General features: G+C 38.1%; 1 non-coding gene across 1 annotated transcript; it reads right to left on the bottom strand.

The window, feature by feature from the left end:
- Nucleotides 1-32,877: 32,877 nt before the first annotated feature.
- Nucleotides 32,878-33,011, bottom strand: LOC126008033 (U11 spliceosomal RNA). The gene has a single exon (XR_007495459.1). It is a non-coding gene; the product is annotated as a U11 spliceosomal RNA (small nuclear RNA).
- Nucleotides 33,012-72,089: the final 39,078 nt, after the last annotated feature.

Raw genomic sequence — 72,089 nt, 5'->3', positions numbered from 1 at the left:
CCAAGATACCCTTCAACAGATGAATGGCTAAAGAAACTGTGGTACATATACACAATGGAATATTATGCAGCCCTTAGAAGAGATGAAGTCATGAAATTTTCCTATACATGGATGTACATGGAATCTATTATACTGTGTGAAATAAGTCAGGGAAAGAAACACATAATGGTCTCACTCTTCTATGGGTTTTAAGAAAAATAAAAGACATTTTGCAATAATAAGTTTCAGACACAAAAGAGAAAAGAGTTGGAAGTTACAGCTCACCTCATGAAGCTCACCACAAACAGGGATGAGTTTAGTTAGAGAAGTAACTGCGTTTTGAACTAACCTTGTAATGAGAATGTACGAGGAAAATAGAAAGCCTAGCCTGTCTAGAGTACAGGCGGGGGTTAGGTGGGGAGGAGGGATATTTGGAACATTGGTGATTGGAATGTTGCACTGGTAATGGGTGGTGTTCTTTACATGACTGAAACCCAAACACAATCATGTATGCAATAAATTTGTTTGAATTTAAAAAAAAGAAACATATCATGAAGGTGCCACAGAACTATTCTAAGACCATAAATATAGATGGCTAAATTTAGAATTTTTCAAACTGTTTATAATACACAGAGCTCTTCCTTTTCTGCTTGTCATCATATTATTGACTTTTTTTTATTTGGGGGTCACACCCAGTGGCGCTCAGAGGTTACTCCTTCTCTGCCTTCTGAAATCACTCCTTTGAAGCTCAGGGGACCATATGGGATGCCAAGATTTGAACCACCGTCTGTCCTGGATCGGCTGCATGCAAGGCAAACACCCTACCGCTGTGCTGTCTCTCCAGCACCATAATATTGACTTTATGAATTGAAAAATGAATTGATTTTCAAAGAAAATAGTATAAGCAATATTTCTTACCACAAAATAAGAACTAAAATGTTCTTTCAAAGACCAATTGTTCTTACAATAATGTGATTTTTTAACTACGCAGATGTCTTTCTAGTTGCCACCAATTAAACTTTTTGCATTGCTTTAGTTGTAGCAGTAAACTTTAGTCTTTTCCCTTACCAATAACAGGCTATGTTATCTCATGCAGGAAGGTTGAAATACAGATTAACTGTAATACAGGTCTTGGTAACATCAATATTCAGAACCCTTTGTGAGACCTGGAGACTAGAGAGTTCACACAGGCGTAAATCAGAAAACTAAAAAATCCATAGTACCTTGCACTCTCACTGTTTCCTTTGGCTGTGGTCCTGAGAAGGTGATATTGTAAAGGATTTAAAGATGAGTGGTCCAAGGAGAGAAGTAGAGTACACAAGAGTATCATGATCATATTCTTTCTGCCCAATATTTACTGTTGTTTGGTTTCTGGTAGAACCCTGATTGTAACTTTACTATCTCTTTTGGAGGATGAAAACTTCAGTATACTAATTATGACTCATTCTGACTGGCAAAAAGATAGCATAGTTTATGGGTCATATTATATCGTAACACCTCAATATCAGAATCCTGAACTTTGCTGTTCCTGCACTTAGCACACTGAAGAGAGATCTTGGAAGTGGAGGGAACTCACTTAGGGTCCCAATAAATGTCTATTTAATAAAATGCCTTTTCAATATGCCATTCCTTTTATTAACTATTCAAGCTGCTTTTGATGAACATAAATAGGTGATTGTGATAGATCTTTTTGCTTTAAAAAACTTCATAAAATGGGATTGTCCATACATAAGATCTAGAAAGGAGGAAATGTATGTAGTTACAAGAACAGATTTTATAGGCCAGAGCTGTAGTGCAATAGGTAGGGGACTTTCCTTGCACACAACCAACACAAGTTTAGCATCCCATATGGTCCCCTTGACCCTCCTCCAGGAGAGAACCCTGAGTGCATATATAGTGCTAAGCCTTGAGCACAGATGTGGCACAAAAACAAACAAACAAAAACAAACAAACAAACAAAAAAACCCTAAGAGAATAGATTCTATTGTCTTCATAATATTATATACAAAAAAAAGTTTACTGGGGGAAATATTTTTTTTCAATATCTACAATAGTTATAGTATTATACTTCAGGAATCTTGGAAAGTGTTAAAGTAAGATATACACAGTATTTTCATCCCTGACTAGTTTCTTCACTTCTTCATCTCCAATGTCCCTACTTGTCATCTCAGACTGTTCATACCTGTATTATATGAGTAAAAATTTAATTACATATTGCTGCATCTATTGATGACAAAATACAAAGTTTTGTTCTCATTTCATTTAGTTTCTCATTCATAAGCAATCCTATAAGAATGAATTTGTTAAGTAAAAAATTGTATATTATATTTCAGAACCTGAAACTATCCCAAGTTTGGCACAGAGTAGAAACTGATATTTATTTCATCAGCTTTTCCTACTCTGGCTCAGATTCATTCATTATAATCCATTCGTATAGGCCATGTATACACTAATTCTCTTTCATCTATAAAGTCTATTGTGCAAATATTCTTTGTAATATCTCCCATTAAGAATATGGCTTGGGGGCCCGGAGAGATAGCACAGCGGTGTTTGCCTTGCAAGCAGCCGATCCAGAACCAAAGGTGGTTGGTTCAAATCCAAGTGTCCCATATGGTCCCCCGTGCCTGCCAGGAGCTATTTCTGAGCAGACAGCCAGGATTCCAGCAGTTCGTCTCCTATTATGTCTCCTATCTATAACATTTGATAGTCTGTCTGGCCACTATTATTTACAGCTTTGAATTTATCAGTCGGTCTCTCTCCCTTCCTGGAGCAGGATTCTTAGCCAACACGGGCGGGCAGCTGGCAGGCCTCCGCATGTGCCAGCGGCCCCTTAGCCCGGCCTAGGGTAGGGGGGCTCGGACATGGGTCACCCGACCCCCCTCTCCCCCTTTCCTCCGGATCTCCAGGTGGGTTTCTGGAAGGAGCTGATGGGGCACCCTGGGTTTTCCCCACTCCCTGGCCGGGTCCGGACCCTGGCCTAGGGTGGGGTTTAAATCCCTGTCCTTCGGGCTTGGGAGGGTCTCTCTCCCTTCCTGGAGCAGGATTCTTAGCCAACACGGGCGGGCTGCTGGCAGGCCTCCACATGTGCCAGCGGCCCCTTAGCCCGGCCTAGGGTAGGGGGGCTCGGACATGGGTCACCCGACCCCCCTCTCCCCCTTTCCTCCGGATCTCCAGGTGGGTTTCTGGAAGGAGCTGATGGGGCACCCTGGGATTTCCCCACTCCCTGGCCGGGTCCGGACCCTGGCCTAGGGTGGGCTTAAATCCCTGTCCTTCGGGCTTGGGAGGGTCTCTCTCCCTTCCTGGAGCAGGATTCTTAGCCAACACGGGCGGGCAGCTGGCAGGCCTCCATGTGCCAGCGGCCCCTTAGCCCGGCCTAGGGTAGGGGGGCTCGGACATGGGTCACCCGACCCCCCTCTCCCCCTTTCTCCGGATCTCCAGGTGGGTTTCTGGAAGGAGCTGATGGGGCACCCTGGGTTTTCCCCACTCCCTGGCCAGGTCCGGACCCTGGCCTAGGGTAGGACTTAAATCCCTGTCCTTCGGGCTTGGGAGGGTCTCTCTCCCTTCCTGGAGCAGGATTCTTAGCCAACACAGGCGGGCTGCTGGCAGGCCTCCACATGTGCCAGCAGCCCCTTAGCTCGGCCTAGGGTAGGGGGGGCTCGGACATGGGTCACCAGACCCCCCTCTCCCCCTTTCCTCCGGATCTCCAGGTGGGTTTCTGGAAGGAGCTGATGGGGCACCCTGGGTTTTCCCCACTCCCTGGCCGGGTCCGGACCCTGGCCTAGGGTGGGGCTTAAATCCCTGTCCTTCGGGCTTGGGAGGGTCTCTCTCCCTTCCTGGAGCAGGATTCTTAGCCAACACGGGCGGGCAGCTGGCAGGCCTCCGCATGTGCCAGCGGCCCCTTAGCCCGGCCTAGGGTAGGGGGGCTCGGACATGGGTCACCCGACCCCCCTCTCCCCCTTTCCTCCGGATCTCCAGGTGGGTTTCTGGAAGGAGCTGATGGGGCACCCTGGGTTTTCCCCACTCCCTGGCCGGGTCCGGACCCTGGCCTAGGGTAGGACTTAAATCCCTGTCCTTCGGGCTTGGGAGGGTCTCTCTCCCTTCCTGGAGCAGGATTCTTAGCCAACACAGGCGGGCAGCTGGCAGGCCTCCGATGTGCCAGCGGCCCCTTAGCCCGGCCTAGGGTAGGGGGGCTCGGACATGGGTCACCCGACCCCCCTCTCCCCCTTTCCTCCGGATCTCCAGGTGGGTTTCTGGAAGGAACTGATGGGGCACCCTGGGTTTTCCCCACTGCCTGGCCGGGTCCGGACCCTGGCCTAGGGTGGGGCTTAAATCCCTGTCCTTCGGGCTTGGGAGGGTCTCTCTCCCTTCCTGGAGCAGGATTCTTAGCCAACACGGGCGGGCTGCTGGCAGGCCTCCGCATGTGCCAGCGGCCCCTTAGCCCGGCCTAGGGTAGGGGGGCTCGGACATGGGTCACCCGACCCCCCTCTCCCCCTTTCCTCCGGATCTCCAGGTGGGTTTCTGGAAGGAGCTGATGGGGCACCCTGGGTTTTCCCCACTGCCTGGCCGGGTCCGGACCCTGGCCTAGGGTGGGGCTTAAATCCCTGTCCTTCGGGCTTGGGAGGGTCTCTCTCCCTTCCTGGAGCAGGATTCTTAGCCAACACGGGCGGGCTGCTGGCAGGCCTCCGCATGTGCCAGCGGCCCCTTAGCCCGGCCTAGGGTAGGGGGGCTCGGACATGGGTCACCCGACCCCCCTCTCCCCCTTTCCTCCGGATCTCCAGGTGGGTTTCTGCAAGGAGCTGATGGGGCACCCTGGGTTTTCCCCACTGCCTGGCCGGGTCCGGACCCTGGCCTAGGGTGGGGCTTAAATCCCTGTCCTTCGGGCTTGGGAGGGTCTCTCTCCCTTCCTGGAGCAGGATTCTTAGCCAACACGGGCGGGCAGCTGGCAGGCCTCCGCATGTGCCAGCGGCCCCTTAGCCCGGCCTAGGGGGGGGGCTCGGACATGGGTCACCCGACCCCCCTCTCCCCCTTTCCTCCGGATCTCCAGGTGGGTTTCTGGAAGGAGCTGATGGGGCACCCTGGGTTTTCCCCACTGCCTGGCTGGGTCCGGACCCTGGCCTAGGGTGGGGCTTAAATCCCTGTCCTTCGGGCTTGGGAGGGTCTCTCTCCCTTCCTGGAGCAGGATTCTTAGCCAACACGAGCGGGCAGCTGGCAGGCCTCCACATGTGCCAGCGGCCCCTTAGCCCGGCCTAGGGTAGGGGGGCTCGGACATGGGTCACCCGACCCCCCTCTCCCCCTTTCCTCCGGATCTCCAGGTGGGTTTCTGGAAGGAGCTGATGGGGCACCCTGGGTTTTCCCCACTCCTAGGCTGGCTACAGAGGTTGGCTAAGGGGGTGGAGATTGATCTGGGGGGTGGCAGATAGCTGCTCAGCTATACTTAGGCTGTCACTGGCAATTTCATACCAGTGTACATTTTGCAATGTACATATGCTCCTCCCAACCATTAGTACCCCAGATTTACTCTTCTTAAGTTTAGTAACACACAGTTCTATTCTCTGACCAAAGACATACAGTAGATCTAACAAATCCCAGAACTACTTAGAAGGACAGAAATTGAACACATATTGAACACATATATCTTTTGAATATTTTATGGGTATTTTTTTAACTGATATAACTCTCTATATATTCTTCTACTATGATGTTTCTATCCACTTTTCATCTTGTCTTTTCTTTGTAAGCTGTTCAGTAAGGATTGTTGGTGGAACTGTCCCTCAGTTTGATTCCTATGATTGAACTATGTCATGGAAACTGCTGGTCTTGTTCCCATTGTCTCCAGATGCACCAATAACGCTTCATGGCATTGATCCTTGTTTGCATAGACACATTAAAATGGGAAAACACCATACATACAGATAAGTTCTTATCTAATAAATCTCAGTACAATGAACCTTACACCCTGAACATTGATATAATGACCTGGCACAGGCCTCAGAAGAATGGGCATCCTCCATTCACGCCGGAACCAGGCAAGCTATCTACAAAACATCCAAGGTCTTTTATAGCAACAGCTGGAAGCAGTCCTCTACCAGGAAAGACTCTACCAAGGGTCTGACATCGACCTTCTAAAAAGAGACTTCCGTTTACACTGAGAAGACTTGACAACAACAATGACCTGCTCTACAGGACATGGTTCTCTCTATTGCCCCATAAGTGTGAGGTGAAATGAGAGGATGCTCCGCACCATCCTGACTACAATATGGGATATGCAGACTCCAGGATCTTTAATACAGAATCATGATACCAACAACAGAGACTAAGTGAGGAATGGAGGTGTATTGCCACTACAGAGGATGACTTGAATTGGACAAACTAGTGTGCCTGGAGCCTAGAGTCAGTCCTGTGCCAGGAAACTTCAGGGGTAGGGTCTCCTTGTATTTAGACCATAATTTGCCTTTCCAGATCCCTTATGTTTTGGTGGGCCTATGCAAACAAATGCCACTTTAATACCGTTTTTTACTATGTTCCCTTGACTCCAATCCTTAAGAAGAACAACCCACTAAAACTTTTGAGGCTAACTTAAACTAGTAAGCATGTGCATGGAACTAGAGAAATGTACTTTGCCCTCAATGTTTAAGGAGTTACATAAGTCTAATGTCTTTAGATTATATTGTGTGCTGCTAAGAAATTGTATGTACTACAACTGGGGATTTGAGGGACAAAGTAATTGTATTGTACATGAGTTCAGTTTTGTTTTTCTTAATGTTCTTTGGCTGAAAGTTCAAGGCTGGGATATCATCGATGGGACTACCGAGAATTCTGTTTATGGGTGATTGGGCTTCCACTGTAACTTTACCCTGTCCTCTTTCTTTGCATCTTTGTTGTCATAATTAAAATAATAATAAAAAAATTAAAAAAAATACTATGCCTTCAATGTTTAAGGAGTCACATAAATCTCATGGCTTTAGGTTGCTTTGTGTACTTCTAAGAAATGTTATAATGTACTACAATCTGGGGACTTGTGGACAAAGTAATTGTACATGAGTTCTGCCTTATTTTTCTTAATGTTCTTTGACTGTAAGTTCAATATTTAGGCATCAGCAAGGGGATTTCTTCTGAGAACTCTGTTTATGGGTGATTGTCCTTTCACTGTAACTTTACCTTGTCCTCTTTGCATCATTTTTCTCATAATTAAAAATAAAAAGTTAAAAAAAAAAAAGAGAATTTATCAGTCAACTAAACTATAATTTGGAGAGCCCTTGGCTGTAATGCCTGGCAGCTCTGGAACAGGATTATTCTACCTTCCTTTTTTTTTTTCCTTAGTCACTGATCTTTCTGTTTACTATTCTTTTTTTTTTTTTTTTTTTTTTTTTTGGTTTTTTGGGCCACACCCGGTGACGCTCAGGGGTTACTCCTGGCTATGCGCTCAGAAGTCGCTCCTGGCTTGGGGGACCATATGGGACGCCGGGGGATCGAACCGCGGTCCGTCTCCTAGGCTAGCGCAGGTAAGGCAGGCACCTTACCTCGAGCGCCACCGCCCGGCCCCTCTGTTTACTATTCTAACCCTTACTCATTTAACCTTAAGGACTAAAATTTTCTTTGTGTATTGTGAACTCTCATTTTAAAAACTTAAAGGCAACAATGACCCTTCATGCTCTTTATCATTTTACTTGCCTATGAATTTTACTTGCCTATGACTGATCAAAGCACCCCAATAGTGATTCTTACAAAGAAATGGCCAAGGTCTCAAAGCCTTGCTAAATTCTCCATAACCACTACATTATTGGATGTCCTAGGGTCTATTTGATATTTCAAAGATAAGGAGTTGAAAGAAACTCAGATATCTCATATATATTCATTGTAAAAATAAAAAGGGAGACAACCCATAAAAAGTAAATATAAAATATCTGATTACTAAATAAAAAATGGATTGTAGAATATTTGTTATGCACAAAAATCTAAAAAACAGTCAATCTAATATCAATTTTTAGCTAAATTCTTTAATTATTTTATGATTATATATATTTATTTTATATATATGTAACATACTTGTGTCAGAAGTTAGTTTTTTTTATTTTATTTTATTTTTGGGTCACACCCGACAGCGCTTAGGGGTTACTCCTGGCTCAATGCTCAGAAATCGCTCCTGGCAGGCTCGGGGACCACATGGGATGCCGGGAACCACCGTCCTTCTGTATGCAAGGTAAATGCTTTACCTCCATGTTATCTCTCAGGCCACAGAAGTTGTTACTTAAATGTTTCTTAACTCATTTAACTGCAGCTGTGTTCCTAGAAAACTAATTTGGCAGTTGCCTAAATTACAAGATTTAAAGAGTAGAATGTAAAGTTTAGAAACCCATATAAAATAATTACAAAGATCTGAACAAAACTTAAGCAATATAAATGAAATGAAGATGATAGGTTGAGAGGAAGCCCTATAAGCATGTATTTAAATTACTCTCTCACTTAATTTTTAAGTAAGATGGTAGAGTCTCTAGGTATGGGAAAATTTCAAATAAAGTCATCTTAGTTTTTAAAAATAAGGGATTGTCATAAATAGTCACTTGTATGTTTTATATTTGCCATTCTGCTCCTTCTGTGAACTATTTCTAATTCTAACTAGGAATAACTTAGGTAAGATACATTTATTATACTAATGATTATACTTTTAGATTACTTTTTTATTTTTTGCTGTTGAAGCTAATTAGTATGAATTTCTAGAAATAGTACTAGAAGATATAGTCATATATTATATAATTATCTATATATTTTAATATATATAAAATATATTTAATATATTTGGATTTTGAGCCTCCTTAAGTACGCTTAGGGCTTACTTTTGGCTCTGACTGCAAGGGCCACTTAGGAAACCATGTGAGGTTCTGGAGATTGAACCCATGTATACTATATGCAAAGTAAATGCCTTGCTAGCTATATTATCTTACTGGTTGCTAGAATGTTCATATGTTTAAGCTCTCAAATATTACTTTGTGAATCCCTGACAGATTTGTTTTATATAGGTTGTACCATAGGAGTGGCACAGATGCACCCATAATTGGTTGCCAAATTTTACACAAATACCAAGCATTACAATTCATATTTCAAATGATTCATCTAATCACATTTTGGAATGGCCCAGAAAATATGAATTATTTATGGAGACAAAAATAAAGTATTTACATTAGGAACTTACTACATGCTTGATGCATAAATGTATTCAAACATGGATCATCATAATTAAATACTGATACTCATTTTAAAAGGCATGCTTAGAATAGAAAATCCATTACTACAACACAGGGTAAATGTTAAAACCTTGTTTCAATGATATAACTCAATAGTTTCATTTGACATGTGATGTGAAAATATGCAGAGGTGGATTTTTGTATGACTAATCAAATGGTTGTTTACAATTCCGTGGCCTTTCCTGAGTACCATAGGGGAGTGATTTTTTTGGGGGGTCTAATCAATTTATGTCTGTAATTACCATAGTCTTTCATTTGACTTTTTTATGTAACTAAGTTGAGCTGATTGGTCCCAGGGGAAGTGATGCATTCCCCATTAACCACTGTTTTGTGAAATAGAGAATACCTGCTTGTTATAGACTTTCTTGAAAGATGAGCACTGAGAAAATCATGCAATCAATGAGCTAAATCTGAGAGCAAGGGGAAAAATAGAAAATTGCCAGAACATACGTCTGTTCTATCTTTTGGAAAATGAAAGAGGAAAAATTCAACAAACCAATCAACAAATTTCCTACCTCATTTAGATCTCACTATTTTCAGCAATTCCTTTTTTAGGCAACACAGCATGGATTCAAACCATTGTTTTTCCTACTTTCAGCAAGTTGCTTGCTTGATATAGGAATAATTTCATCATTCTAAAACAATTTGGTGCTTGGAATAATCTAAAACTATATGTATGTATGAATTTTATTTTTTAGTTCTATAGTAGAAAATAGTAACCCAATAGAGAGAGTTGTAATTAGCAAGTCAGAGAAGTAAATTCAGAGTACAGAAAGAAACTGGTCTTCATGGTCTCAATGCTAGAATTTTTGTTCATCTTTATTCAAACCTTCTCTTTGTGATCTAGAAAATGAACAAATAAAAAACCATGTCCAGTTAAATGAGTTTCCTATTTCCCCCAATTTATTCTTTTATAATTATGAATAATCTCCCTAAAGCAGTTTGATTTTTCTCTTGAGGCTCTATCAGCTTAAAAATAAAAACGAACGTAGGAACAGAGTAATAGTACAGTGGGTTGGGTACCTGTCTTGCACGTGGCCAACCCAGATTCAATCCCCTGTGTTCCATATGGGCCTCCAAGCACTGCAAGGGGTAATTCCTGAGTGCAGAGATGGGAGTAATCCAATTCCTGAGCATCTCCAGGTGTGTACACTCCCGTTCCTCCCAGTGAAAAAGAATGCCCTATACATAATCCCACTACTTACCTATCTATTTTTTAAGTGACAAATACAATGGAGTAGATTTTATAGATCTCTTAACTTTATATATGTTTCAGAGGTTTTTTTTTTGGGGGGGGGTTGGTTTGGGCTTTGTTGTTGCTTCTGGGACACAATGTTTGGTATTCAGGGGTTGATCCTTACAGTATTCAGGAGACTATTACTGTGCCAAGATTGAACCCCAAGTCTGCTGTGTGCAAGGCAAGTGCCTTCACCCCTGTATGATCTCTCTGGCACCAACTAACTTTATTGCTTAGGTAGTATCTCATCTAACAGAAAAAAGTGGCACAAAGTATAAAATTATTTTAGTGAAAAACAGAAAAGGGGCAGGTACTAGCAAAAGAAAAAGATGGCTTCAGGAAAGTCACTTTGCTTTAGAGGCAAACTGAATGACCTAATATTATAAATTATCTCTGTTGCTTTTCAAAGATTTCTGATTAGTTAATTTAAATTTCTATTTTTGTGTGAAGCTAAAATTTTTAATTTGGTTGTTTACTAATTCTTGGTAAATGAACATAAAGGACTTTATTTTGGATCTATTTTTTTAAACCTTACATGCATCTGGTCCAGGTAGTGCAGAAAGTAAGACATTTCCATTGCATGATGTTGACTCAGGTTTGATTACCAGTACTGCATATTTTTCCCTGAGTCACTTAAGAGTAATAACAGAACCAGGAAAAGCCAGGTGTGGTCCCCCAAAAATTAAAAAAAAAAACCTACATGTATGATGCACCATTATGTTCTCTCATTCAGTAATTAATTGTGTTTGTTCTATGCAAGTATTTTTTTTTTTGGTGGGGGGGGGAATGCTTCAAATGTTGCTTCAGCATCATGGAAAGTATCCATATTAAGTATTTGTTCAATACCTTTTAAATTTATTATTAAATTTATTATTAAAATACCTTTTTTTTTGGTTTTCAGGCCACACCTGTTTGATCCTCAGGGGTTACTCCTGGCTAAGCACTCAGAAATTGCCTCTGGCTTGGGGGGACCATAAGGGATGCCGGGGGATCGAATCTCTGTCCTTCCTTGGCTAGCGCTTGCAAGGCAGACACCTCACCTCTAGTGCCACCTCACTGGCCCCTAAAACACCTTTTTTTTTTTTTTTTTTTTTTTTTTTTTTTTTTTTTTTTTTTTTTTTTTTTGTGGTTTTTGGGTCACACCCGGCAGTGCTCAGGGATTATTCCTGGCTCCAGGCTCAGAAATTGTTCCTGGCAGGCACGGGGGACCATATGGGACGCCGGGATTCGAACCGATGACCTCCTGCATGAAAGGCAAACGCCTTACCTCCATGCTATCTCTCCGGCCCCATCTTAAAACACCTTTTAAAATTATTGTTTTTACTAGAACAAATTGATGTTCATGTGTCCTCTCCAATGCTCCAAATTCTTCATTTTAGTAGTTGTCTGTTTGCTATTATTATTAAAACTTCATTTTATATAATACCACTTTCTCATCCATTAGGCATATTCTATTGAATATTTTTCTATGTCAAATACATAATAAACAAGGACACAGTTTTGGCATGATTCTGTGAAATAGTAAGCAGTGCTTGTCATACTGAAGGCTCAAAAATATATATTTTTATAATAACTTTATTTAAACATCTTGATTACAAATATGATTGTGATTAGGTTTCAGTCATGGAAAGAATACCCCCCTTCACCAGTGCAACATTCCCACCACCAATGTCCCAAATCTCCTTTCATCCCACCCCACCCCCACCTGTACTCTAGACAGGCTTTCCAGTTCCCTCATTCATTCACATGGTTATGATAGTTCTCAGTGTAGTTATTTCTATAACTGCACTCACCACTCTTTGTGGTGAGCTTCATGAAGTGAGCTGGAAGTTCCAGCCTTCCTCTCATTGTCTCTGAGGATTGTTGCAAAGATGACTTTTATTTTTCTTAAAACCCATAGATGAATGAGACTATTCTGCGTCTATCTTTCTCCCTCTGACTTATTTCACTCAGCATGATAGATTCCATGTACATCTATGTATAGGAAAATTTCATGACTTCATCTCTCATGATGGCTGCATAATATTTCATTGTGTATATGTACCACAGTTTCTTTAGCCATTCATCTGTTGAAGGGCATCTTGGTTGTTTCCAGAGCCTAGCTATTGTGAATAGTGCTGCAATAAATATAGGTGTGAGAAAGGAATTTTTGCATTGTATTCTTGTGTTTTTAGGGTATATCCCTAGGAGTGGAATAGCTGGGTCAAATGGGAGCTCAATTTCCAGTTTTTGGAGGAATCTCCATATCCATTTCCATAGAGGTTGGACTAGACAGCATTCCTACCAGCAGTGGATAAGAGATCCTTTCTCTCCCCATCCCTGCCAGCACTGATTATTCTTATTTTTTGTGATGTGTGCCAATCTCTGTGGTGTGAGATGGTATCTCATTGTTGTTTTGATTTGCATCTCCCTGATTGGCAATTGTTTCAAATCTTAATGTACATAATTTTTGAGCATAGAGTAACCATTGAGTTATATAACCAGGAGTAATCATTGAGCACTACCTGGTGTGGCCTCCAAATGAAACAAAACAAAACAAAAAGTATTACCTTTGTTGTTAGTTGTTATTACAAAGTAAGCATGCCATGCTGAAGTTAACCTAAATCCTGATTGGACCAACAAATTATAGAGTTGTATGATCCGTTAATTATTATCCAAGTAAATTCAAACTTAACCCAAGACCAACAGACTAATCTTCATGTTTGCTTTTGTGTATTTGTGTGTGTGTGTGTGTGTGTGTGTGTGTGTGAGAGAGAGAGAGAGAGAGAGAGAAAGAAAGAGAGAGAAAAAGAGAGAGAGAGAGGTGGTAGTCAAGCTGCAAAATATTAGCCTATGTGTGGCCCAATAGTTTTATAATTGATGTAATTGACTGTTGTATTGTCATGGGCCAGTAGGACCACACCTGAGTTTCTGGAGTGAGTTTCAGGGGTCCTCAAACTTTTTAAACAGGGGGCCAGTTCACTGTCCCTCAGACCACTGGAGGGTCTGACTATAGTAAAAACAAAACTTATGAACTAATTCTTATGCACACTGCATATATCTTATTTTGATACGAAGAAACAAAACAGATACAAATACAATATGTGGCCCGCGGGCCATAGTTTGAGGACCACTGGATGTGTTCTATAGATGGAAGCCCAGACATCAACAGTGAAAATAAAGCATATATTTGTCACAGCCAAGCTATCTTCTAGCCCTGACCTTGACAAATTAAGATAATGAGAAAGTCACTGAAGACCTAAGGTCATATCATTAGGCAGTACTCGATGAAAAGTTGTCAAAGTACCAGAAAAACATAGTTAAGGAGCTAAAGTCATTTTTCTGAAAGATCTCATACAAATAATGAATCAGACCAAAGAACATGCTTAATAAATGTTCATATGTAAAACAAAATACACATGGTTAAGTATGAATAAACAAAAATAATTTTTATTTTTAAATGTTTATTTAAACAATTTGATTACAAACATGATTGTCATTGGGTTTCAGTCATAAAAGAACAACTCCCTTCACCAGTGCAACATTCTCATTATCAATGGCCCAATAAAACCAATGAGTTTCACTCCTGGGGATGCTTTTCCCCCTAAAGTGTCATATTCAGTATGGTGGAGAGAAAACAGATGACACAATTCTGCTGCTATTCAAGCTGATTGGAAAATAAAGAAGTTTAAGAGACTTACATGTAAACATTAAATATCTTTGTATGAAAATGCTTCTAACTCTGAAATTGCCATGAATGGAGCAAGGCAGATGTATAAGACATAGTGCAGAGAAAGAAAGTACAGTCTTTTGTCAAAGCTTTATAGTATTTCTGAGAACTCTGAAGACAGTTCAGGAACCAAAACTGAAAGAAGCATTTTGACTAGGTAATTAATTTTTCTGTGTTGTAAGTTATCTTATTATATGAATCTATTCCATAAACTTAACTTAAAGTTTTAATTACTAATTAAATTATAAATATATATATGACTAAGTAAAATGTGTTCATATATTTGACTTGTGCTTATACATTGCTAGTTCAAGTAATTTATAAAATTATAATAAGTTATTTAGAAATATCAAAATAAATTGAATATGAAGGGTAAAATAACATAAGGTTAATCTACATTTTCTTTACTGTATCCAAACCTAATCAAGTATCTGTGTTTCATATATATGTACATAAATATAGTTATAGTTATAAAGACAGTTAAAAGTTTTTCATAGACACATAATAATTACCTGTCAAAGAATGTCTTAAAGATTAAAACAATTTGTTTAAGATGTTATTTGTGAGCCTTTATTTTAAATGTAGTTTAAATTTATGAAAGTTAATGAAGCAAACAGAAATGAAATGAATGTAGTTATAGCCACAATGTGATTTTGATTCAACACATTGAATCCTTGTCTAAAATATAAGTGAAATTGTTCCTATTTAAAGTGTAGCTGTCGTTTTATAGCTACACTTTACCAAATTCCCATAATAATTATGTTGATAGATGTGGGAGGATCAGACATTTTACTTATAAAGGATGTTTGAATCAAGCATTTTCTATTTTGCCTTTGAAATATGTTTCTAAAGATATTTTAACAACTATCCAGCCAGTTTGGAGTTTGACTGCCTGTCAGTCACAGAATTTCTACTCTAGTCAGCCAAACTTACCAGATCCTTGAAAAAGTATAGATTATGATACAATTAAGTTCTTTCTTTTTCTTTTTCTTTGGGGGGGGTAGGTCATACCAGGCAATACCCAGGTTAGTTCTGGCTCTGTGCTCAGAAATCACTCCTGGCAAGCTCAGGAGGTTATATGAGATGACGGAGATAGAACCCAGGTTTGATGTGTGCAAGACAAGCACCCTATCTAGTATGCTATTGTTCTGGCCCAACAAATAACTACTATTTTTTATAATAATATTTATTTTGACCAAAATAAATTATGAATCGTTCTCAGTAATATTTAAGGTACATAGTGACATTGGAATTAGAGATATTGGTTACTGTACAAATCCTAGGCCGAAGCCTAGGCTAGGGTCTTATTGTTCCCAGGCTAAGTTCTGACCAGTCATGATTGTCAAAGTCAATCTTCTGTAGTTAGCACTCTTGGTTTTTGCACAGATCAAAGGATGACATGTCTCCTGATTTCATCTTACCATTAGGTGATGAGATAAGACAACCTGCTCTTAGATCAAGTTGATGCCATTTCCTCATTGTCAGGATGTCATATCAAAACTGGCGCTACTTGGTGCTAGAACAGTACTATGAATTTCCCAGGGGGGGTCTTTGTTTCCTGGTGGTGTTGCAGGAAACTGTCGGTTTTATGTCTGGGATTTAGGGCTCGGGATTGGACGGCTTCTGTCTGATCACATGGAGTCTAAGTTGGGTCCACATGACATATATTCAGGGTGGGAGGTTCCCCTGTATTATAAAATGTATGGGTTCTTATCCCTAGTAGTTAAGAGCTTGTTTCTATACATAAAATTTCCCCTATTTTTAGTATGCCTTTTCAAAAAGGAATGATGCCATATTATATAGCTGGTTTTCTTATGTTGTTGTTGTTGGTTTATTTTTGTTTTTTTGGGCCACACATTGTGACATTCAGGAGTTACTTTGGTTATGCCTGGCAAGGGGGACCATATGGGATGCTGAGAATTGAACTTAGGTCTATTCTGTGTCAGCCATGTGCAAGGCAAATGTCCTACGCTGTGCTATCGCTCAGGTCCCAACAACTAACTTCTTTTTTTTTTTCTTTTTGGGCCACACCTGGTGATGCTCAGGGATTACTCCTGACTATGTGCTCAGAAGTCGCGCCTGGCTTGGGTGAACATATGGGACACTAGGGGATCCAACTGCGGTCCATCCTAGGTTAGCGCGTGCAAGGCAAATGCTCTACTCCGCCCCCAACAACTAACTTCTTTATCAACACTCAAGCTATCAACCATGTAGATAATTAACAAACATTCTATTTTTATTCCTTTGAAGCAGAGGAGAGTGCAATTTGGGGGCCATTTCTGGCAATTCTCAATGATTATTTCTGGCTCTGCACTCAGGAATTGCTCTGGGCAGTGCTAAAGGGACCATATGGGTGCCAGGCACCAGCCCAGGTTGGCTGTGTACAAAGTACACTCCTTACCTATATATTATCTCTCCAGCTCTTATTTTCTGTTTTTTTTTTTTTTTAAGCTAGAGTTGGAGAGATTCTGTTTACTTCTAATCTATTCTTCAGAAATATTTTTGGAAGTCCACACGGCAACTTTTGCTACATAAATCATCTTTTGGAAAAGTCAAAAACATTTCTTGTCAAATAATCCTCATAAACAAACTGTCAATACCACTAGGAAATATTAGCTTTTGTCTTTAAATTTCAATTTTAATTCTCAATATACTTACACATTTAACTTTTGATTCACAAAAGAAAAACTTGCAGACAATGTCAATCCAAATTAATACAGTGGTTCTTTGTTTAGCTACATTTTACCAAAGGAATTGAAATCTGTATTAGAATTTTATGCACCCTGGTTTTCATACATCGCTGGTTTTATAGTTTTGTTGAATATTACTTACTATGTCTCATTAAAGTGTTCTTTAATTTGCTGTATTAAGACATAATAGTATTTTCTTCTTTTTAAATTAAGTAAGTATTCATTAAATATAGTTTACTGCAAAAAATTTGGTTTTTCATTAAGGTAATAATTTTTACTACTACTTGTTTTCCATTAACTTTAGAAATTTACCTAAATCCACTGAAATCAGCCTAAATCCATTTAAGCGGTTGTGATTGTATAGGTTTAATCAGTGAAAGCATACATGTTGTTATTAACATGTGTATTCAACAACATGAAATGTATTTTAAAATTATTTTATTTAAATAAAAATTAAAAATGTTTTAAAATGTAATATTCAAAACCCTTTACTTTTTATGGCTATAACCATCTAATATAAAGCTACCTGTCCTGAAAGAGAATGCTATTTCCTTGACCCTATGTGTTGCTGTGTCAATTCAAGAAAACAGAGTTCCCATTCTTTTTCTATTTTATTTTATTTCATTGAAACCATTATGATCTACAAAGTCCTTTATAGCTGAATTTTAGATATACAGTGAGTTAGGGCCATTCCCACCAGCGGTGCCAATCACCCTCCACCAATGTTCCCAGAGTACATCCTATACTATCACCCTTCACACCCTGGCCAGTCATATAACTGGCTCATTAAAATTTAGGTCTCTTTATTCTATTGTTAACTTTGACTTAGATATTTAGTTTTGTCTTTATTTTTATCCACCAATGCAGAATTCCCATTCTTAAGTTAGTATTTAAACAAAGAAATAAAAGAACTGTGAACCTAAGTTATAAAAGAATGAAAGGGGAGGATATATCTTTTTTACACATGTCACTTGCCTCCTCTTTTTTGTGTTATTTTGGGGAGGGGTTATTGGTCCACATCCAGCGGTGCTCAGGGGTTATTCCTGGTTCTGTGCTTAAAAATCACTCCTGGCAAGCTCAGGGGACCATTTGGGAGGCCAGGAATCAAACCCAGGTCAGCCATTTATAAGGCAAATGCCCTACCTACAGTCCTATTGCTCCAATCCCTGTGTGGTTTCTATTAAGTTTTATTATTTTGTTGTGTTTCTTCTTTTTGTGAGCACAGAATGACATGAAGGGTGAACAATACAGGTCTGACGACTAGGCCAGAATCAGGGCATCTACACTCTTGACCAGAATTGACAATGATGGAGCCTGGAGCAATAATACAGCAGCGAAGGCTCTTGACTAGGATGTTTGTCTTGCACATGGCTGATAACTGGTGCACAGCTAGGAATATGCCCTGAGCAGCATGGGGGCTACCACCAAAAGCAAAAATAAAAAGAATCAACAATGATCTGCTAGTTATTTTTATATAATATGATTTCCCAGGGAGTTACATTTCACTTGATGACCCCAAGTTCACATTTCACTATCATACCCAGATTTCTATTAAAAAATAAATCTGTCAGATTTTATTAAACAGTTCAGATATATCATGAGTATGCCATTTTTCAAACATACTATTTAAAATTATATTGACAATAATTAATAATTGAATATAACTTAATCTTAGTTCATTTATCCTACATAAGGAATTCTACTAGTTTTCTGAAAGTTTATAAAAACATCTTTTAACATTTCTATAGAAATTTAGAATTTAATAGTGACTTATACTCCATAAAGTATTTTTATATTTTATAAATGATGTTAATATTATGACAGGAATTGAGAAGAATGGATAGTAATTTATGTCAAAAATGAATGAAAAGTATATTATCACCAGGTAAAGTTTAGTGATAGTAATTACTAGGCATTTGTGTTGGGATCCAGAAAAATCCCCAAATGGAAAATGGCCTGAAGTCAACTACAGGCAGGGAAAAAAAATGAAAAAAGTTGTCAGATGTTGACATTTTCAGGTAGATATGGTCAGTTCTATATGCTATTTTTTATTCCTTAATTGAACCCATTTTAGGCATGTATTTCTATATTTAAACAGATTTATACCCTGGAAGGTTTTCTTTTAAATCAAGGTAATCTACCCCACTTACATCTTTTTGTTTCTTTTATTATACACTCAAATAACTTATAGTATTTAAAATTATAATATCAATGACTTAAAGACTGCAGGGAGTAGAATCAATTTACATTTCTTTTGCTGTTTCTTATTGTTGCAATGATAATTAAAAACAAACTGTGGGAAGAAAATATTAGAGTGAGTACACTTAATTTACAGACATATCTTCTAGATTTATAGGAATTCATAAAAATATTGTTCTAGCGTTGGTATTTATTCCAAATAAACTGTCACTAAATTTTTTTTACTAAAAAAAATTTTTTTTACTAAAAAAAAATTCCTATTTAGAGAACATACAATACCTTATAAAGAATTTGGCTAAATTTGACTTTTTCAGCCTCAAATGTTTCCAAGGAGGGCAGAGTTTCACCACAACACTACATATTTTCTTCTCAAGCACTGCAAGTAATAATCCCTGATCAAAGAACCATGAGTAAACCCTTAATCCCCTGACCCTAAAACATACTCTCAAAAAGAAAATGTTTCTAAGAAGAATATTTTACATGTGTTCTTTTATATGTGTACTAATATTTTATATGTGTTCTTTATGTATTCTAGCACTTACATGTTTGATTATAAATGTGTATATAGCTATTATATCTTTATATATACCTAAGATGTATAATGCCTAAGATGCTTTTCATTTCAATTGTATTCAAAACTAAAAAAATTGATTATCAGAGTCAATGAATCTGCTTTTGCTTCTAATGTACATGTTTCTAGTCTTTTTTTATTTTTATTCATTTACCTGTTCCTTTATATGCTTAAGTACTTAGTGCCTAAAATGAAAACTAATGAATTCAATTCTAAGGTTTTCAAGCATGTTTTCCTTACCAGAAACATTACTAATTTCTTCAGAGATGATATGAATAAGAAAGGAAATGCAAAGAACAATTACTACTTCACAATATGATAAATTGAATCTACATGACAGACCAATGAAAGCAGAGAAGATATAACTGATTTATTTAGAGGGGCAGTGGTGATAATTAGATGGGTAGGAGGACAGCTAGCACTTTCTTCTGGCATAGCACTATCATTTTGTCTCATTTTGGACATCAGTGATACACTTTGCCACAGTACACTTCATTATTCTAGAGTGCAGAAAGTGCTTAACTTGAATTAAGATGGTAACTTAAGCACTTGTGGCAAGTATGGAGAGTCAAAACCCTCCCTGACACAGAAGAGGCTAGTCCAGTGAATGAGTAAGGAGAGTAGAGACCGACACAGAAGAAGCTGCTCTGGCACATGAGTAAGAAGAGAAGAGACTCTTCCTGATGCTGAAGAGGCTAGTCGAGTGCATGTGGAAGAGTACAGGTGCTTTGCCATGTTATGGAGTAGCACATTTTTTCTAGTCAATAAGCCCAGCACAATACATAAAAAACACCACTCTGTAAAGGTCACAATGGGGGGAATAACACAGAACCTCACTACACTTAAAGAATGAAGATTGTAGTTTTAAAGACCCAACTAGTACTGGTCACCTCAATAGCTTCTCTGATAAGAACTTTAAAGAGGAAATGTGGAGGATGCTCAAAGTACTCAAAGAAATCATTGAATAAATTGAATAAATCACAAATAAGACTATAGATGACATGAGAGTAGAAATGAGAAAACTTCAAACAGAAATAACAGGACTAAAAACTTGGTAGGTGAAATTAAAAATTCACTGGAAGGCCTCATCAGCAGAGCTGCTAAGGACAGAATCAGTGATTTGGAAGATGAGCTGCATAACACTTTCATACAACTGAAGAGGTTGGAAAAGAGCCTTAAATTAAGTGAACATAACATGAAAAAAATCTTCAAAATAAATGAACAAATGACAATAAATCTCCTGGATAAATTCAGTAGAACAACACTGAATTAAATTCAGTAGAACAACACTGAATTATTGGAGTCCCAGAGACCAGGAAGAACACCCCCATGAAGAATCAACAGTCAAGGACATCATAGCTTTGAAGTTCCCAGAGTTAAACAGTGCATACAACCATATCCTAGATATCCAAAGAGTACCAGCTAGAAGAGATCCCAAGAAAAGAACTCTAAGTCACAATGATGTGACTCTAGTCACAATGGTGAAAACCACAGATAGAGATAAAATACTGAAAGCAGCAAGATCACAGCTACAATTGCCAGAATCTGGAAAAAACTCAGGTTCCCCAAATCAGATGAGTGGCTAAAGAAACAATGGTGCATCTACATAATGGAATACTATGCAACCACGATGAAAATTTTGTCATGAATTTGCTTATACATGGATGAATATAGAAATCATTATGTTGGCAAAAGCTGGCTCCCTGTGTGTGACACCAGGCGGGGAAAATCCGCAAAAGTACACCGGCCCAGTGGGGCTCAGCTGTGAAAGACTGTGAGTGTGACCTGTCTATGTCTGTCTACTGTCCTCTTGCATGAAACTCTTGCGAGTGGGGCAAAAAGAGCCTCCAGAAACCTCGCTCGCCCAGACGCCATTTTCAGGGAGGGACTTCAGAGCATAAAAACCGGCTAACCTTTGCAAAAGCTGGCTCCCTGTGTGTGACACCAGGCGGGGAAAATCCGCAAAAGTACACCGGCCCAGTGGGGCTCAGCTGTGAAAGACTGTGAGTGTGACCTGTCTATGTCTGTCTACTGTCCTCTTGCATGAAACTCTTGCGAGTGGGGCAAAAAGAGCCTCCAGAAACCTCGCTCGCCCAGACGCCATTTTCAGGGAGGGACTTCAGAGCATAAAAACCGGCTAACCTTTGCAAAAGCTGGCTCCCTGTGTGTGACACCAGGCGGGGAAAATCCGCAAAAGTACACCGGCCCAGTGGGGCTCAGCTGTGAAAGACTGTGAGTGTGACCTGTCTATGTCTGTCTACTGTCCTCTTGCGTGAAACTCTTGCGAGTGGGGCAAAAAGAGGCTCAGAGGAGCACGGCTGCTCCGCTTCGCTACGCGGCCGTGCACTCTTTCTAAGGAAAGAACTCCATTGCAACAAGAAGGAAAAATCACACTAAGAACGGCGCTATATCACAGAAGCAAACATTTCTATCTGGACTGTCTTCTCTGTTGCATGCTCGGGCCTAAGATTTGTCCCAGTGTGAGGCTTCATCCACGGAGGACTCCCCTCCCTTAGAGGCAAGTCAGCCCATCCAGAAAGGGAGGAGCCAGAGGAGTGTGCTGCCTACATCATATAGACAATGAATACCACCACAACACGTAGAAAAACCCACAATACAAGTGTGACAATGGGGAAACAACGCAGGCCAGCATCAGACATAGAGAATGAAGATGACAATTCTGAGGACCAGATAATGACTGAACAACTAATCAACCTCTCAGATAAGGACTTCAGACTAGCAATATGGAAGGTGCTCAACAGACTCCAAGAAACCATGGATCGAGTTGAACAGAACACTAATAAGAACCAAGAAAATATGAAGGCAGAAATGACAAAACTCCAAACTGAAATAACATGTCAACTAACAGGACTGAAAAAGTCAGTAAACGAAGTGAATGACAAAATGGATAAGCTCTGGGACAGGGTATCAGAAGCTGAGAATAGACTTGGTGCTGTGGAAGATGAGATACATAACAATTCCATACAGCAGGAGAGATTGGACAAAAAACTTAAAGCAAATGAGCAGACAATGGAAAAATTAGTCAAAGAATGGGAACAGACGAAAATAGAAGTCTATGATAAGATCAACAGAAACAACTTAAGAATCATTGGAGTCCCAGAGACCCAGGAAGAAAATTTCCAGGAAGAATCAATGGTCAAGAACATCATTAAAGAGAAACTTCCAGAGCTAAAGAATATATGTGATCAAATCCTGCATGCGCGAAGAGTACCAACCAAAAGAGACCCTAGAAAAACCACCCCAAGACACATCCTAGTCACAATGACAAATCCCACAGATAGAGACAGAATTCTGAAAACAGCAAGATCAAAAGGGGAAATCATGTTCAAGCAAGCTTCCCTGAGATTTACAGCAGACCTGTCACCAGAAACGCTCAATGCCAGAAAGCAGTGGAGGGATATTGTGACAAGACTGAATGAAATGAATGTTTCACCCAGAATACTATACCCAGCAAAACTCACTTTCCGGTTTGATGGAAGAATACATGGTTTCACAGACAAAAAACAGCTCAGAAACTTCACAGACACAAAACCAGTCTTAAGAGAAAAACTGAAAGACCTAATCTAAGACAAGACTACCCAAAAGACACACCAAATTTTGAAATAAAGATGGCGTTAAATCCCAGGACAATTCTTTCTCTCAACGTCAATGGACTAAATGCACCAGTTAAGAGACACAGAGTGGCTAAATGGATCAAAAAACTCAATCCAACCTTCTGCTGCCTACAAGAAACGCACCTGAATAGTCAGAACAAACATAGACTCAAAATAAAAGGCTGGAGAAAAGTTATCCAAGCAAACAACACCCATAAAAAAGCTGGAGTGGCCATACTAATATCAGATAATGCAAACTTTATACTCAGGAAGGTTGTAAGGGACAAAGACGGACATTTTATATTAATCAAGGGGTACGTAGAGCAGGAAGAATTCACTCTCCTAAACATATATGCACCGAATGAGGGGCCAGCAAAATATTTAATACAACTGTTGACAAATCTGAAAAATAATATCAACAACAACACAATAATTGTGGGGGACCTTAACACGGCTTTGTCAACACTGGACAGGTCAACCAGACTGAAACCCAACAAGAATATACTAGACCTGAGGAGAGAAATGGAAGAAAGAGGCCTAGTGGATATATATAGGACACTCCATCCCCAGAAACCTGGATACACATTCTTCTCCAATGTACATGGGACATTCTCCAGGATAGACTACATGCTGGCACATAAAACATACCTCCATAAGATCAAGAGGATAGAAATTTTGCAGACTACCTTCGCTGACCACAAGGCTCTGAAATTATTTGTGAACTCCAAAGGGACTCAGAAGAAACACTTTAACACCTGGAAGTTAAACAGCCTCATGCTCAATAACCAGTGGGTCCGAGATGAAATCAAGGAGGAAATAAAAAGGTTCCTGGAAACAAATGACAATAAAGACACAAACTCTCAGAACTTCTGGGACACAGCAAAAGCAGTACTGAGAGGAAAATTTATAGCTTTGCAAGCACACATCAGGAAGGAAGAAGGAGCTTACCTGAGTAGCTTAATGACACAGCTAATAGAACTAGAAAATGCTCAACAAAAGGACCCAAGAATAGGAAGACAGAAGGAAATAACAAAGCTGAGAGCAGAAATCAACGAAGTGGAAACTCAAAAAACAATCCGAAAGATCAACGAAAGCAGAAGTTGGTTCTTTGAAAAAATAAACAAGATTGATAGACCACTGGCAAACCTAACAAAGAAAGAGAGAGAGAGAAACTTGATAACTCGTATCAGGAATGAAAAAGGAGAGATCACTACTGATATGACAGAGATTCAAAGGGTAATCAGAAACTACTTTGAAAAACTCTACGCCACTAAAAATGAGAACCTGGAAGAAATGGATAAATTCTTGGACTCTTATAATCTTCCACGGTTGAAGGAAGAGGATGTAGCATATCTAAACACCCCCATCACCATTGATGAAATTAAAACAGCAATCAAATGTCTGCCGAAAAACAAAAGCCCAGGTCCAGATGGATTCACTAATGAATTCTATCAAACTTTCCAAGAGGAACTACTGCCAATCTTGACAAGACTCTTTCATGAAATTGAACAAACAGAAACACTTCCAAATAGCTTTTATGAAGCCAACATCACCTTGATACCTAAACCAGACAGAGACGCTACCAAAAAAGAAAATTACAGACCGATATCACTGATGAATGCAGATGCAAAGATCCTCAACAAAATCCTGGCAAATAGGATTCAATGCCTCGTTAAGAAGATCATCCACTACGATCAAGTAGGTTTCATCCCAGGAATGCAAGGCTGGTTTAACATCCGTAAATCTATCAACATAATACACAACATCAATAACAAGAAAAATAAAAACCACATGATCATATCAATAGATGCAGAGAAAGCATTTGATAACGTCCAACACCCATTCTTGATCAAAACTCTCAGCAAGATGGGAATGGAGGGAACCTTTCTCAATATAGTGAAGGCCATCTACCACAAGCCAGTGGCAAATATTATCCTCAATGGAGAAAAACTGAAAGCCTTCCCTCTAAATTCTGGCACAAGACAAGGCTGTCCTCTCTCACCACTCCTATTCAACATAGCACTGGAAGTACTTGCTATAGCGATTAGGCAAGAAAAGGATATCAAGGGAATCCAGATAGGAAAGGAAGAAGTCAAGCTCTCACTGTTTGCAGATGACATGATACTCTACTTAGAAAACCCTAAAGACTCTATCAAAAAGCTTCTAGAAACAATAGACTCATATAGCAAGGTGGCAGGCTACAAAATTAACACACAAAAATCAATGGCCTTTCTATATACCAATAGTAATAAGGATGAAATGGACATTAAGAAAACAACCCCATTCACAATAGTACCACACAAACTAAAATATCTTGGAATCAACTTGACTAAATATGTGAAGGACCTATACAAAGAAAACTATAAAACTCTGCTCCAAGAAATAAGAGAGGACACACGGAAATGGAAACACATACCCTGCTCATGGATTGGCAGGATTAACATCATCAAAATGTCAATACTCCCCAAGGCATTATACAGATTTAATGCCATCCCTCTAAAGATACCCATGACATTCTTCAAAGAAGTGGATCAGACACTTTTGAAATTCATTTGGAACAATAAACACCCTCGAATAGCTAAAGCAATCATTGGGAAAAAGAATATGGGAGGAATTACTTTTCCCAACTTTAAACTGTACTACAAAGCAACAATTATCAAAACAGCATGGTATTGGAATAAGGATAGGTCCTCAGATCAGTAGAATAGGCTTGAATACTCAGAAAATGTTCCCCAGAGATACAACCATCTAATTTTTGATAAAGGAGCAGGAAATCCTAAATGGAGCAGGGAAAGCCCTTCAACAAGTGGTGTTGGCACAATTGGATAGCCACTTGCAAAAAATTAAACTTAGACCCCCAGCTAACATCATGTACAAAGGTAAAATCCAAATGGATTAAAGACCTCGATATCAGCCCCAAAACCATAAGATATATAGAACAGCACATAGGCAAAACACTCCAGGACATTACAGGCATCTTCAAGGAGGAAACTGCACTCTCCAAGCAAGTGAAAGCAGAGATTAACAGATGGGAATATATTAAGCTGAGAAGCTTCTGCACCTCAAAGGAAATAGTGCCCAGGATACAAGAGCCACCCACTGAGTGGGAGAAACTATTCACCCAATACCCATCAGATAAGGGGCTAATCTCCAAAATATACAAGGCACTGACAGAACTTTACAAGAAAAAAACATCTAACCCCATCAAAAAATGGGGAGAAGAAATGAACAGACACTTTGACAAAGAAGAAATACACATGGCCAAAAGACACATGAAAAAATGCTCCACATCACTAATCATCAGGGAGATGCAAATCAAAACAACGATGAGATACCACCTCACACCACAGAGAATGGCACACATCACAAAGAATGAGAATCAACAGTGTTGGCGGGGATGTGGAGAGAAAGGAACTCTTATCCACTGCTGGTGGGAATGCCGTCTAGTTCAACCTTTATGGAAAGCGATATGGAGATTCCTCCAAAAACTGGAAATCGAGCTCCCATACGATCCAGCTATACCACTCCTAGGAATATACCCTAGGAACACAAAAATACAATACAAAAACCCCTTCCTTACACCTATATTCATTGCAGCTCTATTTACCATAGCAAGACTCTGGAAACAACCAAGATGCCCTTCAACAGACGAATGGCTAAAGAAACTGTGGTACATATACACAATGGAATATTATGCAGCTGTCAGGAGAGATGAAGTCATGAAATTTTCCTATACATGGATGTACATGGAATCTATTATGCTGAGTGAAATAAGTCAGAGAGAGAGAGAAAAACGCAGAATGGTCTCACTCATCTATGGGTTTTAAGAAAAATGAAAGACACCCTTGTAATAATAATTTTCAGACACAAAAGAGAAAAGAGCTGGAAGTTCCAGCTCACCTCAGGAAGCTCACCACAAAGAGTGATGAGTTTAGTTAGAGAAATAACTACATTTTGAACTGTCCTAATATTGAGAATGTGTGAGGGAAATGTAGAGCCTGTTTAGGGTACAGGCGGGGGTTGGGTGGGGAGGAGGGAGATTTGGGACTTGGGTGATGGGAATGTTGCACTGGTGATGGGTGGTGTTCCTTTTATGACTGAAACCCAAACACAATCATGTATGTAATCAAGGTGTTTAAATAAAAAAAAATTAAAAAAAAAAAAAGAAATCATTATGTTGAATGAAATGTGTCAGACAAAGAGGGATAGACAAGTGAATACTCTCACACATTTGTGGAATAAAAGAAAAATAAAAGGCAGCACGGTAATAATATCCAGAGATTAATAGATATAAGGTTCAGGGGACTTGTTTGCGGGAGGAAGCTTGCCACCAAAAGTGGTGAGTGCAGTTAGAGTAAAGAAGGCTCCACTATGACAATTATAAAAGGAGATGATCATTTTGGACAAGTACTGAGTGCTAAAAGTCATGTGATATGTACACCCCTTTTTATTAACTATAGCACAAACAACAGTGTCCAAAAGGAAAAAGAGAGAATGGGAAAGAGGAGCAAAATTCCTGCCCAGAGACAGACTAAGTGGGTGGGAGAGAAATGGGGACAATGGTGGTGGGAAAAGTGCGCTGGTGAAGGGTGGTGTACATTCTATGACTGAAACCTAACTATGAACAAGTCTGTAACCACAGTGCTTAAATAAAACAATTATATTACAAAATAACTTGCAAAAGTGTATACTCAATATTAATTAATGGTAACAATGCAAATGCCCTTAAACTCTTTTCTGAAAATTAAATATGATATGGTGAGACTACAGCTGCACTTGATATTTTTTAAAAGAGCAAGGCATTATTACCTTTCATTTTAAATACTTTTTAAAATTTGTTCCTTTCATTTCCCCTTTCCTTATTGTTGTTGTTGATGTTACAGTGATGGGCAAGGTCACACACACATATACCAGGCAGTAAAAATGACAATTTTGTTATCTATATGATCTACACATTAGCTTACAGTGGCTCACACACTGGGTTATGGTCCTTATAAGGATGCACTACCTAAGTTGTGTTGCTCATGTACAAGGTCCCCAGGACACACACTTTGCTTGTAAATGTCACACACATTCTTGTTTGTGATATTTGCTGGAAAATTCTCTGGTACTCACAAACTTCCTGGTCATGGTGTACCCACATACTTTAGCATCAGAGTTTTCTGGGGATTGTATCTCTTGGCTTTGTTGCTCAGACACATCTTGTCACAGTAATTGGAAATTCCTTGTACCACAGGAATCAAGCACCACAAATCTGCCAAGGTCTTTCTGGGGGCATATAGCAAACACTGGATTGAACTGAGAGCCAGATACTTTGCAAGATAGGTATTCTAAGTCACCAAGCTATTTCTCTAGGTCCTCATTATGTTTACCTAACTTATACTTTAGTTTATATTTCTTAGGTTTTGCTTGTCTGTACACAGTGACTATTCATTATTCAGTTCTTGGGAGTTGCACCCAGAAGTACTCAGGAGACAAAGACTGAAAACCAGATCTTAATCTGAGTAACCACATTTCTGGCCCCTGGTCCACAGCACTTTCTACTAATAATTTCTTTTTTTTTTAATATATTTTTATTTAAACACCTTGATTACATACATGATTGTGTTTGGGTTTCAGTCATGTAAAGAACACCACCCATCACCAGTGCAACATTCCCATCACCAATTTCCCAAATCTCCCTCCTCCCCACCCAACCCCTGCCTGTACTCTAGACAGGCTTTATATTTTCCTCATACATTCTCATTATTAGGATATTTCAAAATGTAGTTGTTTCTCTAATAAAACACATCCCTGTTTGTGGTGAGCTTCATGAGGTGAGCTGTAACTTCCAGCCCTTCTCTCTTTTGTGTTTGAAAATTATTATTGCAAGAATGTCATTTTTCTTAAAATCCATAGATGAGTGAGACCATTCTGCATTTTTCTCTCTCTCTCTCTGACTTATTTCACTCAGCATAATAGATTCCATGTACATCCATGTATAGGAAAATTTCATGACTTCATCTCTCCTGACAGCTGCATAATATTCCATTGTGTATACTTACCACTGTTTCTTTAGCCATTCATCTGTTGAAGGGTATCTTGTTGCTTCCAGAGTCTTGCTATGGTAAATAGTCCTGCAATGAATATAGGTGTAAGGAAGAGATTTTTGTATTGTATTTTTGTGTTCCTAGGGTATATTCCTAGGAGTGTTATAGCTAGATTGTATGGGAGCTCGAGTTCCAGTTTTTGGAGGAATCTCCATATCGCTTTCCATAAAGGTTGAACTAGACGGCATTCCCACCAGCAGTGGATAAGAGTTCCTTTATATCCACATCCTTGCCAACACTGTTTTGTTATCATTCTTTGTGATGTGTGCCAATCTCTGTGGTGTGAAGTGGTACCTCATAATTGTTTTGATTTGCATCTCCCTGATGACTAGTGATGTGGAGCATTTTTTCATGTGTCTTTTGGCCATTTGTATTTCTTCTTTGTCAAAGTGTCTGTCCATTTCTTCTCCCCATTTTTTGATGGGATTAGATGTTTTTTTCTTGTAAAGTTCTGTCAGTGCCTTGTATATTTTTATTAGCCCCTTATCTGATGGGTATTGGGAGAATAGTTTCTCCCACTCAGTGGGTGGCTCTTGTATTCTGGGTGCTATTTCCTTTGAGGAGCATAAGCTTTACAGTTTAACATTCCCATCTGTTAATCTCTGCTTTCACTTGCTTGGAGAGTGCAGTTTCCTCCTTGAAGATGCCTTTAATCTCAATGTCCTGGAGTGTTTTGCCTACGTGTTGTTCTATATATCTTATGGTTTCGGGTCTGATATCGAGGTCTTTAATCTATTTGGATTTTACCTTTGTACATGAGGTTAACTGGGGGTCTAAGTTCAATTTTTTGCAAGTGGCTAACCAGTTATGCCAACACCACTTGTTGAAGAGGCTTTCCTTGCTCCATTTAGGATTTTTTGCTCCTTTATCAAAAATTAGGTGATTGTATGTCTGTGAAACATTCTCAGAGTATTCAAGCCTATTCCACTAATCTGAGGTTTTGACTTTATTCCAATACCATGCTGCTTTGATAACTATCGCTTTGTAGTAAAGTTTAAAGTTGGGGAAAGTAATTCCTCCCATATTCTTTTCTTCAATGATTGCTTTAGCTATTCTAGGGTGTTTATTGTTCCAAACGAATTTCAAAAGTGCCTGATCCACTTCTTTGAAGAATGTCATGTGTATCTTTAGAGAGATCGCATTAAATCTGTACAATGCTTTGGGGAGTATTGCCATTTTAATGATGTTAATGCTGCCAATCCATGAGCAGGGTATGTGTTTTCATTTCCACATGTCCTCTCTTATTTCTTGGAGCAGAGTTTTATAGTTTTCTTTGTATAGGTTCTTCACATTTTTAGTCAAGTTGATTCCAAGATATTTGAGTTTGTGTGGCACTATTGTGAATGGGGTTGTTTTCTTTTCTTATTTTTTTTTTTGGTTTTTGGGCCACATCTGGCAGTGCTCAGGGGTTACTCCTGGCTGTCTGCTCAGAAATAGCTCCTGGCAGGCATGGGGACCATATGGGACACTGGGATTTGAACCAACCACCTTTGGTCCTGGATCAGCTGCTTGCAAGGCAAACGCCGCTGTGCTATCTCTCCGGGCCCGGGGTTGTTTTCTTAATGTCCATTTCTTCATTATTACTATTGGTGTATAGGAAGGCCATTGATTTTTGTGTGTTAATTTTGTAGCCTGCCACATTGCTATATGAGTCTATCATTTCTAGAAGCTTTTTGCTAGAGTCTTTAAAGTTTTCTAGGTAGAGTATCATGTCATATGCAAACAGTGAGAGCTTGACTTCTTCCTTTCCTATCTGGATTCCCCTGATATCTTTTTCTTGCCCAATCGCTATAGCAAGTACTTCCAGTGTTATGTTGAATAGGAGTGATGAGAGAGGACAGCCGTGTCTTTTGCCAGAATTTAGAGGGAAAGCTTTTAGTTTTTCTCCATTGAGGATATTTGCCACTGGCTCGTCATAGATGGTCTTAAGTATATTGAGAAAGGTTATTTTCATTCCTATCTTGCTGAGAGTTTTGATCAAGAATGGGTGTTGGACCTTATCAAAAACTTTCTCTCCATCTATTGATATGATCATGTGATTTTTATTTTTCTTGTTGTTGATGTTGTGTATTATGTTGATAGTTTTATGGACATTAAACCATCCTTGCATTCCTGGGATAAAACCTACTTGCTCATATTGTATGATCTTCTTAATGAGGTATTGAATCCTATTTTCCTGGATTTTATTGAGGATCTTTGCATCTGTGTTCATCAGCAATATAGGTCTGTAATTTTCTTTTTTGGTAGCATCTCTGTCTGGTTTAGGTATCAAGGTGATGTTGGCTTCATAAAAGCTATTTGGAAGTGTTCCTGTTTCTTCAATTTCATGAAAACGTCTTGCTAGGATTGGTAGTAGTTCCTCTTCACAGGTTTAAAAGAATTCATTAGTAAATCCATCTGGGCCTGGGCTTTTGATTTTGGGAAGACATTTGATTACTATCTTAATTTCCTCAGTAGTAATGGGGTTGTTTATATATGCTACATCCTCTTCATTCCACCGTGGAAGATTATAAGAGTCCAAGAATGCATCCATTTCTTCCTGGTTATCCTTTTTTGTAGCATAGAGTTTCTCAAAGTAGGTTCTGATTACCCTTTGAATCTCTGTCATATCAGTAGTGATCTCTCCTTTTTTTTTTTTGGTTTTTGGGCCACACCCGGCAGTGCTCAGGGGTTACTCCTGGCTGTTTGCTCAGAAATAGCTCCTGGCAGGCACGGGGGACCATATGGGACACCGGGATTTGAACCAACCACCTTTGTTCCTGGATCGGCTGCTTGCAAGGCAAACGCCACTGTGCTATCTCTCCGAGCCCAGATCTCTCCTTATTCATTCCTAGTACGAGTTATTAAGTTTCTCTCTCTCTCTCTCTCTCTCTCTCTCTCTCTCTCTCTCTCTCTCTCTCTCTCTCTCTCTTTGTTAGTTTTGCCAGTGGTCTATCAATCTTGTTTATTTTTTTTAAAGAACCAACTTCTGCTTTCGTTGATATTTCGGATTGTTTTTTTGTGTTTCCACTTCATTGATTTCTGCTCTCAGCTTTGTTATTTCCTTCTGTCTCCCTATTTTTGAGTCCTTTTGTTGAGCACTTTCTAATTCTATGAGTTGCATCATTAAGCTATTTAGGTATGCCCCTTCTTCCTTCCTGATGTGTGCTTGCAAAGCTATAAATTTTCCTCTCAGTACTGCTGTTGCTATGTCCCATAAGTTCTGATAGTTTGTGTCTCTATTGTCATTTGTTTCCAGGGAGGTTTTGATTTCTTCTTTGATTTCATCTCAGACCCACTGGTTATTCAGTATTAGGTTGTTTAACTTCCAGGTATTAAAGTTTTTCTTCTGTGTCCCTTTGTAGTTCACATATAATTTCAGGGCCTTGTGGTCAGTGAAGGTCGCCTACAAAATTTCTATCCTCTTGATATTATGGAGGTATGTTTTATGTGCTAGCATGTAGTCTATCCTGGAGAATATTCCTTGTACATTAGAGAAGAATGTGTATCTAGGCATCTGGGTGTGGAGTGTCCTGTAACTATCTACAAGACCTCATTTTTTTTTTTTAAGGGCGCCGGGACCAACGATCACCAGCTGCCCAGGGGCCCATAAATTATGCTTCCGAAATCTCTTGATGTCGATTCCGCACGCAGAGCAACCGAGCTGCCCGGCATGTGCCAGTCACGACAGAAGCCCTTTTTTTTAAGACCTCTTTCTTACATTTCTCTGTTCAGGTCTAGTATATTCTTGTTGGGTTTCAGTCTGGTTGACCTGTCCACTGTTGACAATGCCGTGTTGAGGTCTCCCACAATTATTGTGTTGTTATTGATATTATTTTTCAAATTTGTCACAACTGTATTAAATATTTTGCTGACCCATCATTCAGTGCATATACGTTTATGAGAGTGATTTCTTTCTGCTGTACATATCCCTTGATTAATACAAATGTCCGTCTTTGTCCCTTATAACTTTCCTGAGTATAAAGTTTGCATCATCTTATATGGTCACTCCAGCTTTTTTATGGGTTTTGTTTGCTTGGATAATTTTCTTACAGCCTTTTATTTTGAGTCTATGTTTGTTCTGACTATTCAGGTGCATTTCTTGTAGGCAGCAGAAGGTTGGGTTGAGATTTTGATCCATTTAGCCACTCTGTGTCTCTTAAGTTAATGCATTTAGTCCATTGACATTGAGAGAAAGAATTGTCCTGGGATTTAGTGCCATTTTTTTTTTATCGAAGTTTGGTGTCTCTGTTGGTTAGTCCTGTCTTAAAGTTGGTCTTTCAGTTTTTCTTTTAAGACTGGTTTTGTGTCTGTAAAGTTTCTGAGCTGTTGTTTGTCTGTGAAATCATGTATTCTTCTATCAAACCTGAAAGTGAGTTTTGCTCGATGCAGTGTTCTAGGCAAAGCATTTATGTTATTGAGTTTTGTCACTATGTCCCACACTGCCTTCTGGCCTTGAGTGTTTCTGGTGACAGGTCTGCAGTAAATCTCAAGGATGTTCCCTTGAATGTAATTTCTTTTTTTGATCTTGCTGCTTTCAGAATTCTGTCTCTGAATATGGGGTTCATCATTGTGACTAGGATGTGTCTTGGGGTGTTTTTTCTGGGGTCTCTTTTAGTTGGTACTCTTAGAGTATGCAGGATTTGATCGCATGTATTCTTTAGCTCTGGTCGTTTCTCTTTAATACTTGACCGTTGATTCTTCCTAGAGATTTTCTTCCTGGGTCTCTGGGACTCCAATGATTCTTAAGTTGTTTCTTTTGAGCTTATCATAAACTTCTATTTTCATCTGTTCTCATTCTTTGAGTAATTTTTCCATTGTTTGATCATTTGCTTTAAAGCTTTTTTCCAGTCTCTTCTGCTGTATGGAGTTGTTATTCGTCTCATCTTCCAGTGTACTAATTCTATTCTCAGCTGCTGTTAACCCGTGGGAAAGCTCATCCATGTTTTTCTTCAATTTATCTACTGAGTGTTTCAGACCTGTTATTTGACCTGAAATTTCAGTTTGGAGTTTTTTTCATTTCTATCTTCAAATTCTCTTGGTTCTTATTAATGTTCTCTTCTATACTTTGAGTTCTTTGAACATCTTCTGTATTGCGACTCTAAACTTCTTATCTGAGAGACTGACTAGTCTGTTGGCCATGTTCTGGTCATCTGAGTTGCCATCTTCATTCTCTATTCTGGCGCTGACCTGCGTTGTTTCCCATTGACACACTTGTATTGTGGGTTTTTTTACGTGTTGTGGTTGTATTCATTGGCTAAATGTTGTGGATGGCCGCTCTGCTTCGCTAGGCAGCTGCGCTCTCCAGGGAAGGCTAGCTGTCTGCAGATGAGCCACTCACAGGATGAAATCAGGCCGAGAATGCAGCATAGCACAGAAGACAGGCAGATAGGGGTGCTGGCATCTGAGTTCCAGCAGAGTTCAGTGGCTTCCCCTTTCTGGGAGTGTAAACTCACCTCCACAGAAGGCTAGCCATCTGCAGATGAGCCACACACAGCCTGAAATCAGGCTGAGAATGCAGCACAGCACAGAAGATAGGCAGATAGGGGTGCTGGCATCTTAGTTCCAGCAGAGTTCAGCAGCTTACCCTTTCTGGGCATGTAAACTCACCTCCAGGGAAGGCTAGCCATCCACAGATGAGCCACACACAGGATGAAATCAGGCCGAGAATGCAGCACAGCACAGAAGACAGGCAGATAGGGGTGTTGGCATCTGAGTTCCAGCAGAGTTCAGCCCTAATAATTTATTTAAGTTTGGTAGAGGAAAAGAAGATAGAAAGAACTATTTCATTTATGGGACTACTATTGTAATGAAGTTTCTTTCTCTCATTTCTTTTTAGTTGTGAAATGAAGAACTTGGATCCATCAGCCTAATTTGTAATCCAGCACCTCCAGCATTTTTCTGCATCTATCCCAAAGCCTTGTGCCAAAAGAGGAAATGGATTTTTGATTGGATAAATTTTTTGTCCCTAAACAGAAAGCCAGGCTTTTATGGTTTCAGTATATACACATACACATATTTTTACAGTACATGATAGTAAACACTCAAGCATTATGATGTAGGCATTGCTGTTCTCAGCACAGAACAATGATAGCAAACAAAAGACATCATAACTCACAGGTGTTATATCTTGTCCATAAGTTACCAGCAGCTCTGGATGACAGTGAAAAACTGACCTCCATCCATCTCTACATTATCAGTTCATTCTCTGAAAGTCTATGAGCAAAGAAGTAAAATATGATTTATGGTAAGTTGCAAGATACTGCACTTGCATATTGCTGCATGTGGAGCAAAGATCAACTCGTGGCTTACAAAATTGTCACAGGGACAGTGTATCTTCCAGTCTGCTACCTACAAATTAAGTGTCATGATGACAAAAAAAATGTCATGCCTTAGGAGAAAATACCACATTTTGATTAGGTTATGGGAATGGTTTAGGATGGTGAATGACAGGCAACTAGAGTTCTCATTTGATGATAGACTTCTAAATTGCAGGAGAGCAAGTGCATAAAATATAGAACAGGTTTCCTACAACCCAAATAAAAATAATATTGTAAGGTTATTGTAGCATAGAGAGAAAACAATTTAGGTGTCATTAGGAAAAGAACTATTCTACCTCCAGTTTTGCATCATTACTCTCTAAATATTTAAATGGAAACTAGGGTATAGCATTCCCATTCAAAAACATTACATACATATTATCATTATGTGAATACTTATTCACAACCTAAAATGTATGTGTTTTCTATTTTACTTTAATTTGTGACTTTAAAAGTGAAGAAACTTAGAAACAAAGAAAATTTAATTTCTTTTTCTATATTCATCTTTACATTGTTATTTTAATACAGACTTAGTTTATCTGAAATTAATAAATAGAGCAAGAAAGCAAACAGTTCAAACTCTACACTTTAATACCAATTTGCAAATATAGGACTTATAATTTCAGAAGCTTTGTGAATTTGTAGGAATAAATTTATTCATTTATACCTCTACTTTTTAACATAAAGTTATCAGCTAGAAGGGGCTGGAGTATAGTAGATAGGGTGCTTGGCTTACATGAAACTGACAAAGGTTGGACCAGCACCACATATTGTGATATATAAGGGTTAAATTGCAATGTTTTCTCTGCTTATATTGATGCATTATTAATTAACTAAGCACAGGTAAACCATGTGAAAGTCAGAGACTAATTTTTAGGTGACCCATTCTGAGAACCAGGCAAAGAGGTGTAGGCTATAAATCACAAACTTATTACTAAAAGAACAGAAAAGTCAAGCTGATTTATTTCAAAAATGAGGGGACAAGACCATATAAATAATGTCATTAGATATGTCCATGTGAAACCTAAAGACTCCCCAAATTCCCAGCACCAAGGGCTCCTTTAGTCCAGTGTTGTACCTCTCTGCCTCAGTGTCTCAAAGTATCGTCACAAAGAAGTCAATTGAGAAAATCTATTATTTTGTTCTTCTCTTTGTAATACAAATGTGTTAGGAATTCAAATGTGTTGTAATACACATGTAATGTGTAATGTAATGTAATACAAATATAGCAGGAATCTTCCTATATGGCTCTTTGTAGTCATGATATGAGTACAATTTCAGATGATAGTCTAATTGTGATCCATCAATGTTAAGTAATTAAATATCTTTACTTTTTTGACATAAGATGGTTTTTATTGTGATTAAGTGAACTCCTTTACAACAATATGGTCCTTTGAGTCTTACCATAAGTGATTCCTGAGACTTAGCACAGAGCCAGAAATAAGTCCTGAGAACTGCCAGGTGTGATCCAAAAACAAAAGAACAACAAAAAAAAATTAAAGTCGGCAGATAAGAACATGACCTTCCTATTCTTTCTATTGTTAAAAAAAAAAGAGCAAAAGACTTATGGTACATATGTGAATTAATTGTGTACTTTGACTTAACAAATAAAAGAACTCAGGTATTTTTCTGAATTACCTTCTTGGATTTGAAGCTTAAAGAGTCTTTCTTTGCTCCATATTTTTTTGCTCCTTTATTGAAGATTACCTGGTTTTATACTTGAAGATCTGAGGGTCTGTCTTTATTTCTGTTTTAATTACTATTGTTTTGCAGTATTGTTTTAAATGGGAAAGTGATATATTCTTATTTCTAAGGATTGCTTTAGCTAGCCAGGAAATTTATTGTTCCATATAAATTTCAGGACTGCATTATTTATTTTATTGAAAAATTTTATGGATGTTCTTTTTTTTTTTTTTTTGCTTTTTAGGACACAACTTATGATATTCATGGGTTACTACTGGCTCTGTGCTCAGAAACAGCTCCTGGCAGGCTTGGGAAACCATATGAAATGACAGGATTTGATCCACCATCCATTCTGAATCGGCTATGTGCAAGGCAAACACCCTAATGCTGTGCAATCTGTCTTGTCTCCCAACATAACATTTTGGAGGGGGTCTCCAAGCAATGCTCAGGGAGACTCAGAAATACATAGAAACAGTCAACTGAGCAGAATAGTAGAGTGCTTAGACCTGATGATGCAATGCTCCTCCAGCCCCCAGGCCTTTTAACCATTTCCTTGACTCTTCCAATATATTTTTGGTTTTGTGTGTGTGTGTGCGTGTGTGTGTGTGTGTTTAACCACATTCATTGATGTTGAAGGTTTACTTCTGACTCTACATCCAAGGATCATGCCTAGTGGTGCTCTGGGACCTATAAGGATTACTAAGACTTAAACTGAGTTGGCTGTATGCAAAACAAGTACCTTAAACACTGTACTTTCTCTTTGAACCCACTCAATAAAATTTTGATTTAAAATTGTTTTATTAAGTCCTAAGAAATTTACACTTGCTTTCTTTATTTTGTGTTTTTTTTTTTTTTTTGGCCACACCAGGCAATGCTTAGCGATTACTCCTAAGGAATTAGTGGTAACACTGAGAAGGTGGGATGGATTGAACCCATATTGGATGCTTGGGATCAAACTTGGTTGGTTGGCTGTGTGAAAGTTTGCAGCTCTCTAACCACTGTACTATTTTTCTGCCTCTGCCTTGTTTTCCTTTGTATCTTTGGCTCATTCACTTTCAATCATTTTGTTATTAATATCTAGCAGTCAAATATTTTACTCACTTTCATGTCGCTCTCTTTACTAAATTCTCCCTAACCCTCCAGCCCTCATCCACTAGTTTCTCTTTTAATTTTCTCCATTTAAATTAGGAATTCTTTTTTAGTTTTAATTATCTAGACTAACTGTATTTTTACAACCGCACTCTCGATTCCTTAGATATATCTTCAATATATGGTACATCAAGAATAGATTTTTTAATTTATAATGCATCTATTATAAATGTATATAATGTTCTTTCATTTCAGTTTAATTTGTGATACAATTCTGCTTACTATCTTAATTATTGCTGCATCCTTTTTAACAGACTTCTTACATGAGTATAGTCTTCTCAACACAACAGATCTAGTGGAATATAAGCCAAATTATGCCAATCTTTGGCTTACAATGTATCCAATAGTTTCCCTTTTCATTCTAATATTCAAACATTAGCAGTGACCTGTTTGCATTAATCTATTACTTCTCTTCAACTCAACTTTGATTTCATCTTTCATTTCTTCTGTAATTTTTCATTCTGTCCTAGTTACTTTGTTTTTCCTGCCTTTTCTTAAATACACCAGAGTGCTTGAATGAGATTATTCCAAAATCATCTTTTCAGAGTGACATTCTCTCTTTTTAATCTACTCTAATAACATTTCACATGGTTGAGTCATTTGCTATACTTCTTCCTGATTTATTTTCTATTTAACAACCATCACAAAAATATGCTAATGTTATTTTACAATTAAATTAGTAATCCTCAGTAAAAATTTCTCATTTCAGTGTAAATTTTTTGTGAGGCTTTTGTGTATTTGTTTTGTTTGGTGTTTTGGTTGTACTTAGTGCTAAGTTCCAGACCTGCCTTCAGAGACCACTTTACCAGGCTTGGGAAATTGAATTTTGACTGGTCACATGCAAGATAAAGCCTTTATCACTGTACTACTTCTCTAGTCCAGAGTTTGACAGATATATGCATTAATGTATATCCCATAAAAATGTAAGAGAATTTCATTGTTGAGATGAATCCTTCAGTTCCCTTTTATAGTTAATGCTCTTTCTGCACTACAAATATTATTGAATGCTGGTTTTTTCTAAAAAATATAATAGTACTACCTTCTACAGAATGACACATGGTCAAACTCAGTATCACTTTTAGATCTTGTCTTATTTTATTCAATGAATAATATCAAACCATATTTTTGTCTGATATGATAAACTTTTTTAATTGCTAGGTAGCATTCTATTGCAAGGTTACATTAAACTTTCTAATAAATTTGCAAGGACAAAGTAGTAGTACAAGGAATAGGTGGCTTGCCTTGCATGCAGCCTTCCTGGGTCTTATGTCCGAAACCACAGATGGTCTTCAAGTCCCACCAGGACTAATCCTGAGCACAGAGCCAGCGGTAATTTCTGAACACAACTTGGTGTGGTCCAAAAATCTAAAATATTTCACTAACTAAACTCATCACTCTTTGTGGTGAGCTTCCTGAGGTGAGCTGGAACTTCCAGCTCTTTTCCCTTTTGTGTCTGAAATTTATTATTGCAAGAATGTCTTTCATTTTTCTTAAAACCCATAGATGAGTCAGACCATTCTGCGTTTTTCTCTCTCTCTCTGACTTATTTCACTCAGCATAATAGATTCTGTGTACATCCATGTATAGGAAAATTTCATGACTTCATCTTTCCTGACAGCTGCATAATATTCCATTGTGTATATGTACCACAGTTTCTTTAGCCATTCGTCTGTTGAAGGGCATCTTGGTTGTTTCCAGAGTCTTGCTATGGTAAATAGTGCTGCAATGAATATAGGTGTAAGGAAGGGATTTTTGTATTGTATTTTTGTGTTCTTAGGGTATATTCCTAGGAGTGGTATAGCTGGATCGACAAAGAGTGATGAGTTTAGTTAGAGAAATAACTACATTTTGAACTGTCCTAATATTGAGAATGTATGAGGGAAATGCAGAGCCTGTTTAGAGTACAGGCAGGGGTCCGGTGGGGAGGAGGGAGATTTGGGACATGGGTGATGGGAATGTTGCACTGGTGATGGGTGGTGTTCCTTTTATGACTGAAATCCAAAAACAATCATGTATGTAATCAAGGTGTTTAAATAAAAAAAAAGAAAAGGGATAAAGTGATATGCATGGCATCCCTTCATTAACAATAGTGCAAATCAGTGACAAAAAAGAAAATAGAGAAAAAGTAGTAAAGTGCCTGCCCAGATACAAGAGGGGGGAGGGTATGTGGGCGACAAACTAGGGACATTGGTGAGGGGAAATGTGCACTGGTGAAAGGTTTTGTACATGTATGACCATATGACATGTATATACATGTATGACTAACTCAATCATAAACAACTTTATTGAGAAAAAATTGTATTATGAACAACCTTGTAGCCATGGTGTTTAAATTTTTTTTAAATAATATGGATGATAGCACTTCAGTAACAATATTGCAAACCACAGTGTTTGAAAGGAAAAAGGAAGAAAGAGAAGAAAATAATCTGCCCCAGAAGCAGGCAGGGGAGAGGGCAGAGGGAAGGGCAAGAGAAAAAATGGAGACACTGGTGGTGGGAAAGGTGCACTGGTGAAGGGTGTTGTCACTGTATGACTGAAATCCAATCATGAATCACTTTGTAACTGGGGTAGGGGGGAACTATTATAAACAATCTTGTAACCATGATTAAATAAAGTAATTTTTTAAAAATAAAAAAACCCCAAAAATCTAAAATATAAAAGGAATTTCCTTATGTGTTACTCATTTGTCTGACATTTGAGTTCTCCCAATATTCTGTAATTGTTAACAAGCTACAATAAGCATTATCATATCCCTATGTGAACACAATTTTTAATTACTATTTGAGAAATATCTAGATATAGGAACATTTGACCATGTATCAATTCTATGCATTATCTTATTAAAAATTACATGTTCTGGGGAAGGGAGGAATTACATGTTCTTGGAGTAGCTATAGTATTTTGCATTTCTTTCAACAACCTATGAGTTAAGAGTTTTAGTTGATAAATTGGAGAGATAGTACAGATGGTAAGATGCATGCCTCGCTGTGGCTGACCTAGGTTCAATCACTGGCATTCCATATGGTCCCCCAAGACCCAAGATAGGTAATTCATTAGAATCACCCAGTTTAACCAAAAAATAAACCCAACAACAGCAAACAGTTTTAGTTGCACCACTTATTAGAAAACATATGATATAGTAAGATGTGCATGCAATTCAAATTGGTAGTTAGTAGTACCTAATTTTTTTGGGGTCACACCATGCAGCGCTCAGGTGTTAATCATGGCAGGCACAGGAGACCATATGGGATGCCGGAATTCAAACCACCAACCTTCTGTACGCAAGGTAAATGCCTTACCTCCATGCTTTCTCTCCGGTCCCTAGCAGTACCTAATTGATTTAATTTGCATTTCTCAATAAATGGCTGTCAACATCAGCATATTTTTATGAATTTGTTTCCTAGTCTCATATTTATCTTAAAGAATTGTCCTCAGGTTTTCTTTTTCTTACAAAGTTTTAAGTTTCTTATATATATCCTGGATATAAGTTCTTTATCAAAGAAATGATTTGAAAACCTAGTTTCTTAAAATATAGCTTCTATTTTTATTTTTTGAACATTATTTTTAAGAACATAAATTCATAATTGTGATAAAATTAATTTATAATTTTATGGATATTCAATAGGATTCAATGTACAATAGAAATATACTTAGTAGTAAGTAAATAAATGCCTCAACATTTATAATTCTATTTATATATCATGTACAGTAAGAGGCAAGGAAAGTTTTATTACAAAGAATTGGATTATGCAGTTGTGGAGAATGCTGAACTATTTCAAAGTATCTACAGTCAGTGGTTATGAAGATGAAAATCATGAGCAGGCTTGAACCTGTAGGCATAAGCGAAGGCAGTATTCCACAGTTTGGCTTCTCATCTCTAGTTCTTCATTGTTAGTATATAGAAATCTGATTGATGTTTATGTATTGACCTTGTGTTCTCCAACTTTACCAAATTCACTTATTTGTTCTAGTAGTCTTTTTGCAGTTTCTTTAGGATTTTTCTACAAAGACAATCATATTGCATACAAATAACTGTTTTATCTTTTTCTTTGTAACATATTTGCCTTCTGCTTCTTTTTCTTGCAGTAGCTAGTAACTATGTTATATTCTTAATATAAGTATATATGTATATATATTTTTTAAACTACACCTAATGGTTCTTGGGGTTTATTCCTGTTCAATGCTGGGGGATTATACCCAGTGGTACATAGAAATCCATATATTTCCAAGGATTAACCTTGACATTCTGCCAGCAAATCATATGCGCTATGTTTTGAATACACATCATTGTTCTTTCTCTTATCTATTAATTTTATCTATTCCTGGCCAAAGTCAGTGTCATAAAGCAAGGCAAAAAGTATGAATTTATTTGTATCTTTAATGCCGTCAACAATGCTCTAATGGTCAATTAACAAATGTCTGATGAATAAAATCTCACACTTCTTTATTTTCTTTTTTTTTTGGGTAGTTTTGCATTTTATTTTGTTTTGTTTTTGACACACCCCTCAATGCTCAGGGTTTACTCCTGGCTCTGCACTCAGGAACTAGTCCTGGAGGTGCTCAGGGGTGTGCAAGGCAAGTGCTTTACCCACTGAATGATTTCTCCTGTCATCAGTTCTTATCTTTTGACTGTGCTTTCAAGTTTCAATGCAGTCTCAAACCTAGTGTAATGCATTTGGGAGAAAAAAATGAGTCAATAAATCCCAGACTGGAGAGTCAGGTACCCTAAAACCACTATAGAGTATTCTATTTGCTGGCATCTCATAAAGTATATCTTGAAACCCTTCAAAGAAAAACAGCAAGTGAAGCAGACAGGCTTGTTGGGTTAAAACCCCACAGTTCTGGGCCTCAGAATGAACGGTTGATGGTAAAAATTTCAGAGAGATGGACATTCAAAGGTGGGATTGCCTATAATTTTTATATATTATCTCAAGGATACCTCTATACATATAGATGATCAGCATTGCCTAATTGCCTAATATTTCTGCACTGTATGAACATATAAGTAGAGTTAACATATTTTTAAACCTTTTTGCTATTACATCTAGCAGCTGTAGCCAGGCTATTTATTAGCCTTTAGCTTTCTCTTGTCTCTTACTGCATGAAAACTAAGTCAGACAGCTTCTGTTTTACTAAGATATTTCTACTCTATCTCTTGCTTTCCCTCTCTTCTCTCTCAGCCTCTCAGCCTCTCTCTCTCCCTCTCTCTCTCTCCCTCACTTAACTTTCCTTTATTTCTATGTTGTATCACTAGGGATTATATCTAAGACCTCATATATACAGCACATGTGCTTTATCACCTCCCCAGCTTCTTTCTTATATTTCTTAAAATTCTTTTGGGGCAGGCAGTACAGTGCAGTGGTAGGGCATTTGTCTTGCATGTGGCTGGACTGACCTGTGTTCGATCCCCAGGCTCCCATATGTTCCCCCAAGCCAGGAGTGATTTCTGAGTGCATAGCCAGGAGTAACCCCTGAGCATCACCGGGTGTGGCCCAAAAAACAAACCAAAGCAAAACAAAACAAAAACAAATTTTAACTACATTAAGTTTCATAATACATATACATAAAATAATCAAATGATGCTTAAGTGTCTGATATAGTTTTATACAATATTAGCTTATAAGATAATATGTCAATCTACTAAATCATTTCTCCTGGGTAATTCTTTTTTTTTTTTCTTTTCTTTTTGAGCCACACCCAGTGAGCTCAGGGGTTACTTCTGGCTATGTGCTCAGAAATTGCTCCTGGCTTGGAGGATCATTTGGGATGCCAGGGAATCAAACTGTGGTCTGTCCTAGGTCAACACATGCAAAGCAAAAGCCCTACCACTTGTGCCACCACTTTGGTCCCTCTCCTGAGTAATTCTGAAAGAAATCACAGACATCATAATAGCCCAAATAGATTTATGATGGGTTTGTTTTTCTGTAAATTTATGAAGCTGATACTTTGTTTTCCAGAATTCCTTTTCCTGCAAAGTGTCACTAACACCAAAGTGTTAGTGTAGTCTACAAGAGACATGTGTGAGATCTGGAGAGAAACTGAAATATTAATTTATGTTGGGAGGGCCAGGGTAAGGTTTGAGGTATATTGTAACTCATACATGTTGTCCTTGTCTGTCATAGGAAGTATCTGGGATAGTAGCTAGCTCCACATGAGAGCATCACTGTCTTCTACAGGGTAAGTTACCATTGGTTTTAAAGGGTATATTAAGTGTGTTGATACACAATGTAGGTTTCAGTCTCTCTGTGTGGATTCTAGAAAGTTTCCACAAGAGCTAATGACTTCTTTCTTTGTGCATCACCAGGAATAATTTCTAAGCACAGAGCCAGGCTTAACCCCTGAACACCACAACTGGGTCTAGTCTTTGAGGTTTCAAGCACTGCCATGTGTGGTCCTCATAACAATGGCAAAAAAATAAAGCCCCATAAAACTTGTGTATTATCTCTACCAAGCACTCCTTTTTCTTCCATTCACACTTGGAGAATTTAGCTTTCTACATTTTTATTAACAATGTTATCTTGGGGAAAAATTAATTAGCACCATGAAGTTCTCTTATTTTGTTAATCTATTAAGATGTATTATCTGATCAAATCTCACTAATGTTAACTTTCTTTGTATACTAACTGCTTTGGGCAGGGCCACACATGGGGTTTACTCTGGGCTCTGTGTTCAGAGGTGACTCCTGGCAGTGTCAGGGATTGAAATACGGTCAGCCACAGGCATGGCAATCACCTTAATGACTGTCCTATCTACTTAACCCTGCTAATTTCTTTACTGAAAGTGTAACTAAGAAACCTAATAGGTTTTAATTGTTTTATAAGTATCTTGTGAAAAACAGCCAATTTAGAATCTTAAACTATTATCAATCAGAAACTAAAAAATCGTGTTTCTCAAATGAGGTGTTGGACCGTGTGGGGATATTAGACATTTAAAGATACCTCCAATCCCCTGAAAGGCCAAATGCACCTTATTCTTTTTTTTTTTTTTTAGTTTTCTTTTTTATTTTTTATTATATATAATTTTTATTTTGACCACATTGGCTTACATATCCTTCACAGTAGTATTTTAGGTACATATTAACATTGAATCAGGGAAATTCCCATCACCAAATTTGTCCTTTCTCCACCCCCTTTTCCATCCTACATCCCATATCCCCCACCATCACCCCCCGGGGCTGCTAGAGTAAGTGGTCCCCTCTGTGTCTAGCTTACTACATAGTGATCATATATCTGTTTGGTCCTGGTACCTCCCTTATTTCCTCCTCTATTTGAGAGGCGGAACTAGATAGTTCAAGTTATGTGGTTTTGTTTGAAGAAGAGAAAAGCAATAAAGTGGGGGTAAAACCTTATTCTTTACTGCATATAGAAATTTGCTAGGCTAAAGATCGTGAGTTATAGAGGACTGCTGCTAGAACCATGACCAGACTGTATATATCTTGGGACCAATAAAAAAGCCCTAGTTTAGGGTTTGAACTATGACCTGCACAATACTTATGATCCCCAGTTCCAAAGGTCTGGCAGAGACAATTGTAACAGAATGGGGCTTCGGGAAGCACAAAGAAAGACGCTATCCTAGGCGCCATCCCAGGTTCAACACAAAGACCAAGATCTCCAACCACAGAAGATGGATTAAAATGACACTGAAGGAACGGAACCTCAAGAACCACAAAGACTGGGCCAGGAAGGTGGCACTAGAGGTAAGGTGTCTACCTTGCAAGCGCTAGCGTAGGACGGACCACGGTTCGATCCCCCGGTGTCCCATATGGTCCCCCCAAGCCAGGGGCGATTTCTGAGCACATAGCCAGGAGTAACCCCTGAGCATCAAACGGGTGTGGCCCAAAAAAAAAAAAAAAGAAAAAGAACCACAATGACTGACTTCATCATAAGTCCCACCTCAGGATCCGTGCAGATACAGAGACCTCTAGACACAGAGGTCTGATTGTATCACACAGGACAGGGCAGAAGTCTTCCACACACCACAAAAGCACCACAGGGAAAATAAATGATCCTGAGCAGAGTCTATAGTTGATCCCATGACAATATACTCCAAGGACGGAGAAACCCCATATTTCTTAGGCCAAGTGAATTCCTCTTTGAATGACCCCAATATTTACTGTGCCAGGGCAGGAGGGAAAAAACAAAAATAAAAAAAGTACAAAACCTCGGTTATTTTTTATATATATATATTATTTTTATCTTCATTTATTATTATTATTATTATTATTATTATTATTATTATTATTATTATTATTATTTACCTACCTATCTTTGGTAGATTTCTCTGTTTGGGTGTGATTATTGAAATTGTTGTCCCCAGTTATACTTTTTTTTTCTCTTCTTTTCTTTCCTTTCTTTATGTGCTATGCCATGTTTCTTATTTCAAGACCATAGCGGTTTTCGTTTTGATTTGTTTTTGTTTGTTTCTTTTTTGTTTTTGTTTTTGTTTGTCTGTTTTTCTTTTTTTTTTTTCGTTTGCTTGTTTTTTTGTGGTGCTAATCGATATAGCCGGAATCCTCACTGGATATTTGACACTTCTTTTGGTACGGGGGGAGTGTTTCACCTTCTTTATCTCCTTGATCTCTCAAAGCGTTGATGAGAGCCCCTAGAAGGATTCCGCACATTTTCGGCATATTAGTCTCTTACCCCAGCTTATTTCTTTTCTCTTTTTCAAACAAAACCATGCATCTTGAACTAACTAGTCCTACCTCCAGTTAGAGGGGGAAATAAGGGAGACACCAAGACCAAACAGGTGCAAGACTACTAGGTAGTGGGTCAGATACAGAGGGGACCACATATTCTAGCCACCCTGAGGGTGAGGGACGAGGAAATGGGAGGGAGGACAAAAATGGAGGTATAGGTAAAGACAATCTGGTGATGGGAATCCCCCTTGCTTTTATGTAAATATGTACCTAAAATAATATTGTCAACAATATGTAAGCCACGATGATCAAAATAAAAATCATATTAAAAAAAAAAAAGAAATTTGCTAGGCTAGATCACATTTTGTCAATGTGTAAAACAAGTGTCAATACATTCTTTTTTTTTTTCTTTTTTGGGTTTTTGGGCCACACCCGGCAGTGCTCAGGGGTGACTCCTGGCTGTCTGCTCAGAAATAGCTCCTAGCAGGCACGGGGGACCATATGGGACACCGGGATTCGAACCAACCACCTTTGGTCCTGGATCGGCTGCTTGCAAGGCAAACGCCGCTGTGCTATCTCTCCAGGTCCGTCAATAAATTCTTAAAGACTGAAACCATGTTAAATATCTTTATAGATCAAGATAGTATAAAATGAAAATTATGTAAAGAATATTCAAAATATTAAAATATAAATGCAAAAAACATGCTACTTATTAAATAATTGTTGGGTCAAACAGAAAAATATAAAAGAATAATTAGAACTTGGAGACTTATTACTATGCTTTATTTGGAGTCACAATAGATTGTGAATTGCCAAAAGTGAGTGAGCTTCCATATGATGGCATTTCACTTCTTGGCATCTAACCCAAAGGCCCAAAAAACCTAGTTAAAAATATATCTTCCCTCCTGTGCTCATTTCAGCATTATTCAAAATGGCCAAAATATGAAAACAACTCAAATCCAAGATAAGATGATGGACAAAGATACTGAAATACACATGTACAATGGAATACTATGTGGCTTTGAGAAAGGATGATATTGTTCAATTTTCTACAATCTGAAGCATCTCATGGTGAGTACAGTTAGTTAGAAAGTAAGGACATGAATGGATATGGAGAATATTATGCTGAGTGAAGTGAGATAGAGTGATAGTGATAGACATAAAATGATCAAACTCATTTATGGGACATAAAAATGGCATAAAATACTCAAATAAAATAGAGATGAGGACCAAGATGAAGCTTGTTATAAAAAGTGGGGAAATGCAGCTAGGCCAAAGAAGGGACCTCTATGACAATAATATTTGGAAATGATCACTGTAATAAAGAATTGGTGAAGTAGAGATAAAATGATATTCATGTGAATCCTTCAGTAACAATATTGCAAACTATTGTCTAAAAGAAGAGAGAGAGAAAGGGGGAAGAGGGAATAGGGGAGAGAGGAGAGAGAGAGAGAAAGAGAAAAAGAGAAGAGAGAGATATGTCTGCCATAGAAGCAGGCAGGAAGGAGGTCAGGGGAAGAATGGGAAGCAAACTGGGGACATTGATGGCAAATGTGCACTGGGTGCTAGACATTGTACAAATGAAACTCATCATGAATAACTTTTAACTGGATTTTCAAGTGATTCAAAATAAATTTAAAAAAAGCAAGAAGACAGACAGAATTACCTATTCATATGTGGATTATAAAGTAACATAGAAAAAGATGTGTCCAAAGACAACAGAAATTTAGACTAGTCTTCAGTAATAATATTATTATGGGCAAAAGGCATTGGTACAATGGTAGAGAGAAGTAGAAACTCTGGTGGATGGAATGGTGCAATTTTATGCATGAAATCCTACTATTAACAATTCTGTAAACCATGATGCCTAAAATAACATTTAAATATAAAAAATTAAAAAATAGGCAATTGCTATGTCTGAACCTGGCCAGCTCCATAGACTCATGCTGTTCTTGATAGAGATATTAACCAAACTGTGAAAAATCATTGTACACTGGCAGCACAACTAAAAGCAGGCAATGTTGGAGGAGAGGATGAGCTAACCTCACACTCTCTTAAAGCCATACCGGCATCCATCACCTATAATGGCTGCTTTGCTTATGCTCCTGTTGATCACTCCTCTGTGATTCACTGCAGACATCAATGTAACTAAATACCAGGTATGCTGGTATTTGGGCTGATATCACCAGCATTTAAAAAAAAAAACTTTATTTAAGAACTGTGTTGTGGAGTGAGAAATGGCTGCATGTGGGGGTTTCCAGGCAGAGTGCTGATTGCTCTACCTGCAAAGTCTCCACCGGGCTGTGCTTCTTCTGAGGAACTGAGCACCGGAAGGGAGCCCTGTCCTACCTTTCTCTGTCTTTCCTGAACTCTGGAAGCTCTCCTCAGAGCCCTGGGAAGCGAACCCCAAAGAAACTACATTCGGGAGCTACCCAGCGAGCCAGTGAGTGAGTGAGAAATGGCTGCATGTGGGGGTTTCCAGGCAGAGTGCTGATTGCTCTACCTGCAAAGTCTCCACCAGGCTGTGCTTCTTCTGAGGAACTGAGCACCGGAAGGGAGCCCTGTCCTACCCATCTCTGTCTTTCCTGAACTCTGGAAGCTCTCCTCAGAGCCCTGGGAAGTGAACCCCAAAGAAACTACATTCGGGAGCTACCCAGCGAGCCAGTGAGTGAGTGAGAAATGGCTGCATGTGGGGGTTTCCAGGCAGAGTGCTGATTGCTCTACCTGCAAAGTCTCCACCGGGCTGTGCTTCTTCTGAGGAACTGAGCACCGGAAGGGAGCCCTGTCCTACCCTTCTCTGTCTTTCCTGAACTCTGGAAGCTCTCCTCAGAGCCCTGGGAAGCGAACCCCAAAGAAACTACATTTGGAAGCTACCCAGCAAACCAGAAACTGAGCACCTGAAGGGAGCCCTGCCCTACTCTTCTCTGTCTTTCCTGAACTCTGGAAGCTCTCCTCAGAGCCCTGGGAAGCGAATCCCAAAGAAACTACATTCGGGAGCTACCCAGCGAGCCAGTGAGTGAGTAAGAAATGGCTGGATGTGGGGGTTTCCAGGCAGAGTGCTGATTGCTCTACCTGCAGAGTCTCCACCCGGCTGTGCTTCTTCTGAGGAAACTGAGCACCGGAAGGGAGCCCTGTCCTACCCTTCTCTGTCTTTCCTGAACTCTGGAAGCTCTCCTCAGAGCCCTGGGAAGCGAACCCCAAAGAAACTACATTCGGAAGCTACCCAGCGAGCCAGTGACTCTCCTCAGAGTCCTGGGAAGTGAACCCCAAAAATACAGCATTCTGAAGCTGCCCAGCGAGCGAGTGAAAACTATGCCTGACCAGTGGGGCCCGACTGTGAAAAACTGTGAGTGCTGCCTGTGAGTGTCTCTCTGCTATCCTGTTGCGTGAACCTCCTGAGAGTGGGCTGAAAAGAGGCTCCAGAAGGCACTTAGCTCCACTTCGCAACGCAGCCGTGCGCTCTTTCTAAAAAAAGAACACCATCACAAGAAGAAAAAAACCACACTAAGAACTGTGCTGGATCACAGAAGCAAGAATTTCTCTCCAGACTGTCTTCTCTGCTGCGTGCTTGGGCCTAAGATTTGATCCTGTGTGAGGCTTCATCCACGGAGGACTCCCCTACCTTGGAGGCAAGTCGGCCCATCCAGAAAGGGCGGAGCCAGAGAAGTGCATTGCCTGCATCATATAACCAATGAATACCACCACAACACGTAGAAAAACCCACAATACAAGTGTGACAATGGGGAAACAACGCAGGCCAGCATCAGACATAGAGAATGAAGATGACAATTCTGATGACCAGTTAACGACCAACCAACTAATCAATCTCTCAGATAAGGACTTTAGAGTAGCAATATGGAATATACTCAAAGAACTCAAAGAAACCATGAATAGAATAGAACAGAACACTAATAAGAATCAAGAAAATATGAAGACAGAAATCACAAAACTCCAAACTGAAATAACATGTCAAATAACAGGCCTGAAAAAATCAGTAAACGAAGTGAATGACAAAATGGATAAGCTCTGGGACAGAGTATCAGAAGCTGAGAATAGACTTGGTGCTGTGGAAGATGAGATACATAACAATTCCATACAACAGGAGAGATTGGAAAAAAAACTTAAAACAAATGAACAGACAATGGAAAAATTAGTCAAAGAATGGGAACAGATGAAAATAGAGGTCTATGATAAGATCAACAGAAACAACTTAAGAATCATTGGAGTCCCAGAGACCCAGGAAGAAAATTTCCAGGAAGAATCAACGGTCAAGAACATTATTAAAGAGAAACTCCCAGAGCTAAAGAATATATGTGATCAAATCCTGCATGCTCGAAGAGTACCAACCAAAAGAGACCCAAGAAAAACCACCCCAAGACACATCCTAGTCACAATGACAAATCCCACAGATAGACAGAATTCTGAAAACAGCAAGATCAAAAGGGGAAATTACATTCAAGCAAGCATCCTTGAGATTTACAGCAGACCTGTCACCAGAAACACTAAATGCCAGAAAGCAGTGGTGGGATATTGTGACAAGACTGAATGAAATGAATGCTTCACCTAGAATACTGTACCCAGTAAAACTCACTTTCCGGTTTGACGGAAGAATACATGGTTTCACAAACAAAAAACAGCTCAGAAAATTTACAGACTCAAAACCAGTCTTAAGAGAAAAACTGAAAGACCTAATCTAAGACAAGACTGACCAAAAGACACACCAAATTTCGATATAAAGATGGCATTAAATCCCAGGACAATTCTTTCTCTCAATGTCAATGGACTAAATGCACCAGTTAAGAGACACAGAGTGGCTAAATGGATCAAAAAACTCAATCCAACCTTCTGCTGCCTACAAGAAACGCACCTGAATAGTCAGAACAAACATAGACTCAAAATAAAAGGCTGGAGAAAAGTTATCCAAGCAAACAACACCCATAAAAAAGCTGGAGTGGCCATACTAATATCAGATAATGTAAACTTTATACTCAGGAAGGTTGTAAGGGACAAAGATGGATATTTTATATTAATCAAGGGGTATGTAGAGCAGGAAGAAATAAATCTCCTAAACATATATGCACCAAATGAGGAGCCAGCAAAATATTTAAAACAACTGTTGACAAATCTGAAAAACAATATCAATAACAACACAATAATTGTGGGGGACCTCAACACTGCTTTGTCAACAATGGATAGGTCAACCAGACTGAAACCCAACAAGAATATACTAGACCTGAGGAGAGAAATGGAAGAAAGAGGCCTAGTGGATATATATAGGACACTCCATCCCCAGAAACCTGGATATACATTCTTCTCCAATGTACATGGGACATTCTCCAGGATAGACTACATGCTGGCACATAAAACATACCTCCATAAGATCAAGAGGATAGAAATTTTGCAGACTACCTTCGCTGACCACAAGGCTCTGAAATTATTTGTAAATTCCAAAGGGACTCAGAAGAAAAACTTTAACACCTGGAAGTTAAACAGCCTCATACTCAATAACCAGTGGGTTCGAGATGAAATCAAGGAGGAAATCAAAAGGTTCCTGGAAACAAATGACAATAAAGACACAAACTCTCAGAACTTATGGGACACAGCAAAAGCAGTACTGAGAGGAAAATTTATAGCTTTGCAAGCACACATCAGGAAGGAAGAAGGAGCTTACCTGAGTAGCTTAATGACACAGCTAATAGAACTAGAAAGTAGTCAACAAAAGTACCCAAAAATAGGAAGACAGAAGGAAATAACAAAGCTGAGAGCAGAAATCAACGAAATGGAAACCCAAAAAACAATCCGAAAGATCAACGAAAGCAGAAGTTGGTTCTTCGAAAAAATAAACAAGATTGATAGACCACTGGCAAACCTAACAAAGAAAGAGAGAGAGAAACTTGATAACTCGTATTAGGAATGAAAAAGGAGAGATCACTACTGATATGACAGAGATTCAAAGGGTAATCAGAAACTACTTTGAAAAACTCTATGCCACTAAAAATGAGAACCTGGAAGAAATGGATATATTCTTGGACTCTTATAATCTTCCACGGTTGAAAGAAGAGGATGTAGCATATCTAAACACCCCCATCACCATTGATGAAATTAGAATGGTAATCAAAAGTCTGCCCAAAAACAAAAGCCCAGGCCCAGATGGATTCACTAATGAATTCTATCAAACTTTCCAAGAGGAACTACTACCAATCCTGGCAAGACTCTTTCATGAAATTGAACAAGTGGAAACACTCCCAAATAGCTTTTATGAAGCCAACATCACCTTAATACCTAAACCAGACAGAGATGCTACGAAAAAAGAAAATTACAGACCAATATCGCTGATGAATGCAGATGCAAAGATCCTCAACAAAATCCTGGCAAATAGGATTCAATACCTCATTAAGAAGATCATCCACTACGATCAAGTAGGTTTCATCCCAGGAATGCAAGGATGGTTTAACATCCGTAAGTCTATCAACATAATACACAACATCAACAACAAGAAAAATAAAAACAACATGATTATATCAATAGATGCAGAGAAAGCATTTGACAAGGTCCAACACCCATTCTTGATCAAAACTCTCAGCAAGATGGGAATGGAAGGAACCTTTCTCAATATAGTTAAGGCCATCTACCACAAGCCAGTGGCAAATATTATCCTCAATGGAGAAAAACTAAAAGCCTTCCCTCTAAATTCTGGCACAAGACAAGGCTGTCCTCTCTCACCACTCCTATTCAACATAGCACTGGAAGTACTTGCTATAGCGATTAGGCAAGAAAAAGATATCAAGGGAATCCAGATAGGAAAGGAAGAAGTCAAGCTCTCACTGTTTGCAGATGACATGATGCTCTACTTAGAAAACCCTAAAGACTCTACCAAAAAGCTTCTAGAAACAATAGACTCATATAGCAAGGTGGCAGGCTACAAAATTAACACACAAAAATCAATGGCCTTTCTATACACCAATAGTAATAAGGAAGAAATGGACATTAAGAAAACAACCCCATGTGACCTGTGTCTGTTATCCCCTCTGTCCACCCCCAACCACACCGACAATACAATGTGGCTCCACCTCCCCCTGCAAAGACACACTAAATAATGGGGAAACCTTATATATAAAAAAAAGAGCTCTTATCTACTAGAGATGGGAACTCATAGTTGTTTACAATACAGGGTTATCTCTAACCTTGAAAATATGTCATGTGGAATCACTTAGACCTCAGATGATTAGATGCCATTCATCCAGCCTTGAACCCTGGATCCCAGACATAGAATCGGCACAGCACTTCACAACAGCTACAGGAAACAAACTCCATCCGGAACAGCCTTAATACTGCGGGGTCAACAACAAGGACCAGCTCTAACATGATATCCTGACAAAGAGGAAAATGTGAACAACTTGACCTTAGAGCAGATTAGCCTACCTTACCAGCTAACGACAAGACAAAACCAGAAGACTCGGCACCCTTTGGTAGGTCCAAAAGCCAAGATCGTGACTTACAGATGACTGGCTACTAGAACCACGACCAGACAGTATACATCTTGGGACCAATAAAAAAGCCCTAGTTTAGGGTTTGAACTATGACTTGCACAATAAGCATGACCCCCAGTCCCAAAGATCTGACAGAGACAACTGCAACAGAATGGGCCTTCTGGAAGGACAAAGAAAGACGCTAACCTAGGTGCCATCTTAGGTTCAGTGCAAAGACCAAGGTCACCAACCACAGAAGATGGACTAAAACGACACTGAGGTAACAGAACCTCTAGAACCACAAAGACTGACCTCACCATAAGTCCTACCTCAGGATCTGTGCAGATACTGAGACCTCTAAACACAGAGCTCTGAGTGTATCACCCTGGACAGAACAGAAGTCTTCCACACGCCAAAAAACACCACCAGGAGAATAAATGATCCTGAGCAAAGTCTGGAGCTGATCCCATGACAGTATACTCCAAGGACGGAGAAACCCCATATTTCTTAGGCCATGTGAATTCCTTTTCGAATGACCCCAATATTTACTGTGCCAGGGCAGGAGGGGAAAAAGCAAAAATACAAAAAGCACAAAAACTTAGTATTTTATATATATGTATATATATGTGTGTGTGTATATATATATATATATATACATATATATCTTTTACCTTCATTTATTATTGTTATTATTATTTTTATTTACCTATCTATTTTGGTCGATTTCTCTGTTTGGGTGTGATTATTGAAATCGTCGTCCCCAATTATACTTATTTTTTTCTATTCTTTTCTTTTCCCTCGTTATGTGCTATGCCATGTTTCTTATTTCAAATAATGGCGTGTTTTTGGTTTGTTTGTTTGTTTTTGTTCTGTTTTTTGTTTGTTTGTTTGTCTGTCTGTTTTGCTTTGTTTTTCGGCTGTTTTTTTTGTGGTGCTTATCGATATAGCTGGAGTCCTCACTGGATAATTGACACTTTTTTTGGTACTGGTGGAGTGTTTCACCTTCTTTCTCTCCTTCATCTCCCAAATCGATGATGAGAGCCTCTAGAAGGATTCCACCCATTTTGGGAGTATTAGACTCTTACCCCAGTTTATTTATCTTCTCCTTCTCAGGCAAAACCACGCAACTTGAACTAGCTAGTCCTGCCTACAGTTAGAGGGGGAGATACGGGAGGCATCAAGACCAAACAGGTGCAAGACTACTAAGTAGTGGGTTGGATACAGAGGGGACCACATATTCTAGCCGCCCTGGGGGTGAGGGAAGAGGAAATGGGAGGTAGGACAACAACGGAGGGGTAGGGAGGACAATTTGGGGATGGGAATCCCCCATGATTTTATGTAAATATGTACCTAAAATGTTATTGTCAACAATATGTAAGACACTATGATCAAAATAAAAATTATATTTAAAAAAAAAAAAGAAAACAACCCCATTCACAATAGTGCCACACAAACTCAAATATCTTGGAATCAACTTGACTAAAAATGTGAAAGACCTATACAAAGAAAACTATAAAACTCTGCTCCAAGAAATAAGAGAGGACATGCGGAAATGGAAACACATACCCTGCTAATGGATTGGCAGGATTAACATCATCAAAATGTCAATACTCCCCAAGGCGTTATACAGATTTAATGCTATCCCTCTAAAGATACCTATGACATTCTTCAAAGAGGTAGATCAGGCACTTTTGAAATTTGTTTGGAACTATAAACACCCTAGAATAGCTAAAGCAATCATTGGGAAAAAGAATATGGGAGGAATTACTTTCCCCAACTTTAAACTTTACTACAAAGCAATATTTATCAAAACAGCATGGTATTGGAATAAAGACAGGCCCTCAGATCAGTGGAATAGGCTTGAATACTCAGAAAATGTTCCCCAGACATACAATCACCTAATTTTTGATAAAGGAGCAGGAAATCCTAAATGGAGCAAGGAAAGCCTCTTCAACAAGTGGTGTTGGCACAACTGGCTAGCCACTTGTAAAAAATTGAACTTAGACCCCCAGCTAACATCATGTACGAAGGTAAAATCCAAATGGATTAAAGACCTCGATATCCGACCCCAAACCATAAGATATATAGAACAACACATAGGCAAAACTCTCCAGGACATTGAGACTTCAGGCATCTTCAAGGAGGAAACTGCACTCTCCAAGCAAGTGAAAACAGAGATTAACAAATGGGAATATATTAAGTTGAGAAGCTTCTGCACCTCAAAGGAAATAGTGCCCAGGATACAAGAGCCACCCACTGAGTGGGAGAATCTATTCACCCAATACCCATCAGACAAAGGGCTAATCTCCAAAATATACAAGGCACTAACAGAAATTTACAAGAAAAAAACATCTAATCCCATCAAAAAATGGGGAGAAGAAATGAACAGACACTTTGACAAAGAAGAAATACAAATGGCCAAAAGACACATGAAGAAATGCTCCACATCACTAGTCATCAGAGAGATGCAAATCAAAACAACAATGAGATACCACCTCACACCACAGAGAATGGCACACATCACAAAGAATGAGAACAAACAGTGCTGTCGGGGATGTGGAGAGAAAGGAACCCTTATCCACTGCTGGTGGGAATGCCGTCTAGTTCAGCCTTTATGGAAAGCAATATGGAGATTCCTCCAAAAACTGGAAATCGAGCTCCCATACGATCCAGCTATACCACTCCTAGGAATATACTCTAAGAACACAAAAATACAATACAAAAATCCCTTCCTTACACCTATATTCATTGCAGCACTATTTACCATAGCAAGACTCTGGAAACAACCAAGATGCCCTTCAACAGACGAATGGCTAAAGAAACTGTGGTACATATACACAATGGAATATTATGCAGCTGTCAGGAGGGATGAAGTCATGAAATTTTTCTATACATGGATGTACACAGAATCTATTATGCTGAGTGAAATAAGTCAAAGAGAGAGAGAAAAACGCAGAATGGTCTCACTCATCTATGGGTTTTAAGAAAAATGAAAGACATTCTTGCAATAATAAATTTCAGACACAAAAGAGAAAAGAGCTGGAAGTTCCAGCTCACCTCAGGTAGCTCACCACAAAGAGTGATGAGTTTAGGTAGAGAAATAACTACATTTTGAACTGTCCTAATATTGAGAATGTATGAGGGAAATGCAGAGCCTGTTTAGGGTACAGGCGGGGGTTGGGTGGGGAGGAGGGAGATTTGGGACTTGGGTGATGGGAATGTTGCACTGGTGATGGGTGGTGTTCCTTTTATGACTGAAACCCAAACACAATCATGTATGTAATCAAGGTGTTTAAATAGAAAAAAAAAAAAAAAAGAACTGTGTTGCCAAATTGTTCATTGTTGGGCTTCCTTTGGTCAGACTTTGTTAATGGAAGGAACCAGCACGTTTTTGGAGAGAGAGCTGTCACACTCACACTCCTACCACCTTCCACTTTTTGGAGACCTTGTAGCTGAGGACAGACCCCCTAAAGATGGCAATATCAATAATAGTAGTTTGAATTCCTGAACTGCATGGCCACATCTTCATTTTTTGATGCTGTCATCCCCATAGGAACACACCAATTTGTAGTTTAGGTCACTAAATGTTTAGAAACAAATGAAATAACTGAATCTGCTCAGCTAGCAGTAAGAGCTTACTAAACTTTTGCCAATGATTTAATGACCTTATTGGAGACATAATAAGTTTTACAAACTTACTTGAACTTTATTTTCTTCTTTTCTTCTTTTTATTTATTTTTATTATTCTTTTTGTCCCCCATTTTTATTCTTTTTAAAAGTAATTTTGCTTGCTCTTATCTGGAAACAAATGTATGACAGTCAACTGTGTCAACTATGTATTGCATCTTCTTTAAATAAAATAAAAATAATCAAAATAGTGAGACAACAATAGAAGAATGGAGGTATCATGCTCATCAACTTCAAACTGTACCATAATGCTACAGTAACCAAATGGTATTGTAATGACACTTATTAATGGAATAAGATTGAGACCCCAGAGTTAAATTCTGCCATACATAGATCACTTACAGAAAAAGAGCCAAGGATATAAAATGGATAAAAGGAAATATTTTCAACAAATTGCATTGGAAAAATGCAATTACCACATGCAAAAGAATAAAATAAGATCACTATCTCACACCATGCACAAAAGTAAACTCAAAATAGATTAATGACTTGATGATAGATTCCAAACCGTAAAATATTTTGGAGAAAACATAGGCAAAACACTCCATGATACTGGCTTCAATGATACCTTCAGGACTGAACTCTATTGGCAAGGGAAACAAAAGCAAGGAAAAAAAGATGGCATCACATAAAACAAAAAAGTTTCTCTACAGCTAAAAAAGTTCTATCATTAAAACATAAAGAGATTCTACAGAATGGAAGAAAAAAAATCACATATCCTAGATCTGACAAAGGGCTAATAGCCAAAACATAAGGAACTCATAAAACTTAACAACAACAACAACAAAAAGCCAGTACCATCCAAAAATGAAAAAAGAACAGTTTATTTCTCCAAAGAATACATACTGATTAAACATGTTTATACACACATATACACACAGATGACATGAAAAATTCTCCCTATATTTTATTTAGAAATTGTGACTAAAATGACAATGAAATATCCCCTCACATATGTGAGAATGGCCTATATTAAACAACTAGAAAGAAAGGGTGAAGGAGAAAATTTCCTTTTATACATTGTGATAATGCAAACTGGTTCAATTTCTATAAAAATAGTATAAAGAATTTTCAAAATATTAAAAGAAAATCTACCATATGATCTGAAAATACCATCCCAGGGTATCTAACTGATAGATAGTTGGAAAATAGGTCACTATTTTTGCTTGGTATTTTTCGAGGGTGGGGGGCTGGGGTGCATACCTGGCTGTGCTCAGGACTTTTTCATAGTTCTGTGCTAGTGATCACTCCTGGCAGTGCTTGGGCAATCATGTGTGGTAACTAGGTTTCAACCTTATCTCAGATGCATTCAAAGCAAGTGTCCTATCTACTATATATTTCCAACCCAAGACATGCACTTTTATGTTTATCTTATGTACAATTAATAATAGCCAATATGTAAATAACCCAAGTGCCTAGTGATATATTAGCGAATAAAGAAGATGGGGTGATATACAGAGTCAAGTGATACTCAGCAACTAGAAAACATAAAATCCTGATTTCTGCTACAATGTGGACAAAACAGGAATAGATTATGAGAAGTAAAATATATCAGCAGGAGAAAGGCAAGTACCAGATGATCCCACTCATATATGCTATATAAAGAAACAAAACAAGGGAAGAGAAATATCAATTAAAAACAATCCATGGATATTGACCAATTTGACCAATGACAGTTGAGGTTTTTTGTAGGGTGATAAGTGAAGACAATAGGCTGCCGGAAGGGATATTGGTATTTTTGTAGTAGGTTTTATATAGTAACATATATAATATATTTTGAATATATGTTAAATAATTTATATTTTGAAGAGGCGTGAAATTGTACTTTTAAAACAAATATGGTCTTGGGACCAGAGCGATAGCACAATGGTAGGGCATTTGCCTTGCACGTGGCTGGCCCAGAATGGATGTTAGTTTACCACCCCCCCCCCCCCCCGCAACATCCCATAAAATCCCCCTAGCCTGCCAGGAGCAATTTCTGAGCATAGAGCCAGGAGTAACCCCCAAGCACTCCAAAACAAACAAAGAAACAACAACAACAAACTAAAACCAAACCAAAATAAATAACCCAACTATAGTCTTGTAAGATGGAATTATCTCATTTTTTAAAAAGTAGGATGCTGTTGAAAAATTATATGGTCCAGGTAGTATCAATACAAATACCATCCACAGTGCATTAAATGAGTCAGTTTAAGTCTAACAGTAATTTTTTGATTGACCACTGTTAAGCCACTTTTTAATGTTTTTATTTCATAATGATCTTAGAGCTAATATATTTATGTGACAGAATAAAATATATCCACATATTTGTTTAATTTTAGTATGAAACTAACAAATTTTCTTAAAAATTTGAGTATATTGCTACTTTATATATTTTTGATAAATATCCTTAAGATATTTCTTTGTTTATTTGTATATTTATTATTTACAAAGTTTTGTGAATTTATAAGCTCCCAGCAAAACAGAATAGAAATTTTGGATTTATAATTTATGAACTTGTTTAATATTGGAAATAACTTTTGAACAATTCAGGTTATCCGACTTAGTAATAAATTGATTATTATTTACAGTGTAGGAAATTCCTTAATATTCATAACTAAAGTAGAAATTTTCATCATACTAATTTTTCCCATGCCAGTAATACCAATAATTATAGAAAAATACAAAGTGAAAAGAATAGGGAGGGAAAAAAAAGAGTAGGAGTTGAGTGGAGGGGAGAGGAAAAGACTTAGAAAAAAATTAAGGCCAATGTTATGGTGGTGTAGCTTACTAATCACAAATAAACTAACACTGACATTAAATGGTGAACTAAAGGAAATTAAGCAAATATGATAATTAAAATGATCAATCTCATCATCTCACTTTATCTAAAATATTCACATACATAAACAAAAAAAGGGACAGCTTATATTTTGGAGGGAGGGGCACACCCAGGGGTGCTCAGATCTTACTCCTGGATCTTCTCAGGAATTATTCCTGGTGAAGTTTGGGGGACTTTATGGGGTTCTGGGGAGCAAATCTAGAGCAGTTCACATGTAATGACTGCTCTTACTCCTATACTGTTTCCTGCACCTAGTTTTTTTTTTGTTTTAGAATTCAAAATGGGTGAACATTTTTGAATTAGTTTTCTATGGCTAATTCAAGAAAAATAGCTGTGGCAAAATTGTGGATTTTGTTGAGAGTTAAGACGTAGACTCCGATTTTTTTGTACATACTAGTTCCTGATATTTGTACCATGTCCTTATGCTAGAAAGTGGTTTGTGACTCCACACCCTTGGAGTTTAGTATGGGGATACAATGTTGTTGTGTTGTTTGCAAAGGAAGGTTACTTATTTTTTACAGGAAAGAAAACCAGAAGTTTCTTAGGAAATGTTGGCTAAAAATCCTAGAATTTAAAAGCAAAATCTCATGAGTAAGATATTTTCTCTAATGTGCATATATAATTAAATGTCTAGCCCTACTTAAGTTATAAAAATTAGCCATGTTGTTTATGATTAGCTCAACTAGTTTGAGTTTTAAATTATATGATTATAAGTAATTGTTTCTTGCTTCAAATCAGGAAAGTAGCATCCTCATCACAATTGGAAAGCAAAGAAAGAAAAAATACTGTGATTCTGAGTAGCTCCAAACATATATTTATAAATATGAAACAACTTTTTTTTCAGTTATTACCAATTGCCATTTTTATTTTGTCTTGAGACACAAATAGCATCCTTTGAGAGTCATTCCCAGAGGTGCTCAGGGACCATGCACCCGAATGCCCACATTCAGAACTTGGCTATCTCCCAGGACCCTATCAAAACTATTTTTAAAGAGCAAATTCTAGATTTCTATTTCATTATTTGTTTATTTATCGGAAGGGTCTGGTCAAAAGGTTAGTGTTTTTGTGTCCTTGAAAGAGCTTGTGTTCTTTAATAAATAAATACAGATTAACACAATAAACAAATATAGATTAACATGATAAATATGTAAAGGACTTATGTAATTGTTTAATTCGTAAATTAACTTTCATAAGAATTTGTTACTTAAAAGTCATACTAATATAAAAATTTAAATCTATTTATTATATTCTTTCAGAGTTCCCAGTTATTTTTTTATAACATCTAATACCTCTTCAAAGTTATACTTGTTCACTAATCTAAGACACCAATGTAATTGAGTATTGGCTTTGATAGTACTTTTTCAATAAAGTTTAGAAAAAGCTATTGTCTGCCAATCTTGGCTAAATAAAGCATATATAGAACTAGAGGCTGATTTAATGTTTGGAGGTGCAGGTAAATAAATATAAACAGAGTTGATTTCTCTTAAGTTTTTCATTCGTTCTCACTCAATGCTAAGGGAATTGCAGCTATTTGATTGAGATTTATTTGTAACACACCCTCACTAGGGAAATAAAAAGTTTATTTGAAATGACCTTATACTTTCACAGTTTAATCTATTGCTGCTCACAATAGTATGTCTTCTCTAGCTCCTTATATGTTCTTCTAGGTCTTGAAGTAAACTACCCAGAGAAAAGCAAATTCAAAGAAGATAGATACCAACATTCATATTTGCAAATGGATTGAGTTCCCCTGGGAATAAAAGAAAAAATATTGATAATAATTGGGAATTGTGTATTAATATTATATGGTAGTAATCACATTTATACTAATAACTACTGTAGAATTATCTTATTTTAGGAATATGTTTTCTCCAATAATATAACAAATTGTAGCATGGCCTAACATAGGTAATAGCCCTTATGCTTTTCCTATATAATGTATTATATTTTTATAGAAATATAAAATGGGGCCCGGAGAGATAGCACAACGGTGTTTGCCTTGCAAGCAGCCAATCCAGGACCTAAGGTGGTTGGTTCGAATCCCGGTGTCCCATATGGTCCCCCGTGCCTGCCAGGAGCTATTTCTAAGCAGACAGCCAGGAGTAACCCCTGAGCACTGCCGGGTGTGGCCCCCCCAAAAAACAAAAAAACAAACAAAAAAAAAAGAAATATAAAATGATTCAACACGACAAACTTTCAAATAGTCTCTTCTACTTTATTGCAGTTATAAATATTATATTTAAATTTAATTTAAAGGTTCAATTTTATACTACTTAATGTTCTCAAATATAGAACTTCTTGTCTAGGTTTGTCAGCTATTAAAATTATGGGCTTGTTTTTTGTAATTTTAATTTAATTTAAGAGCTGTGACTTACAAAATTATTGATAGATAAGTCTTAGGGATACAATAGTCCATACCAATTTGATCACCAGTTTTAACTTTTTTCCACTGGTGTTTCCATGCTCTCTTCAAACAACCACCACCCTTCCACCTTAACAGGCACCTTCAAAAGTTTAGTGGATGTAGTTTAGATTTCAGTGTTGTTGAATCCTTTAAATATATAGCTATATGATATCACCAGTATACCAAAGATCTCTGATCCTTGTCTCCTTAATACATCCCTTTCTTTTTTTTTCTTTTTTTTAATATATACTTTTTTTATTTAAACACCTTGATTACATACATGATTGTGTTTGGGTTTCAGCCATGTAAAGAACCACCACCCATCACCAGTGCAACATTCCCGTCACCAATGTCCCAAGTTTCCCTCCTCCCCACCTGACCCCTGCCTGTACTCTAAACAGGCTCTCAATTTCCCTCATACATTCTCATTATTAGGACAGTTCAAAATGTAGTTATTTCTCTAACTAAACTCATCACTCTTTGTGGTGAGCTTCCTGAGGTGAGCTGGAACTTTCAGCTCTTTTCTCTTTTGTGTCTGAAAATTATTATTGCAAGAATCTTTCATTTTTCTTAAAACCCATAGATGAGTGAGACCATTCTGCATTTTTCTCTCTCTCTCTGACTTATTTCACTCAGCATAATAGATTCCGTGTACATCATCTTCCTTTTCCTCTCTTGGTTTCTTCCCTTTTCTCTCCTTCTCTTCCTATATGCTGGGGTTAAGAGGTATCCAGACATCCACCTTTACTACATTTTATTTCCTGCCCCAGTTATTCTATATGCCACACATAATTGAGATACCATAATTCTGTGTTTGTCTTTCTTCTGGCCTATTTCATTCCTTAGGCAAACCAGGTTTCAATCATGTACATCAAATTGCATGATTTTATTGTTCTGTTCAGCTGCATAATAGTCTATTGTGTACATACACCACATCTCTATATTCCATTTAGTTGCCATTGGTTCCTGACTCAGTTATTCTATATGACACTCATAATTGAGATAATCCTGTGTTTGTCCTTCTTCTGGCCTATTTTATTCCTTATACTACCTTGAGTTCCAACTAGGTTACAGCAAATTGCATATCTCATTGTTCTGTGCAGCTGCACAATAGTTTATTGAATATATACACCACATCACTATATTTCATTCATTTGCCATTGGGTACCTAATTTGATTCCATATTTTAGCTGTTATCTAAGCTTTGCAATGAATAATGAATAATTGCAATGAATATGTCTTATTGATTAATGCATTATTATTATTATTATTATTTGTATTGGAAGTTGATGCCCCATTATGGATTGCTGGGCCATATAGTAGCTCAATTCTAAGTTTACTGAGAACTCATCATACTGTTTTTCACAGATGTTGAACTAGAAAACGTTCCCATCAGGAGTGAATGTAAGTTCTTTTTTACTGCTCTGCCAACACAGATCACTTTCAGTATTTTTGATATATGTGAGATTATATCATTTTCATTGGTGTGAGATTATATCTGACTGCTATCTTGATTTGGATTTCTCTAATGAAAAGTGATGCTGAGAGCTTTTTTTTTTTCTGTGCTAACTGGCTATTTGTTTTCCTTTGTGAAATCACTGTTCTTTTTCTCTATTTTTTGATGGGTTTTTGGTTGTGATTTTTGTTGGTCTTTATTAGTATTAGTTTTTTTATATATCTTTATATCAATCCTTTATCTGATGTGATGTGAGTACTTTTTCCCCCTTTAGAGTTGCTGTATTTTAATTTTAGCTTATGTTTTTTTCATTATGCAGAAATTTTTAACTTGATGTAATTCTATTTGCTTATTCTTCTGCCTTTGCCATTGGTATTTGATTACTGAAGATACTTTTGAAGTTCAAATCTTGGAGATTTCTGATTGTGTTTTCACATCTCAAAATAATGACAATTTCTGATGGCAAGATCTGAAATCTGATTGTAATTTTTATGCTCCTAGAGTCATTGGCGTTTCTCCCTAATTAATCTGGTAGCATTAGTATGCAGACTTGTCTCCTATACTGGGTAAAAGCAAACAAGAACACTTTCCAAGGGACAGTTAGATATCTGGTGATGTTCAATCAGAGAAAGATTAAATGAGAAGGAGCCAAGGTACATAATTAGGTGTGCTGAAACTCTGGACTTGAAGGCTTAACAAGGTTTTTGTTTTTCCCCAGTAGAGTTAACACATTAATTGGATTGAGAAAATCACATATTTAGCAACAGGCAAATGTACCTGTCTTGTAGAACCCACCCACTTCGGGCCAGCTGCTCATTCTCACGTGACCTTTCTTTGCAGGGAGCCCATGTCCAGCCTTGGGCAAAAGTAACCCTTTCCTAGCTTTTACTCAAGTTGTACCTATCCTTGAATAGCCCTCTTACCCTCTGTCTCTGTTGGACCATGAGCCTCAAAGCCAGCTCATACTAGGTTTCTTCCTGATCCACTTCCATTTCATTCGTTAATTAAACAAGTAAGACTAAGCACCTGCTAGCCTGCAGGCTACGGGCAAAGTGCCAAAGCTGCAGTTGCTAATAAGACAAGTGTTGGGGCCACCCTGGAATATAGAATCCAATGTAGAGGCCCTCTGGGTGGCCCCCACCACCATGAACTTACTGACCCATATCCAGGTGGTTGAAGAGCTCTGATGTGGGCTCACTCATTGAGTCCTCGCAGAAACTCCAAGAAGTGGGTACCGTTCTCTTGCCAGAAACACACCTGGAAATGACACTGTGGTGAGCTCCCAGGTGCACCTGATCTACTCACATATGTCTGATTTCTAAAAAGTTCTGGAGTTTTCCAGTTTCCAGGATTGGTTCATTATTTGCTGAAAACTTATGTGACTTGGAATCTTCTCCCCTTGCCATAATACACAACTTCTTCCTTCACTTACAATGAACCTGTAGAATCTTGATTCCAGTTACTCTGACTTGTCCTTATCAGTACAAGTCTGTCACTACTTGGTTCAGGACATGAGATATTGTTCTTCTTACTATATATCACTTCCAATGGGGTCTAGAGATCTTCCTGTCTCTCTGAAGCATTACAGAAACTAAGTTGTAATTTTCTTATTTTGATTTTGGGGCTACTTTGGTACTCAGTGGCTATCTTGACTTTGTGACCAGGCAGTCACTCTTGAGGATTTGCAGGGGATGTTGCAGAACTGGGGAATCAGAACACAGAGTACAATAATAGCCAGATCTGGGAAATCAAAACCCAGCCTCATACATGCAAAGCATACAACTAGCCACTTAAACTATTTCTGTTACTATGCAGTTACTTTTAATCATCTCTTTTACAAGTGTTGAACACTTGATCTGTGTTTACTCTGTACCAGCCTCTTTGTCAATATATTTATATTTCTATTGTAATCTTACAATATAGACATTATTGCCATTACATCTTACTTTATATTTTTTCTCCCTTTGCATGGGCCACCACAGTAGGACTTCCCTAACTACCTTCCTGCATCCAGGGACACCAGGGTTTATACTCATGGCCTTATGCTTGCTAGGCAAAGTACTTATGCCATTATGCTCTCTTTTAGAACTTTGTCATTCCACTTTAAAAATTAGAAAAATTTAAAAAAATTTTAAAATTTAAAATTTTGGTGGGAATGTTGCACTGGTGAAGGGGGGTGTTCTTTACATGACTGAAACTTAATCACAATCATTTATGTAATCAAGATGTTCAAATAAAGAAGAAAATAATTTAAAATTTTTTTCTATTTTAAAAATTAGAAAATTGAGCAACTGACTAGTTTTGGGCCAGATGAGTAGAAAGAGCAGGATTTATTAATGCCTCTTAGATAGTTTACCAGGATTCAGTATTCCTGGTCATATCCTTGGAGTTAACAAGAGTACAAAATAGGATAGTGTGGAGAGTAAAGAATAAACCACATTGCTTCTCCTTAAAATGGGAGAGGAGGATAAAATTGAGACATCTTCAAGGAGGAAACATCACTCTTCAAACAAGCCAAAGCAGATATAAACAGGTGGGACTATATAAAGTAAGAAGCTTCTGCACCTCTACAGAAATAATGCCTCAAATACAAAAGTCACCCACAAAATGGGAGGAACTATTCACCCAATACCCATCAGATAAGGGGTTAATATTGAAAATATACAAAGTATTGATAGAACTTAACAAGAAAAAAAATTCTAAACCCATCAAAATATGGGGAGAAGAAAAGAACAGACACTTTTTCAAAGAAGAAATACAGATCGTCAAATGATACATGAAAAAAATTTTCCACATCACTATCAGGAAGATGCAAATCAAAACAACTATGAGGTACCATCTCATGCCACAGAGACTGGCATATATCACAAAGAACAAGAACAATCAGTGCTGTCGGGGATGTGGAGAGAAACTCTTATTCACTGCTGGTGGAAATGCAATCTAATTCAGCTTTTATGAAAAACAAATGGAGATTCCTCAAAAAACTGGAAACTGAGCTCCCATATGATCCATCTATACCACTCTTAGAGAAATGCTCTAGGAACACAGAAATACAATACAAAAATGCCTTCCTCACACCTATGTTCATTGTACTGGTATTTACAATAGCCAGGCTCTGGAAACAATCAAGATGCCATTCAATAGATGAATGGCTAAAGGAACTGTGGTGCATATACAAATTAGAATATTATGCAGTTGTCAAGAGAGATGAAGTCATGAAATTCTCCTAGACATGGATGTACATGGAATCCATTATGCTAAGTGAAATAAGTCAGAAGAAGAGAGATAGACACAGAATAGTCTCATTCATCTATGGGTTTTAAGAAAAATTAAGGACATTATTGTTATAAGGCTCAGAGACAATAGAGATGATTGCCAGAAGGATCTCTCAAAATATGAAGCTCGCCACAAAGAATGTTGAGTGCAGTTAGGAAAATAACTACACTAACAACTATCATGACAATATTGATGAATTAGAGAAAAAGAATTACTGTCTTGAATACAAGCCAGGGCTATGAAAGAGGGAGGGAGGAATTGGCGGTGAGAATGTTGCACTGGTGAAGGGGGGTGTTCTTTATATGACTGAAACTGAACTACAATCATGCTTTTATTCATGGAATTTAAATAAAGATTTTATTTAAAAAATGTGACTAAAAATACCTACCTTTGGCTCTCTGAGGGTACCTTGAGAAATTGGTAAGAACCCAGAAAGAAAGTCTTCAATATAAAGGAGATTGCTGGATACATTTTATCATTGACTAAAATTTTTATTTTCATTTCATAGATGGCACAAAAATGAAGAAATTAAAAAGATTAATTAAACTGAAAGGTCCTTTTAAAATTGATTTTTTCACATATTGGTGGCTACCAATGAAGCTTAAGAATAATGGTGCAATGGAGCCAGAGAGATATAGAAATGGTAGCGCTTCTGCCTTTAAGGATAATGGATGTTCTCAGTCAGATATCACCACTGAGTTCCATCATGATCCTTCAATGGAGAGAGGGTCCTTGTGTTCATTTTATTTCTTTATTTTCCTTATTTTAATTTCATTGGAACCATAATGATTAATAAAGTGATTCATATTTGGGTTTAATACATACAATAAATTAGGGTCAATCCCACCCCTAGTGTTGACCTCCTTTCCCAATGTTCCCTAGGTACAACCCATATCACTTCACCTGCCCCCAGTCTGCCAATATAGCAGGCTCATCTTACTTTATTTTTTAACAATATGTTTATTCAAACACTGTAATTACAAAGATGAATGTAGTTGAGTTTCAGTCATAAAAAGAACACACCCCCTTCACCAGTGCCACATTCCCATCACAGATGCCCCCATCTCCCTCTTCTCCCCATCTCCTGTATTTGAGACAGGCATTTTACTTCTCTCAATCATTAAAATTGTCATTGTAGTTGTTAGTGTAGTTATTTCTCTAACTGCACTCACCAATCTTTGTGGTGAACTTCATTCATATCACAAGGCGGTCCTTCTGGCCCCATCTCTGAGTATTATTACAATAATGTCTTTTATTTTTCTTAAAACCCATAGATTAGTGAGACTATTCTGTGTCTGTTTGTTCTTGTTCTGTGTGATGTGTGCCAGTCTCTTTGGCATGAGATGGTAATTCATTGTTGTTTTGATTTGCATCTCCCTGTTGATTAGTGATATAGAGCTTTTTTTTCATGTGCCTTTTGGCCATTTGTATTTCTTTGACAAAATGTCTGTTCATTTCTTCCCTCCATTTTTGATGGGGTTAGATGTATTTTTCTTGTTATGTTCTACTGTACCTTGTATATCTTAGATGTTAGCCCCTTGTCTGACAATGTTTTGACTGAATAGTTTCTCCCATTCTGTGGGTGGCTTTGTATCCTAAGCTTTTGTATCCTAATTTCCTTGGAGGTACAGAAGCTTCTCAGCTTAATATAGTTCCATGGGTTTATCTCTGCTTCCATTTATTTGGATAGTGCCACTTCTTCCTTGAAGATGCTTTTAGTCTCAATGTCATGGAGTTTTACCTACATGTTGTTCTATATACCTTATGATTTCAGACCTGATATCATGGTCTTTAATCCTTTTGAATTTGACCTTCATGCCTGGTGTTAGATGGAGCTCTGAGTTCACTTTTTTGCAGGCGGCTGACCAGTTGTGCCAATACCACTTGTTGAAGAGGCTTTTCTTGCTCTATTTTGCATTTCTTGCACCTTTATCAAAGATTATTGAATGTTTGTCTGGGGTAACATTTTCTGAATATTCAAGTTTATTCCACTGATTTGAGGGTCTGTATTTCGATATAATACTGTTTTAATGACTATAGCTTTGTAATACAATTTAAATTTGGAAAAAGTGATGCCCTCATGTTCCTTTTCCCAATGGTTTCTCTACCTATTCACAAGTGTTTGTTGTTATGAATTAATTTCAGGAGTGTTTGGTACACTTGTTTGAAGAATGTCATGGGTATCCTCAGAGAGATTTCATTTAATCTGTAAAATGCTTTGTGGAGTATTAACATTTTAATGATGTTAATCTTCCCAATCCATGTGCTACCTAGGTCTGTATCTCCATTTCTTTGTGTCTTCATGTATTTTTGAAAGCAGGGTTTTGTAGTTTTCTTTGTAAAGGTCCTTCACGTCTTTGGTTAAGTTGACTCCAATATATTTGAGTTTGTGTGACACTAATGTGAATGCAATTATTTTTTTTTATTTTTATACCATGATTCAAAAAAGGAGGATAAGGTAAAGTTACAGTGGAAGGACAATCACCCAAAAACAGGGTTCTCAGAAGAAATCCCCCTGCTGACACCCTCATTTTGAAATTACAGTCAAAGAACTTTAAGAAAAATAAAACAAAACCCATGTACAATTGCTTTGTCCCTCAAGACCTTAGATTGTAGTATATTACAACATTTCTTAGCAGTACACAAAGCAATCTAAAGCCATAAAATTTATGTAACTCTTTAAACTTGAAGGCATAGTAGTTTTTTACATTTTCATGCACATGCATATTAGTTTAAGTCAACCTCAAAAGTTTAGTTTTTTTTTTTTTTTTAAGGTTTAGAGTCAAAGGAGCACAGCAAAAATGGTGTTAGAGTGGCAATCACGTTTGCATAGGCGCACCAAAGTATGGGCGACATGGAAAGGAAAAGCCTTGGCCTAAATACAAGGAGACCCTACCCCTGAAGTTTCCTGACACAAGACCAACTCTAGGCTCCAGGCAAACTAGCCTGTCCAATCCAGGTCACCATCTGTAGTGCCAATACAGTTTTATTTTTCACACAGTCTCTGTTGTTGGTATCCTGTTTCTGTATTGAAAATCCTGGAATTTGTATATTCTACATTGACATCAGGATGGCACGAAGAGTCCTCTAATTTCAACTCACAATTAAAGGGCAATACAGAAAGCCCAGTCAAGTAAGCAGGTCATTGCTGTTGTTTAAGTCTTCTTAGTATTAAGGGAAGACTCTTTTGTGTAGATTGATGTCAGAGCAGCAGTAGGGTCTTCCCTGGTAGAGGATTGCTTCCAGTTGATGTTATAGACAACTTTGGATGTTTCATAGATGGCTTCCCTGGTTCATGGGTGAATGGAGAATGCCCATTCTTCTGAGGTCTGTGCCAGGTCATTATGTCAATGTTCAGGGTGTAAGGTCCCATTGCACTACAAGATTTGTGTGTTCCCATCTCTATTAGATAAGAACTGATTTGTATGTATAGTATTTTCCATTTTAATGTACCTATGCAAACAAGGAATAATGCCACATGGCGTAACCAGCACATATGGGGGACGCAAGAGCAAGTCCAACAATTCCCATGACTTGGTTCAAACATAAGCATTAAACTGAGGGACTCTTTCACAAAAACTTTTTACTGAACAGTTTACAAAGAGAAGAAAAGATAAAGAGTGGGAACTCATAGGAAACCTAGTATGGGAGCAACCATAGTTACACAATGAAGGAAGGAAAGGCCAAGAGGCCACTGAAGGAAAAGAGTACTGATCTTTTCCCAGCTTGAGAGTCCAATTAACTCAATGTTAATATATACCTAAAATACTACTGTGAAAGATATGTAAGCCATTATGGAAAAAAATGTTTTTAATCAGAAAAAAAAAGAAAATTCATTTGTAAGTTGTTACTGTAGTAGTGGAAAGAGGCAGGCAAA

This window comes from Suncus etruscus, chromosome 4 (assembly GCF_024139225.1).
Source record: "Suncus etruscus isolate mSunEtr1 chromosome 4, mSunEtr1.pri.cur, whole genome shotgun sequence".
NCBI lineage: Eukaryota > Metazoa > Chordata > Mammalia > Eulipotyphla > Soricidae > Suncus > Suncus etruscus.
This window is presented reverse-complemented; position numbering and strand designations above follow the sequence as displayed.